Source organism: Panthera leo, chromosome F2, assembly GCF_018350215.1.
Source record: "Panthera leo isolate Ple1 chromosome F2, P.leo_Ple1_pat1.1, whole genome shotgun sequence".
NCBI classification, from domain to species: domain Eukaryota; kingdom Metazoa; phylum Chordata; class Mammalia; order Carnivora; family Felidae; genus Panthera; species Panthera leo.
In genome coordinates, this window is record NC_056695.1 from 62,658,167 (window position 1) to 62,730,255 (window position 72,089).

At 40.6% G+C, this 72,089-nt stretch overlaps 1 protein-coding gene, 2 long non-coding RNA genes and 1 other non-coding gene across 8 annotated transcripts; 2 read left to right on the plus strand and 2 right to left on the minus strand.

Moving 5' to 3' along the window:
• Positions 1 to 3,271: 3,271 nt before the first annotated feature.
• Positions 3,272 to 32,808, minus strand: TNFRSF11B (TNF receptor superfamily member 11b). Of its 2 annotated transcripts, XM_042923806.1 has the most exons (5): positions 32,550 to 32,642; positions 13,684 to 14,053; positions 9,807 to 9,998; positions 7,011 to 7,235; positions 3,272 to 4,486 (listed from the first exon to the last, which is right to left on the minus strand). In XM_042923806.1, the coding sequence occupies exons 1-5, from the start codon at positions 32,577 to 32,579 to the stop codon at positions 4,098 to 4,100; spliced, it is 1,206 nt and encodes a 401-aa protein (XP_042779740.1). In that variant the 5' UTR covers positions 32,580 to 32,642; the 3' UTR covers positions 3,272 to 4,097. The 2 variants fall into 2 exon arrangements, with proteins under 2 accessions (XP_042779740.1, XP_042779741.1); XM_042923807.1 differs by lacking the exon at positions 13,684 to 14,053 and having other exon boundaries at positions 32,550 to 32,808.
• A 16,353-nt stretch (positions 32,809 to 49,161) lies between these two features.
• On the minus strand, positions 49,162 to 68,751 carry LOC122210878. 4 transcript variants are annotated; one of them, XR_006198339.1, is made up of 5 exons: positions 68,624 to 68,751; positions 55,913 to 56,303; positions 50,718 to 50,831; positions 50,457 to 50,533; positions 49,162 to 49,334 (listed from the first exon to the last, which is right to left on the minus strand). It is a non-coding gene; the product is annotated as an uncharacterized LOC122210878 (long non-coding RNA). The 4 variants fall into 4 exon arrangements; XR_006198340.1 differs by lacking the exon at positions 49,162 to 49,334 and having other exon boundaries at positions 50,430 to 50,533; positions 55,913 to 56,261; XR_006198341.1 differs by lacking the exon at positions 49,162 to 49,334 and having other exon boundaries at positions 50,430 to 50,533; positions 56,166 to 56,303.
• Positions 50,114 to 50,220, plus strand: LOC122211337. Its single transcript, XR_006198637.1, has one exon. It is a non-coding gene; the product is annotated as a U6 spliceosomal RNA (small nuclear RNA).
• Positions 68,752 to 68,882: 131 nt separating the features above from the next.
• LOC122210877 lies at positions 68,883 to 71,817 on the plus strand. Its single transcript, XR_006198337.1, has 3 exons — positions 68,883 to 69,294; positions 69,364 to 69,477; positions 71,588 to 71,817. It is a non-coding gene; the product is annotated as an uncharacterized LOC122210877 (long non-coding RNA).
• The last annotated feature ends 272 nt before the right edge of the window (positions 71,818 to 72,089 follow it).

Here is a 72,089-nt window from a genome sequence, read left to right on the forward strand (position 1 = left end):
CTCCTGGGCTACCCTAGAAATGGCTCCTAGTGTGGGAATGGTGGGAAGAACGTATGTTCCAAGGACAGGGGACTAGGTGAGGAGTCTCCAGTTGCCTTCTGTTCAGCTCTCAGGTCAACCAGTGATCACAGCCACTTGATGACCTCCTTCAGCACTTTTGCAGGCTCTTTCTCCATGAACTCCATTGAGCACTCACAGAATAGATCAGAATGAACCAAAGATCTTGAAGGGAGGGGCAGTAGCCCTGTAGGGAGAAGTAAGACCCCCCAGACAGACGAATGAAAACATCAATGTAGCAGGGGAAAGGGAAAACTGGCTGGTTCTGGTATGTTGGTCCTGCCCACTCATTATAGCTTAGGAAAGGGAGCAGGATGTGAGGAAAGTCTATTCTTGGGACAAGGGGCAGAATTAAGTGCAGCCCACAATCAGTGAACGTCAAATGACAAGTAACAGCAAAATGCTGCTGGGCAAGGGATGGGAAAGGAATAAGAATGTGCAGACAGAGCATTTTTTTTTAATGTTTATTTTTGAGAGAGATAGTGTGAGTGGGGGAGGGGCAGAGAGAATGGGACAGAAGATCCAAAGCGGGCTCCAAACTCACAGCAGCAGGCCCATCGTGGGGCTGGAACCCACAAACCATGAGATTATGACCTGAGCCGAAGTCCTATGCTTAACTGACTGAGCCACCCAAGCGCCGTGTTTTGTTTGTTTGTTTGTTTGTTTGTTTGTTTGTTTTCAGACAGAAGATTTTTGAGGAGCAGCTCAAGAGGAAGATCTAAAACTCAAACAAGCATTGCCCTGATACACATCCACCACCTTAGAAACAAACTATCTATAGGAATTTGAAAGCTCTGATGCACTGAGTATCACCATTGCAAAAAGAAAAAAAGAAAGAGAAGGAAAGGGCAGGGAAGGGAAGGGAAGGAAGAGAAAGAAAAAGAATTGGACAAAATTGGTGAATTACTAACTCGATTAATGCAAAGCCTTCCATTACAATTCTAAAAGAAGGAAAGGCATGCCCATATCCAGGTATATAAACTATTTACCCTGATTTCCACTGGCCTACTCAACACATTTGGCTTTTAATAAAAAAAAAAAAAAAATGAGACATACAAAAAGGCAAGAAAAAGCCAGTATACTACCACGTGACAGAGTAATCATCAGAAATAATTTTCAGCTTTACTATAAATTGCAAGTAATTAAGACAGAGTGGTATTGGTGAAAGGACAGATTTACAGATAAATGGAACAGAATAGAGAATCCAGAAATAGACCCACACAAAATAATCAACTGACTTTTAGCAAAGATGCAAAGGTAATTAAATGCAGAAACACTCATCTTTTCAACAAATCATGTTGAAACAACCCAAACCGTACGTAAACAAGGTGGGTGGGAGGGCTTCAATACATATCTCACATCCTGTATAGAAACTAACTCAGTTATAAAGGTAAATGTTAATAGTAATTAGTCATGCTAATATCACTGGCCCCTGATACGATGCGAAAAGGGCCATTAACTACGCGATATTCTTCCCCCAGATCCGTAACATTGATCTATTCGTGAGAAAACATCAGAAAGACCTATATTGAGATAGAGTTTACAAAACAGCTCACTAGGGATACTCTACATCATCCTTTCAGTGGTTCTGTAACTCTAAAGTTGTTTTAAAATTGAAAGTTAAGAAATAAAGAGAAACAGACGTGAAGTCATACACCATATCTCCCTTTGAGGATAAGGCTGAGGTAGAGTGAACCCAAAGTAGCAACCAGGGAAGCCCATCAAATTAGCATTTCAGTGATTTATACTTGATGCCATTAACTTTCCAATGTTTCCTAAACCTAGCTGGTGCCAGCGGGCCATTTCATTTTCTGTAAATAGGAACTCTGATGGAAGAACTGGAGCTTCTGAAGGGGAAATGCAAGCTCCTTGCTAACTCATGCTCTGCTGCTTAAACCTTCAGCACTTAATTCCCACGATTTTTTTCCACTTCAAGTATTGCAGTGATGGGGTTCTGATTCTCCAGGTTTTGAGTCTCTTGACTTTGCCTCTGCTTTTCATTTCCCCAGATTTATGAGTTTGTGTGGCATTCACATGGATCTGCCCTTCTGTCAAAGTGGCCATAACGGATGTGATCTCACAAAGGTAGGGCTGATCAGCGCCAACGTCACGCTCTAAGTCATAGTCATACGTTTGCAGCCTGCAAAATGATGGAATGGAATAGACCCTGTTCACAGCGATGTTCCCTTCTTGGGAATTGCAACTGAGAAGACAGACCCTCACTGGCCATGTCTCTACACCCGTGCCAATCTAGGACAACCAGAGTGTCTATTCCAAAGAGTTTGAAATTTTGAGCTGAAAGATACAGAAATGAAAGACTAGTAGAAAGTGTAGGAACTTCTGCCCCTAAAGGTCCCAGAGTTATTTTAATTCTGTTATTTCTCTGTGGTTTGGATATAGCCTATATTAGTTTTCTGTAGCTGTTGTGGCAAGTTAGTACACACTGAGTGGCTAAAAAACATGAATTCGTTCCTTAATAGACATTAATAATACTTCTCTCATAGTTCTGGAGGCCAGAAGTCCAAAATCAAGTTGTCAGCAGTATTATACTCCCTATGGAGGCTCTAGGGGAGAATTTCTTCCTTGCCTTCCCTAGGTTCCTTGGTTTATGGCTCCATCACTCCCGTCTCTGCCTGTGTCTGCACATCATCTTCTCCCGTGTCTTTCCCCCTTTATGTGTGTCTTATAGAGACACTTGCCATTGGATTTAGGGCCCACCAGGATTATTTCCTCATCTCAAGATCCTTAACTTAATTACCTCAACAAAGACCCTTTTTCTAAATAAAGTCACATTCACAGGTTCTGGGGGTTCTGATGTGAATGTATTTTGGGGGGGTTACCATCATTGAACCCAATACCCCACCCTTCCAATTACTTCCTCAAACTAAGCAGTGCCCGTTTCCATCACTTGCAACCAAAAAAAAAAAAAATTAGTTTAGGGTCTCTCGATGCTAGCCATGACAGTTGTAAGTGGTTTGTACCACCTGTATACTAAGCTTGACTTCAGAAATTCTGCAATTTCAATGTAGTAAGTGTTACCTTGGAACTTACTGAAAGTGCAACTTTCTGCCTCCCACCCCAGTTTCTCAATAAATTGGTCCAGGAATCTGCATTTTAACAATTCTCAGGTGGTCCAATGAGAAAAGAACAGGAAAAATTACAAAGGCTCAGACCCTTTAACATCCAATTCAAATAAAAGCAAAAGGAAAAGCAATGAAAAATAACTTGAAAACTTTAATGATATTGCTTATATAGTAAAAACATAAAATCTTTTAAATAAGGTACATTCAATTTCTCAGAGCATCTAATATTCAGATAATTTATATTTCATATACTTTCCAACATTAAACAATTGACTAAGTAATGCATTTTCTAAAAAATGATATTACAACTTATATAAGTAAAAGTACATTACAAAAATACTCCACACAGGAAGGATGGCAGTACTTATTAAGAAATGCTATAAACTTTCCATTAAAAAATATATTTTATCTCTCATTTGTCATAATTATAAACAGAATATATATTTTCCTTTCTAAAATTGTCTTACACAGTTTCCCCTTAGGATGATAGTATGTACAAACCTTATATCTGAATGAATATAAATAGAAATACTGTAATAGTGTTACAGATATATTAGTAACTTTTACAGAAAAAAAATATGGCTTTCTAATAAAAGCCTCTAGCACAGCTGAAATCTCAAAGCTATTTAAGTTAGACATTCCCATATTTAGTAAGGCACAATGGAATCTAGTTTCTTATTTCCAGTTGAATTACTGCGAGCAGTAATAAGGGAAAATATAGTCAGTAGATAGTGGACCAGATCTATCAGTTGGATAAACCATTTGGGGTTTACTGAACTTTTGGGGGAGATGTTAGTTCTTTCTCCACACCATTGTTTCTTTTTGTGCCCTGTGGCCAAATCTAGTCCTTGATGATGAGAAAGAAATCATTGCACCCCCGTCAAGTGCCTGAGAAACAGTTTACTCATTCCTTGGATCTGGTCTATTGTGAGGAAATAGCCCGGTGACCATTTCCGGTTATAAGCAGCTTATTTTTACTGATTGGACCTGGTTCCCTATCATTTCTAAAAATAGCTTCTGATATAATCTGTACATGGTGAAGCTGTGAAGGAACCTGATGGTCTTCTTCAGGCTCTGAGTGACCGTTTTGGGGAAGTGGTACGTTTTCAAGTGCTTCAGGGCGTGCATCAGGGCCTTCAGGGTGTCTTGGTCACCATTTTTTATTCTCCACAGGCTGAGCAGCTTTAGAATCTGCTCACTTGATTTGCATGTCTTCACTGTCTTCTCAATGTCTTCTGTGGTGACTTTCTTCCCCGGCAAGCTTTCCATCAAGCTGCGAAGCTGCTCGAAGGTGAGGTTTGTGTGTCCGAGGTGCCGCTGGACGCTGTTTTCACATAGGTCAATATCTGTAGAAAGCCAAAGCCCAAAGAGATGTTCACATAATGCATACTCCAAGGCCACCACCACAAAACTACTGTGAGGCAGGGGCGCCTGGGTGGCGCAGTCGGTTAAGCGTCCGACTTCAGCCAGGTCACGATCTCACGGTCCGTGAGTTCGAGCCCCGCGTCAGGCTCTGGGCTGATGGCTCGGAGCCTGGAGCCTGTTTCCGATTCTGTGTCCCCCTCTCTCTCTGACCCTCCCCCGTTCATGCTCTGTCTCTCTCTGTCCCAAAAATAAATAAAAAACGTTGAAAAAAAAAATTAAAAAAAAAAATAAATAAAAATAAATTAATTAATTAAAAAAATAAATTAAAAAAAAATTAAAAAAAAAAAAAAACTACTGTGAGGCAAAAGAAGGTTCTCCCAGAATTTCATAAATTTACTTTAAGGATAACCTTCTCCTTCCTTTTTATGGTGGCGAAGGAAGGTTAAGTAATGCTAGTTATTGGTGAGAAATGAGTTAAATATTATTTCTTGTTATAAATGATAATATGCTTTATGTATTCTAGGCATCCGACAAAGCTTTGTGAAAAGCCCTATTTTGGAAATGAACAGTAAAATACTATAAACGCATCACTCTGTTTTCTAAGAAAAATTAAAACCATAACATTTCAGAAAAGTAGAAATATAAGTATTCAAGTTAGCAATTTTGTAATATAAACTTTCACTAGTTGATATTTGATATATACCCCACGTGAAGAGTTAGGTGTGACGAATGGTCTTTAAAATAAATAGCACCTGAGGATTACTACAGAGAAGATCTGAAAACCCACTAATATGAGGACAAAGAATGGTAGGATCCATATGGCTTAGAGAATAATTTGGTAACGAGCTAGGACATAAACCTAAGAGGGAGTATCTAACATTTCCATTAATGACATGAGTCATTTACTGTCTGTAAGCCCTAAGGCAAGTCAGTTCATCTTTTGGGGATGAAATGTCCTTATTTATGAAACAGAGAATGTGGCCCCTTCCAATTCTAACAGTCTCTGATTCTGTATCCCACCCGCTCACCGCCCCCCCCCCCTTTTTTTCCTGCTTCGGGGCTAATTATACTTTCAAAGAATACATTTTGTTTGCCAAAAACAGAAGAAAACTTTACTCTTTGCTCAAGTGAAAGCATTCAGCTGTCAAAGATCTCAGTGTCCTAAAATCTGCTGCCTCAGTTTCAGATGGTGGAAGCTTTTCAGGAAGTGTAGGACTCCACGGTCATCTAACTAGTGACATGTAAAGAGCAGATGGGTTTCTCACTGACATCGTCTGCATCATGAAACCTTCCTTCTTTCAGGCATGCCTTCCCAATGCTAACTGACATCAGAACTCTTTCCACTGTGTATCCTAAAGCTATAGTCCACACTGGATGCAGCTTCCTTTTCCCCTTTGGATTCTGTCCACACACACACACACACACACACACACACCCCATGCAATTTCTTTTATTTTCTTTCTTTTTTTTTTTTTTATTCATTTATTTTGAAAGAGAGAGTGTGTGTGCGGAAGGGGCAGAGAGAGGGAGAAAGAGAGAATCCCAAGCAGGCTTTGCACCATCAGCGCAGAGCCTGACGTGGGGCTCGAACACATGAACTGTGAGATCATGACCCAAGCCGAAGTTGGACGCTTAACTGACGGAGCCACCCAGGTGCCCACACAGTTTCTAAAGAAGATTCTTTATAAAACTTTAAAACATGAGAGCACTTGGTGTTCACCAGCCCTTTTCTCTAAGAAGCCCGAACATTTTACAGACCTCATCTCATTAATCCTCACAACATATGCTATTAAAATGGTAATTTTAAAATAGGCTATGTTGTGAGGATTAATGAGAGGACATCTGTAAGACACTTGGAGGCTCTCCGGAGAGAATTAACAAATAAATACAGCATAGCTTCTTGGTGGAAATGAAAGAGAAAACCCAACGTGTCTAAAGGACATCCAGGTAGGACAGAGGGGATGCTGATAAAACTGCTAAGGGATGTGGAGGTGCGATTCCTGAGGTCCAGTATTTGACATGAACTGTCTCTCACTTTAGAGTGTTCATACACTTAAAAAAGAAGTTGGGGTATGAAAAAAGAGGGGTGCCTGGGTGGATCAGTCGGATAAGCATCCAAGTCTTGATTTGGGTTCAGGTCACCATCTCGCAGTTTGTGAGTTTGAGCCCCACGTGGGGCTCTGCGCTGCCAGGGAGAAAAGATCCTCTTGGGATTCTCTCTCTCTTCCTCTCTTTCTACCCCTTCCCTGTTCTCACTCGCTCTGGCTCTCTCAAAATAAATAAGCTTCAAAACAAAAAAAGTCGGGGTGTTGAGGAGGTGAGAATGCAGGACTGTTTTAGGGATAGCTTCTACATGATCACTTAGTGAAAACATCTTTAATCCAAGAATAATTCCAAAAGGCAAACACCATCCACACGACTAAACAGGTACATTGTCTTCTTCTTGTTTATGATAAATGAGTGTCTTTGATTTCTGATCAATCTGCTTATTTCAGGCTACCCTACCTTGGAAGATCTTCTTGACCATATCTTGATCTTTGTTTTGATGTTTCCATAACTTCAGTAGCTGGAAAGCTTGTTCTTGTGAACTGTATTGCCGTTTTATCTTTTCCACACTCTCCGCATTTACCCTGGTGCCAGGCAAATTGTCTGCCAGGATGCTAAGCCAGTTAGGGGTGAATTTTGTAGGAACAGCAAACCTGAAGAATGCCTCCTCGCACAGGGTGACATCTGAAGGTGGGAAAACCAAGATTTACTTAACAACTGGATTCTTGGAAGTCTAGTGGACAATAAATAAATAAATAAGCCAGCACCATAAGGTTTTTCAAAGTACAGTATGTTAAAATGTGAAATTTGAATAAAACCAACCCTCTGTTGGCTGGTCTTGGTAGCTGAATGTCACCCCAAATGGGCTTATGTCCTTAGGGCATTTGTGGGGGATAGTTTAAACAAATGTCTAATAAAAATATTGCTATGAATGAATTGTAGCAAACATTCTAATGTACACATTAACATTTAAAAAAAATTTTTTTAGTGTTTTTTATTTATTCTGGAGAGAAAGAGAGAGACAGAGCACAAGCAGGGGAGGGGCAGAGAGAGAGGGAGACACAGAATCTGAAGCAGGCTCCAGGCTCTGAGCTGTCAGCACAGAGCCCGACAAGCACTAGAACTCAGGAACCGTGAGACCGTGACCTGAGCTGAAGTCAGACGCTTAACTGACTGAGCCACCCAGGTGCCCCACATTAACATATTTTAATGTAGATCTTAAATATCCTATTAAAGGTTTAGTTAGCATCCACAGGTTACTTCAAGATCATTGTCAAAACAAATATAATTACTGTCTTTACGGGACCTGGAAAAGCAACCTGGAGTAGTATTTTGTTTTCTACACACACATAAACACATAGTTTACCTTTAAGAATAAGGAGGGATATAGATTTATAAGCATATATTCCGTGGGAAAATAAGAAAACACAAAAAATATGTTGTTTAGAAAAGAGGTACAATGGGGGCACCTGGGTGGCTCAGTCGATTAAGCATCTGACTTCTGCTCGGGTCATGATCTCACAGTTTGTGAGTTTGAGCCCCGCATCGGGCTCTCTGCTGATGGCCCAGAGCCTAGAGCCTGCTTTGGATTCTGTGTCTCCCTCTTTCTCTGCCCCTCTCCCGTTCACTGTCTCTATCAAAAATGAATAAACGTTAAAAAAATTAAAAAAAAAATTTTTTTAAAGAAAAGAGGTACAATGGCCTGAGGGGGTAGAATCTGTTTATCCCAGGGATTAAGCGTTTGTCTTTGGATTCGTCAGACGTGGGCCTGAATTCTGACTCTGGCTCTTCACCACCAATATTGAACCTGAGCAAACTTCACCATGTTTTTGTAAAGTTTAAAGCTCATGTAGCAAAGGAACCCGGCACATACTAAGTGCTCAATGAATGATAAAACTAAAAATTAGGGGTGCCTGGGTGGCTCAGTCAGTTAAGTGTCCGACTTTTGATTTCAGCTTGGGTGTTGATTTCATGGTCATGGAATTAAGCCCCACATCAGGCTCTGCACTGAGCATGGAGTCTGCTTGAGATTCTCTCTCTCTCCCCCTCTGCCCCTCCCCTGCTCATGTGTGCACACGTGTGCACACTCTCTCTCTCAAAAAAAAAAAAAAAAAAAAAGATTTAAAACAATAAAATGAGAAATGAATGAAATAAAGAAAAGAGAATGTAAAAGTTAGAAGTCACTCCTCTTGTCCCCCCTTCCCTCGTTCCACTGTTTGACTAAGAAAGCAGAACGACTGAATGATCTAAGGTTCTGACTCCGTGGGGAAAAAATGCTGGAACGGGGTTGGAATCTTAAATGTCTCAGCCCCATTCCCATGTTCCGTATTCTTCTGTGTCAGATAAAAAGATGCTGGGGGAGAGTCGAGCTGGTTAAATGCCGAAAGGCAGGTCATCGTCAGTGTGCCGCACCCTCCATGGAAGGTCTGACATTAGTCTAGTGGTAAGAATGACAAGGTGAGGACACCATCCTGATGGGCATCCTCACCAACATGGGATGCATTCACATGACCTTGGAGTTAGTGACCTTTCATGAATACAGAGTTTAGGACAACCAGAGGAACTTAGAATCTCTCTGTGCCATATGGCAGTATGCCATAACACCATACACGACAAAGCCGATTTTGCATTTTCTGATTTGTTACCGATTTATGTCATGGTGCCTCTTAGCTGTCAATTTTTATTCTTAAAAGTGATAAAAATGCATGTGGCGCTTGGGTGGCTCAGTCGGTTAAGCATCCGACATCGGCTCAGGTCATGGTCTCACGGTTCCTGAGTTCAAGCCCTTCATCGGGCTCTCTGCTGACAGCTCGGAGCCTGGAGCCTGCTTGGGATTCTGTGTCTCCCTCTCTCTGCCCCTCCCCCGCTCACTATCTCTGTCTCTGAAAAATAAACGTTAAAAAAAATTTTTTTTTAAAGTGATGAAAATGCAGAACTTACCAAAAACCTCTACAATTTGGACTGCTAGTTTGGTCTTGGACATAATCTTTACACCACCCCTTTCCCCATGGGTAAGGTTTGATTCAAGTGTGAAAGGCAGAAAGTCAAGTTTGGGAGTGCGATCATGACATGGGGAAACCTCTGGAGAGATTTTGACTTAGGGTGTTAGCAGCCACGCATAGAGAACAGAGAACAATCTTCTCTGGTTAACATTCAAGAATGGGAAAACAGGAGTTTCGCTAAGAAGGGAGCCAGAGGGTCTTGTATTCAATTCAGAAGCGGTACAACAAGGCTGACATTTTGAAATATAATTACCTATTCCACATTTTTGAGGCGATTCACTGTTTCCAGAACACACGTTGTCGTGAGTTGCATTTCCTTTTTGAGTTAGAAGGAGACCAAATGCACTGCAGTTTGTGTGTTTTCTACAGGGTGCTTTAGATGACGTCTCATTCGAGAAGAACCCATCTGGACATCTCTTGCAAACTGTATTTCGCTCCGGGGTTCCTACAGAAAATACCAAGCAATTTAGCACCCTCTTCCCAAACCCTTTTGCAGCAGACATTCTCTAAATAAAGACAGTCTTGGAAAGACTTTTCACTTGGTTTTTACTGCTACTATTATGTTGCACAGACTTGAGGCATTTCGATTTTTCCCTTCATTAGACAGAGAGAACAAAACTTCTGCAGTTAGTAGCCCCTCAGGCTACAGCCCCTCCCATCCCTGTCATCCAAACACAAATGTGTTTTGCTGTTACCTACAAAACAGGAAACAAGAGGAAAGGAAAGAATAGGGGTGTTCATCTGTCCTGCCTGTGCGAAGCATTGGTAAGGTCTTGTTGTCAACCATAATTCTTCACACATTTCTGCTAGAAAATCATGAAGATAACTGCTGTGTACCTGCGGTAATGTCATTCTTTGAGATCAGTACCCACTGAATGCCATGTCGTTAAATTCCAAGCGGTGCCCACTGAAGTTGTCTTTCCTGAATCCTAATTGTGAAGCAACGCATAAGTATGCTAACCTTGAGAAGTAAAAATTTACAACATTATAATAAACTTTTGAAGGTGGCAATAAAGTTGGTCAGTGACTCCAAAGCTTAAGACTGCAGTTAAACTACACGGTAAATGGGAGATGATATACCGTTTGCTTAAACTATTGAGTTTTAAAAGAGCACAGTCGTTAAAATTTCAGGGAAGGGTGACTGCAAGGGCATTTTATTTCATGGTGGAAAGATACTTGATAAGTTTGGAGAACTCACTGATTAGAAAAATTTCAACCAGTCAACAACTAAAGATAAATACCTTCAAACCCTTGGCTCTATTATGCGTGGCTAGATTATACATTATAGGGTATTTGCATATGAAAATACCTCCATCTAGTGTAAGCTAGTTGAACAGATTCAGACTTCAATATTCAAATGTAGCTTTTCCAGGCCAATTCTGGCTCAGGGGAGATAACAAATACAAAAGAGACACCATGAAAGCTACAGAAAGTTAATAAACTTCATTTATTAAAAATGCAAACCTCCCACTTCATTGTATCAAAACCAGAAGAGAGAAAGAGAGAGAAAGGAAGGGAGGGAAGGAGAGAGAGAGAGAAAGAAAGAAGAAAGAGAAGAAAGAAAGAAAGAAAGAAAGAAAGAAAGAAAGAGGAAAGAAAGAAAGAAAGAAAGAAAGAAAGAAAGAAAGAAAGAAGGAAGGAAGGAAGGAAAAGAGCAAAATGATTTCACTCTAGTTTTAGCTCCTGCCTCTTCTAATGGGATTGATGATGATGCATTGACCAGTAAAAATGACAAAGGGCTGGCAGGAAAAAAAGAGGAAGGGTCAAACTACAAGCCCAAAACTTTCACATGCCATTTCCATCTTTGCAGTGACAACGTGTTAGGAAAAAAACTTACACAGAGGTCTAATTTTTTAAGTACTTTCTTACTACACCTCTCCCCTTAAGTGGGATCCAGCTCCACACCAGTTCCTACAAAATCATAAGCAGAGATGTTTGGGCGAGAATTCCATAGTATTCTTTCACTGCTAACACACTGGGAATCAGTGGACTTGGCCATCTGGATCCAAGTCTCCCTCTGCCAACTGCCACATGTTCTGGAAAGCAAACTGCACGAAGAAGAATCTTGTCATTCTTCAGATACGTGTTGAGGGCTTGGGTCTTGCCATGCCTCCCGATGAGAAAGTCAAAGATATGAGACATTCTTTAAGGTGATGTCGCCTGTAAAGTTCTTTAACAAACAGAATCCAAGACTAATGGAAGTAAATGTTTCTTAATACATTTGGAGGCCTTATGTAATGGCCTTCCTGAGCAGGACTTCCTTCTTCTACCATTGTTAGAGCTTTATGGAAAAATAAAGATTTATCTATCTAAGTAAATGATTTTGCCTTATTAATATCAGTGGAAATATAAAAGGTATAATCTGACAGGCAAAATATGAGATACCATAATGGGGAGAGGAGTTCTGCTTTCCAGTTAAGGATGTCACCATTCCAGCCATAAGGAACGGCACAGGAATTACAGGACTCACAGACAGAATAAAGTCAGTAAAACGTGGAGAGGAGATGATCTGACTTCAAAGCAACAACAGCATGGAATGGCTAATACTCTTTGGAATAACACCACATAGTCCTTCCTTCCCTTTGGGCTGGAAACCTCTTATATTCCCTGAGGAACTGCTCCGTGGGTTTTCAGGGAGGGACAGGTAAATAAACCCCATGGTGGTGCCACAAAATAAAATGGGTATCTGTGTCTGACTCTTCTGACTGACTGCTGACTTCATTCCACAAACACATTTTCACGCTTACGTGGGAAAATTTCCTTATATTGCCATTATTTCCCAAACTTTTCTAGTTTCCAAGCTGCATGGTCCCTGCTTAATTAATTTTCCTGCATATGCATGCAACTTACTGAATTGATTTAAATGGATTTGTTTTTGTTGGGTGAGTTTTACCCCCTACAATTTGGCTTAGCTTTTGAATTCGAAAGAATCATCTGATAAAAGCTAGGAAGTGTCACCAATTTCTCCCTCCAATAGTCACGCTGGAGACATTTTAAGGGACACTCATTCAGTGTGCACCTCCTGCAACTGTTTGTTTACGATTCACAACTTAGGAAACGAAACAGATTTCAGTTTATGCATGTTTCCTATGTATGCCTTTAAACCGAAAGTATTTGCCAGCCAGTAATTTAGGCTGTGTGTATCACAACTTCTGAACGTTAATATAGTTACAAATAATTAGCATCCTCTAAACCAGTGGTCCTCAACCTCGGGCAGTTTTGGCATCCAGGAGACAACTGGCAATGTCTGGAGACATTTTTGGTCATCACAACTGGGGGAAGAGTGCTATTGGCACCTAGTGGGTAGAGACCAGGGATACTGCTAAAGTAAGGGAATATTCTTAATTTTCCCAAGTCACTCGAGAATACACACTACATCGGAAGCTTCATGAATGTGATAGGGAAAAATGTAGGTTGCAGCTTTAAAAGATTCAATGCACGCTGGTCTTAACCTACGCTGTTCAAAATGCAAAACGAGAAAGTACTTTGTTTGTAGACAAGCACTTTTGGCTTGACAATCTGTTTGTCTCAGATAAAGAATAAGCTCATTTTAGAGATGCTGCTGGTCTTTACCCTCACAGACACTCGACTCCCACACCAAGGGAAGAACTAGCTTCATTTTTGATGATGAAATGCATTTCCCCTAACCATTCTCATTTTTTACATAATTAATTGTAACTGCTCATTGTTAGCACTCCAGAGCCTCATTAATATCAGTCTAATTACTCTCTTGGTATCAATTATCATTTCTGATGTTTGTCAAAAAGCACAGCAGTCTGAAGCTGTCCATGCTGAAGGGAAACATAGGGGTATCATATATCAGCTATAAACAGTGCAACTCACAGTGTGTCCCCTTTAAAAAAGTGCAATCCATCACGCATCTCATTAGAGGGCAGTTTGCCACACTTGAGATTTGTCACCAGATTGCCCCAGCGTGGCAAAGTGTTCCTCCAAGAAATGGTCCTCTGGCAGCAATCCAGACACATAGCACATACCGAGCAGGTTCCATTACCTTTGCAATTTGCTATCCTATAATATCATCGGGGCAGAAGTGTTCCTTTAAACCTTCGCTACTACCTGACTTTGTGCGATCTCGTTAATTTTGCCGCGCGCTGAAAGCCAATGCGTACCAGCGTGGAGCACTCCAAACCCGGGGGGGCAGCTTCTGTGCTTCAGGCAGAACTCAACCTCGAGGTAGCGCCCTTCCTCGCACTCGCACACGCGGTTGTGGGTGCGACTGCACTCCTGCTTGACGTACTGCAGCTCCTTGCACACCGTCGTGCAGTACAGACACTCGTCACTGGTGTGCCACTTGTCTGTGTAGTAGTGGTTGGGACAAGGCGCACACACGGTCTTCTGCCTGGCCGTACAGTGCTGTTTTAGGAAGGTGCCGGGAGGACATTTGTCACACATCAGCTGACGCGAGGTTTCTGGGTCATAGTGAAGATACTTTGGAGGAAAGGTTTCCTGGGTTGTCCATTTAATGGAGATGTCCAGTAACTAGGAGAGAGGGAAACGGCGGCACATTAGCACGGAGACAGGGTGGCTCTTCGGGGCAAAGGCGCCGTCAGACTCCAAAAGTCCTTTACTACATGAAGCCTCATTATCTTCCTGCCTGCAGGGCTGCGCCACACAAAGTAAGTTCAGAAGCCATGATTTTTGCCTCCAGTAGCTTACTCTCAAAGGCCAAGATGGGGCTGGCAACACACATTATAGTAAGCAAACCCAGGCTCATGGGTGACAGGAGGCTTTATCTCCCTGGGCTTCAGGATTATGTCTCAATTAGTGAGTTGGATGGATTAGTGGTTCTCAAAACAGCTATGCCAGAATCTCCTAGACTCCCCGATAAAATGCAAACTCTTGGCACTCATACTTCTACTGCCCATTCAGATTCCACGGGTGTGAAGGTGAGATCAGGGGGCTTAAAAATATTCCTGCAGTGACTCCGATGAGTGGAGTCCATCCTCAGTAATGATTCTTTCATTTATCCACTTCATAAATAGTTACAGAGCCATTAATATGTGCCAAACTCTGTGCTGGGCAATCAGAATGCAGCAGTAAGTAAAACATTCAGGAATCCCTGCTCTTGGGGGGGTGGGCAAAAGAATAAATAACAAATTATGGATAAATTATGTGCTAGAAGGTAAGTGTTGTTAAAAAAAACACAAAAAACAAGCAAGGCAAAGAGACTAGAAACATGGAAGGGAAGGTGGGTGATTAATGACATTTAAATGGGAGGTCACAGTAGCTGTATTTAGGACTAAATGCTATCTCTCTTTTAGTTTTCCCATTCCGAGACTTGATTCTGAATGTATAGTGAAATAAAGAGTTGGTGATGTGTGAAGACTGCATGATTACATCAACAGTCATCCTGATCATTCATTCATTCATTCATTCATGCAGCAGCTAGGCTCTGAATGCCTACCAGGAATATACCAAGAATGTGATGATAAGTAAGACCTAACTCTTGTCCTCATGGAGGCTGCAATTCACTGGAAAGATTCCTAGAATTTTAAGATTCATATTTCCTCCAGAACATCATATGGCCTACTCTGGACTCTCCTAGGTAAATAATGTCTCGAAAATTAAATGACCACTTCTCTTCATGTTGACTGGGAAAAACCTCAGGGACTAGCCAGGGTTCTGGAAGTTTCCATACATAATGTCAGGAAGAGGTCTAGTGCAGCAGGAGAGAGACAATTTTGTGGGTGAGAGTGCCACTTGGGAGGGCAGCTCCCACGGGTGTTCTGTCTTGTATTCTATATCTGAAAATGTCTTCAAGGGAACATTGGAGTAGTTCTTCGCACTAACTACAGAAAGTACACACTCAGAAGAAACAGTGTTGTCTGTGTGTAGGGGGTGGTTTATTTGGTTTTTATTGTTTGTTTACGGTACAGGGATCGACACTGACTATTTTCAGGCTTTGGGGAGGTGGCAGACCAAACACAATAATTTTTTCCAAACTCCTCTTCTTTGCAGAACACAGAAAATCTCACAGAAGCGAGCCCCTTGACCTGGGAAAAGCTTCCAAGCTAGGGAAACAGCACTCCCTTTTGAAGTAGGAGTGACAAAGGTGTAGAATGGCCCTTTTCATAAGCATTTGGGCATTTTAATCTAATTAACATCATTCACTTCTTACTGGAACATGACAGGCGTCAGGGCTGACTGAACCCAACGTGAGCTAATAAACCAGAAGAAAAGAACAAAATATCTCACCTTGGGCCATGGACCTTTGAACCAAGAGTAATTTTCAGAGTTCTGTGACCTAAAGGACTCCTAACCAACAAAAAGTAGAATACAGGGCAAAATCAGGGCTGCTCCAGGGGCCTTCTCAAGATACCCTCATGACCTGAGGGTTTCTGGGGAAAATACTTCTTGAATTTCCCTGGGGCTTTCTATTGACGCAAACAAAATACACTGACATTAGGAGACAGAAAAAATGAGCCAGTAGTGGGTGGAAATTCTGGTTTGCTCTGAGACTTTCAGAAATACGGAATCCATTTCTTCATTCAACACACATTTGTTGAGCACCAGCTGTGTACCAGGCATAACTCACCATACTCAGCATATAATGGTGCACAAAACAAAGATGGTCCTTGCCTTCAAGGGTTTACAGTCTAGCGAGGGGGCAGATGGCAAGAAGCGAAGACATAAATAATTACAAATAGCGCTCAACGTTTTGAAGGAAACAAGGCAAGAAGAAAAAGCTTTGTGGCTACCTGGTCATTTGAATGTATTATGCTACGTGTGTAGATTTGGCTTAAATATTTCTAAAATCTTCAATGCTAGGGAATGAAGTTTTCCTGATGCGATTTGCAGACACACGGAAGCAAGAAGAAATGCTTTTCTCTCTTGCTGTTCACGTTTGATTTCCTGAAAGACCATCCTCCAGCCTGACTCCCCAGCATTCCCCCTTTCTCACTTCAGCATGGTTGACTTGCGCCCATTTACTCACGAGCTGACTCTTTTCTCCCTGACCAAGATGTGACGAGTATGGGATGGGAAACCCCCCACATGCTGCCTGTGTTCCTCACTAGAAGGAGCCACACAAATAGAAGATCTGACCAAGAACACTGATGCAATTTATATTTTTCTAGGCAACTGGACGTGACACTGTTGGTTTCCTGAAACCATGCTTTGGAAATTGGTTGCCATTTCTTCAAAATACAGGGAAGTTGAGGTAAAAGGAATCCACAGAGAAATGAATAAATAAGGTTGACTTAAGGATTAGAGGGCAATTATATTAGTGAAGGTCATTTCTCCAAGGCTACCACATGGGATTATCATATATATTTTTAAAAATCAGAAAGCCTTGAGGAACTACAAAATAACTTGTTTTTAGCAACTTTCTATTGGGCCTCTGTGTTTTATTTGAAGCTTTTCCACTTTGGTAAAAAGACAGAACTGTGTGGCCAAAACTGGATGGTTAAGTCTCAATCTCTGGTTAGCCCCAATTCCCGCACAGAATTTCTGGAACTAGTTACTGGACAGAGGATGGGCAAGATCAATAGGGCTCTTCATCTCAGTCCTGTCTCTTAGTTTCTTCAGCACTTCCTGGAAAAGCAATGAAAAACATGCCAGAGGAGAACACATCATCTTAACATTGGTTCCATCTCCTTTGTCAGTTGGTGGCACTTAAATATAGGAGTTCAAAAATAAATTTCTGTGTAAAATGCATAACCACTGATGAACATCTGCAAAAGCTAGGAAAGGTGCATAGGTGTGTCTGCAGAAGCACAAAGTGCTTTCTGTAGAAGGGTTTTCTGTTTTCTGGTTTTGGTGTTTTATGTTTGACTTTTAAAGAAAAGGTAAATGGGATTTTTCTCTATTTTTTCTTTCTTCCTCCTCCCATTCTCTATCCATCCATCCTTTGGTGTAGAGCACCTGTGCTTGAAGGGAGTCTGAGAGGCCTCCAATCTCGTGCTTCCTCCCCTACCCTGCTCTGATCTGAAGCCACTGGTGGACAGTGGTTAAAAGAATTTTCTATCTCAACCCAAACATCTTTCCTCATTTATCAAATGTTAGTGGAGGATGGTGGAGAGTGGTTTGAATTAGTTGCTCTCCAAAGCCTTTTTGAGCTCTACCATTGTAAGATTCTGTGCTTTGATAGCACTTAATTAGCTAATGGACTTAGCAACAAGTGTCTTTCTTGCTTTAACTCCCTTCCTACTTCTTGCACCAGTTTATTTGTGAAACCACTTTTTTACAGGAGAATCCTCTTTTCCAGTCTGCACTTGTTACACTCACGCATGCCTTCTACTCCCTCTGTAGAACCAACTGATGCCCCAGTACCCTGAATTCTCAGGTACTTCTCTAACACACCATCTTTCATCTGCTTTTACCATGGAGTTGGTACCTCACCAAAGTCAGTTGTACGTTTGTTACTGAATCTGTTTATGCCAGTTGTACATATATATCTGTATATGCTCTAGTTGTAATTATCCTTAGGTAATTCAATTAAATGTTATGTAAATCAACGAACATGGGTGTGAAAAAATTATTTTTCTATGAAAAAGATTTGGGAATAACTTGATAAAGAGGAACCACAAAGAAGCAAAAACAAAAATCTACTATAGACTTTGGAGTAGCTGAGACAATTATAATAACAAAATGGGGGGAATATCTAGAGTAATCAGTTTGTTTCATAAACTGGTCTTTAAGTACCAGAGTTGAAATGGTTGGGCAATACATCATAGATCAGGGTTCTGTAAGAAAGACAACGTAGGATTTCAGTTAGCAAACAGATTCCAGGAAAAGCCTTGGCCAAATCTCAAAACACAGGTGAATAAATGTTTATTTAAATGTTTTAGTTTATGATATATGTGCACAATTTTAATTATTAAAGGTTTTAATTGATTTATCTATTAATCATCTAACTCTTAGTCCCAAATATACAAAATTTCTAATTAGAATTCCCAATAGTTAGGAAGTCGAGTGGTATGGTAATGGTATATGCAGGCAACAAAAAACGGACGAAATGAAGATGGAATTCTGGTTCGTCTGTTCCATTCTAACATGTATGCATGAAATCTCCACTCTGTGATAGGCAGTAGAACAAAAAACAATCTTTAGGATATTTGGTTTGCATCTACATTAGGATGTTTTATTATTATTATTAAGTTTCTACCAGCTACAAGAATGAGTCTTAGAATGAATAAGTAACTGTCCTACGTCACGCTAACTAGTGGAAGCACAATTCAAACCCAGAGCATGTTCCATAGAATACTGGGGTTTTTTGTCAAACCTTTTAACATTTATCAAATGTTCTCATTTATGCTATAGTCTAAAATTGAGACCTAACACACTAATATTTCATTTAGACTCAAGGGCATAGAGTTAGGAGAACACAAAACATCAACGAAGCCTTTCCGAAGTCCAGATGAACTGATGCTGACTTTTTTTTTTTTTTTTTTTGTACAGAGACTAGCTCTTACTCATCCAAAGCTACCGAGATAGAAATTTCTCAGATGGTGATTTGACTAGAGCACTTTACTGGTGTATGCTTCGTCCTAAAGGACGAAAGAAGAATATACTTCCTCCAGCAAATTTATTTTTGCATTATGCAGTACAGCCAATTCCATACTACTGGGCTTGCTCCCTGGTATACAGAACCATGAGTGACCTAGTGGGTTTCCGTTTATGGAAAATTCATTAAAAGGAGCCCACGCACAGCTTGAAATAACTACTTGGTTTGGGAGTTCCTTTTGTGATCTCTTGTCATGATCTTTGCCACAGAGAAATATTTGAGGACTATGCAGAGTTAGCTAAACCTCTGGTAGTTTGGAAAGCATGCCATTTTACAGTCCAACTTAGCCAAGAAGGGACACAGTCATTCAGTTTCCGAAAGATCTCTCGTAGTATAAACTATAAAGCTTATTTTTAAAAAAACTATTTTCCCATGAAGTTTAGTGTATTGGATTTTCTATAGTTTTATAGTGTAGTAGTCCATTCCCTTTTTCCTCTATTCCTTAAATAATTCATTTATATATTCATTCAGCAAACACAAAACAATTACTATGCTCTGGAAATACTGCTAAATGAAGTTGAATAAGTTAATGTTCCTGTTTCATGGGAACATTCAACTAAAAGCCCAGCCTGATGTAAAATACTCATAAATCAGTGAAAAACAATTAGAAACAGAAGAGAGGAGATAGGGGATCAAGAAAACACTCAGCAGAGCAACAGGTCAGAAATTATGAGGGGCTTAAGTTAGACACTGGTGATAGAGAGGAAAGGATAGATATGATATGTTGGCTGACTGCATAGGGGGATGTCCTAGAGAAACCAATTGACAAACAAGCCCATGAATTTTAACTATTAGGTACGTAGTACTGTCGTTAATTGCTGACAGCAATAGGAGGAGACAGTTATGGAGAAAGAAAATGAATTTGGTTTGGAACATCTTCCATCTATGAGACTCAAGTAATGTCTACTAGATAAGTGGATATATGTATTGGGAACTTAGGACAGAAAGGCAGCTAAAGACATAGGTTTCAATGTTAAGAGCACACAAATGGCTCTAGAAGCAGAGAGATCAGATGGCATTACCCAGGGATATTACATATAAGCATAAAAGAACAAAAAGTTAACCCTTGAACTTATAAACATACGCAAGATGAGATGAAAACAGAAGATGAAAAAGATAGGGATATCACAGTGTTTCAAAAAGAATGCCAAATGGATAATTAATAAGTTCTAAAAAGTATACAGCTTGGCCATTAGATCAATGTTAATTACGAAGAGCACTTTCAGCTGGGGATTTGCATTTAGAATATAAATACTGGGGTTCCAAGCTCAGTTCAACCACCAGGTTTAATAACCTTGAGCCACTATCTTACATCTAAGACGAGGATACTCCTTATTTTAACTATCCCTGTACAACTGTTGTATTTCAAATGAATAAAAGGAGGGACACAAATACACTTGGTAAATATGCTTCCAGACACGTAGGAGGCATTATTACATATACTAATTACATAGGAGCGGGGAAATGGGAGACATATTGAACCAGACTTCTTTCTGAAGACATGTTGAAGTTTTTTGTTCAGTAGGAAGTAACACACCTATGATGTGCCATAAGTTGATTCTCTACCTTATTCTTGTCTCTAGAAAAAGTGTCTCTGATTTTTTAAAAAATTTTTTTAATGTTTTATTTTTGAGAGAGAGAGAGACAGAGCATGAGCGGGGGAGGGGCAGAGAGAGAGGGAGACACAGAATCTGAAGCAGGCTCCAGGCTCTGAGCTGTCAGCACAGAGCCCGACGCGGGCTCGAACTCACGAGCCGTGAGATCATGACTTGAGCCAAAGCTGGACGCTCAACCGACTGAGCCATCCAGGCGCCCCTGACTTTTTTTAAAATTAGTTTCAGTATCTGCCCATCTGATATCATTTTCTTGTTCCATATCAAATATTTCAAGGCAGTTTCATGGGTTTGCTTAGAGGGCCCAGATAGAAAAGTATTTGTCTCCATACTCCTCACAAGCTTAACATGGTATCTTACACATATCGGGTATTCAATATATCTAATTTAATTTTATGCAATTCAATAGATACATTGAATGCTTACTATGTGTAATTAGGATTACTGGTGATGATATATGCATGCAGACAAATATCCAATATATAAAGAGTAAATTTGCAAGAACAAGTAAAAAATCTGCAATTTTCTCATCTGTAAAATAATACTGACGACAGAATTTGCCTAAAGGAAAATTTTTTTTTTTATTTTTTAATTTTAGAAAGTAAGAGAGAGCGTGCAATCGGGGGAAAGGGGCAGAGGGAGAGAGAGAGACTCTTAAGCAGGCTCCACGCTCAGCACGGAGCCTGACCTGGGGCTCGAGCCCACAATCCTTGGATCACCACCTGATCTACAATCAAGAGTTGGATGCTCAACCGACTGAGCCACCTAGGCACCCTTGAAGGAAAAAAATGTTTAAAGCACCTTTCATCTTATATGGCGTTTTGTAGGTACTGTTCTATTTGCATTTAGTTTCCATTTTAAAGGCGAATGTAGAAAAAAAGCAGGTAGTTCATCAGAGACATTTATCTGCTGCTGCCAGGTCCACACCTAAGGGTCTCTCTCCCACTGCATAATAATTTTCACAATAGCCAGTTGTTTGGTTGAGAATTAGGTCTCTAAGAAGTAAGCGCGAATGAATTAAATCTGTTCATCTCTACAGAACTCATTTGCTGCCAACAGCTAACGCCAGGCGATCGGGAAAGGAAACACAGCAATTATGATTTATTAGATGAATCGCTGAGCCAGTTTCTACACTATTTTGCTTCCCTTGGGGCTGAAGAACTGTCTCAAGTAAACTTTAACTTTAAATGTGATTTTGCGTTCCCTTCACATCTTTCCTTTAGCTGTTTGAAGCCTTTAAAGTTAATTAGCAGTACCTTGTTTATGTTTGGAATCAACTAGAATTGTCAGGACAGATTTGCTGAGGAGGCTTTTGGTGCTTCAGAGGAGTTTTGCAGACAATTGAGTTTGATGGATTAAAAAATATAAAGGAGAAAAAATCTCTGAGAAAAAAAGTAATACAGGTACACTTAAAACTTTCCAAGAAAGCTATGTAGAGATCTCACATATTTTGGCCCCCAGGATCTTAACATTTCTTCTCTCGGGCTTCTGTTAATCACCAGATTTGAGATTGAACATTAATTCTGAAAACTTCAGCTCAACAGCAGGGCTGGCTGCAGTTTTCTCTATAATTATGTCCATTCAGGCCCACTTGATAAGCATTACTTCAGAGGATTCCAGCGATGGTTCCTGGCATTGGGGCTCAGAATTGGCAATACATTTGGTACGCTGATATTTTTGAACATCAATTTTTAAATTCCATTTTATTTTTACAGTGCTTTTCTTTGACGATAATATATCACTCCCATCATTTTATTAGTCTCTTTTGGTTGTTAATGATATGGATTGGGGTCCAATCACCATATGGTTAAAGGTAGCTGGTAAGAAAAAGAAATGAAAAGCCACGGTGGTTATCAAATGGAACAGAAACCACAAATCAAAATGGAACCAAATAGGATGTGAGTTAAACCTGGAGGCATTTACTGTGTGCCTACAACATGTGAAATTCTAGAAGTCGGGGACATGGAAATGATAACAGCACAGTACGTTATATTATTACATACTGGGCTCTTTGTTTCCATGCTATTATCACCCACCCCCTCCACCAGCATTGAGGAGTCAGGATTACCCCCATTTCATAGATGAAGACACAGAGTGTCAGAGAAGTTTAGTGACTTGTCAAAAGTCACAGAGCCAACACACGTTTGAGCTGGGATCCAAGCCAATCCTCTCTGAATCTCAGCCTTTAACAAATGATTCTTCCCTCTAGGAACTTGCAGTCTGATGAAAGAGACAGGCATTTAAATAATCAACTACAACACAATATAAAGTTGGATAAGATCTATCTTTTATCTATCCATCTTATCTATCTGTCCGCCTTGTTTATCTGTCCATTCAGACATCTATCTATCCTGTTGAATAATTTCTTCTCCCTCTCTTATCGTGAAATGCAGTAACTCACGCAGCCTCTCTGCAGGATGGTTCTGTGACATTCAGCAGTACTTTATGCTAAGTAGTAGCTTCTTGGTAATGCACCCTCTTGACTTTGCTCTCCTTCCTTTTCTGCCTTAGTCTTCTTTTATGCATTCCTCTTTCCCTAAGATTGCACTTTCTAGTAAGGTACTAAAACATAAGTGTTTGCCTCATGTTGTGTTTCCTAAAGCATCTGGACTTAGAACTCATGTCCAATAAGGAGATCAGGACATTTAATTTCAAAAGAAAACAAGCATGGTGACCCCCAGGAGCTGAGGGAGGAGCTGAAAAAGGATGAAAAATGAATACATCAGAATCACTTTGTCCAAAGATTTGACCCTCCTGAGCCCCATCTGGGGCTTTCTTAACCTCAGCAGAGAGGAGATCTCTGGGTTTGAAGGCACCCATAGAAACTTGGCTCTGACTTAATGGATATTTTCTCCCCCACTGGACTCAGCTACTAGATATAAATTCCTATAGGGCAAAAAAACTCAGCTAGGTAACTTTAAGGAAATTTATTTAAACTCTCTGAACCTCAGTTTCTTCATCTGTAAAATAGACACTAATCTCCACATTATTGCATTTTTATGAAAATTAAGTGAAATATTATGTGTGACTTCCATATACTAACACGTTCTAAGAATCATTAGTGTCTTTGTAGTTTATGATTTCCTTCTTTGACTCAGCTTAAATGGGTGGAAGTTACCCTGATGAAAGATGACTGGGAACTTCTATGAAGGAAGGATCAGTTGAAAGTGATAAAGAGGAAAAAACATGATCCCTGCTCACTTAGTCTTGCATAATAGGGTGTCTCATTTAGAGTCTATTGTTAAGTATCTGTGCACCTTTCCCTTTTGCAGCCTGGCTAAGCTTTTGTGTAATTTTAGTTGACTAAATTTTGAACACGTAGCATCAGAAGAAAGAAGAGGTCCTTCCTCATAAACACTTCTAATATCTTTGACGAAGAAGGAATTTAAGCATTTAAATCATAAGTTTAAGCATTTGTGATTTTATGTGCTCCATAAAGTTCCTGCCTGTCAGTGATCAGACAGACCTGGGGTTTGGCTAATGTGTCAGTTAGGACTGGCTGGGTTTTATGCTGTGCTAATAAACAACTTCAAATTTTCAGTGGCTTAAAAATAACAAAGGTTTGGGTGCCTGAGTGGCTGAGTTGGTGGAGTGCCCGACTTCGACTCAGGTCATGATCTTGAGGTTCACAAGTTCGAGCCCCAGAGTGGGCTCTGTGCTGACAGCTCAGAGCCTGTAGCCTGCTTCCCATTCTGTGTCTCCTTTTCTCTCTGCCCCTCTCCTGCTTGCTCTCAAAAATAAATAAAAACATTTAAATTTTTTTTTAAAAATAACAAAGGTTGATTTCTCATTCATGCTATATTCCTAGTGAGTCCACTGAAGCCGACTGACATTGTCCTTTGTCCAGGACCTAGGATGATAAAGCAACTAATGTCTAGAACATGGCTGGTTGGCTGTGGAGGAGAGAAAGAGAAGAAAAAAAAGCCGAGGGAAGGGGTCATATGTCCACAGTTAAGTATTCTAATTTGGAAGTGGCATACCCTTTTAATTCACAAGTCATTGGCCAGAACTATTCGTGTCCTCTCCCAACCCCCAACCCTCACCAGGAGGCTGGAAAGCACAGTCTTAACAAGTTTCCGGAAGGGAGGACTGAGAACAATTTACAAATAGCACTAACAACTACATCATTGCTCAATAAACATCACTCATACTTTCTCGTGGACCTTTATTTTAGCACAATCTAGGTAATTTTCTCTTCTTTTTACTGAATATTAAAAGAAGGGACAGAAAACAGAAATTGTGGGAGCAGGATTTCTGTCTATCAGCCTGGTGTAGTTCTCAAGGGTAGTATTTAGCCCATTATCATGCTTATTCTGCCCGCAGGTTTGACATTTATTTCAAAAAGCCATGTGCAGTTGACAAGTACTTCCTTGTGAAGACAATTGCAAAGAAAATTCTTCCCAGTGAGTCTAAGGAGATTGCTAGCAACCAAAATTATACCTCTTTAGTAAGTCCTCTGGGATCTCATGGACTTCAACAGAATTTCTTATATGTGAAACCAGCTGGGTGGAAGAAACAGACAACGGCAACAAAATAGATTAAAAAAAAAAAAAGCCCATGCCTTAAAGGTAATTTTTTTATAGATAAATAAGTCCTTTTGACTTTTGCGTGTTTGGAGTGTCGAGTAGTATATCATCAATTTGTTACTATTATTTTTTAATGACAAAAGCTTAAAACTAAAGCAGTCCTCCCACATATCACCTGGTCCAATACCCCTATTTTATTTTATTTATTTATGTATATTACTATGATTTTTTTTATCCAAGTGTAATTAACACGCAGGGTTGTATTAGTTTCGGGCATACAATATAATGATGCAACAATTTTTAGAGATGGGTAAAGCCAAGACTCACAGTGCTGGAATCACCAACCAGACCTCAGACTAAGGCACAACTGAGAAATTAGAGCCTTTGCCTCCTGTCTGCCACTGCAGCGATCTTACTGTCACTATGTCCAAATGAGTTCCTAAATTACATTTTTGTTGTTGTTGGTGGTGGTGGTGCTGTTACTGCAAATTGATGGTGGGGGGGGGGAACTTTTTTAAAGAATAGGTTCCTGATATCCGTATCTTCAAAGAATAAAAAAAAAAAAAAATCACTTTTTTTGAACAAGAAAGCAACATTACATGGGGAAGGGAATTGAAGTTTCTGAATCAAAGACCAGAGAAGAAAATTGAATTGACTAAAGGCAGTCAGAAAGTTTAGATGAATTACTGTCTTGTTTTAAATCTAAATTCATCCTGACACCCATTTCCCTATTTTATAGTTGATTATTTAAGAAACTCTTACAGAAAATGCTTCCAAGGTACAGACTAAATTGAAGTAGAAATCCTAAGGCTATTCTTTTTATTTTTATACAAGATGCTTCAAGGAAACTAAACAATGTCTTCACAGTATTAAAACATAATTTTAGAGAGGCAAATTTTTTAAAAAATCAAAATAAGAAAGTAATAAATCAAGGCCATTAGGAGCACATTACTTTTTTAGGAACGAGATTTCATTTCCTCCTGCATCCTCTACCTATAATGGTCTGGCTGATTCAGGTGCTTCTCAGAAATTGGGGTGAAAACAATCTACCCAGGCAGGGAAGTCATGTCACCTTGTAGTTGGGAGAAACCATTTTAGTGTGTCTGAAGACTGTTCTGGCCTTCGGAAGGTTAATTTAGAGAAGCCAGGTAAATGTGAGAGGGAGTGGGTACCACACAGCTTCGTACCTAATGTGTTGTCACACTATTCTTATCCCTTACAACCATTTAAAAGAATTCTTTTTTTAGACTTTCTATGCTAGTCACCCCAAAATATTCTGTGGTAGTGAGTTCCAAAAACTAATTACATGTCACATAAAAATACCGTCCTTGTATCTATTTCAAGTTGGCCATACCTCAGTCTTTCTTCTTGCACAGATAGTTTACAGATGTTGCTAGGATTTCCGATTCACTAGTTCCTGCTATTGTGGGTTGCTCAGTTTTATTTTGATTTTTGTTTTCTTTTCTAAACATGGCTGCTATTATTGTTCATATTTGCATTTTGTTTACTGGACTATCAGTATCAGAAACGCATGCTGAGGCTGCTTCCCCCACTCCTCTCTCGCTGTGTGAAATCACCCTTCCCACATCTACAACTTTAGACACCCACTGTATGCCGATGACCAGATTTTTTTTACCCTCGGCCCCGGCTTCTCCTGTGCTCTGACATTTTGAATCCAAATGTCTACTTGACATCTGCATTGGCACATTTTACAAACATGTAAAACTGATCAACCAAAAAACAAATACTTGATGTCCAAACCAACCATATGGGTAGGTCAGAAAGTGGGTTCGACTGAGTTTAGGTAGCACCTCCAGGGGTCACTACATGGATCTAGTTCATTTCCGTTGCTTACTTAAGGATGGGTCTTCGGGGCGCCTGGGTGGCTCAGCTGGTTAAGCGTCCACCTTTGGCTCAGGTCATGATCTTGCAGTTTTTGAGTTCCAGCCTCACATCAGGCTCTCTGCTGTCATCACAGAACCGGCTTCATTTGGGATCCTCTGTCTCCCTCTGTCTCTGCCCCTCCCTCTCTTTCTGCCCTCCCCCTGCTCTCTCTCTTTCTCTCTCAAAAATAAACATTAAAAATAAAAAAGAAGAATGGGTCTTCACTAAGGTATTTTCATAGTAGAAATGTGCAAAAGAATATCTAAAATATTGGCCAAGTGGATAGGATGTCATGTTTGTATTTTGAAAGAGATCAAAGCCAACATTAGAATGTTAAATCTCTGGCAGTAAGCTAAATTCTGTTGGGACACTCATGGAAACTGTCGGTAGATTATATAACACCCCACCAAATCTCACTATAGTTCCTTTGATTCCACAAACACACATTTAGTATCATACACTGTGGAGACCTGGGGAGGGTACAGTTATGAAGAAAATGGAAATCTGTGTTTGCAAAGAGCTTATACTTTGTTTCCCAGAAAGTGGTGATGTTACTCCCTTTCAGTTCTGGAAAATTCTAGGGGATTTCTTTGTCACAATCACTATAGACTGCTAAATGTCCTGGACAATCAAGAATAATCTCATGTCTCACACACTTTAAAATGTCCTATTGACAACTGATATAAGTGATCTAAGGGCACCTGGGTGGCTCAATAGGTTAAGTGTCCCACTCGGTTCAGCTCAGATCATGATCTTACAGTTCATGAGTTCAAGCCCCACGTAGGGCTCCGTGTTGATGGTGCGGAGTGTGCTTGGGATTCTCTCTCTCCCTCTCTCTCTGCCTTTCCTCCACTTGCGCTCACTCACTCTCTCTGTTTTTCTCTCTCTCAGAATAAATAAGTAAACTTAAAACAAAAATTTTTAAGTGATCTAAACAAAAAACCTATTTATCATTATCCTGACCTAGATTCCGATTACATTTTATATATACACAAAGTGGTGTTTGCATGATTTTTACACATACTAAATTTTATAGGATTTAACAACATAAAATTGGTTTGAAGGTTGTACTTTGCTTTGTTTAAAATTTTAGCAAGGTTTGGTCACCATTTCAGAAAAGCACAGCACCAAAGCCAACATTGATCATGGTTTCAAACACCAGTGTATCACATGGGCTTCAGCCTTTGCTCCTAGTGGCCTGTTCATGGCATCACATCAAGATGCTAACATATCACCGCTTCATTATCTCTTACAGTGAAGCTTATTTTATTATTAGCTACTTTCCTTTTATTTCTCCTTTATAGTTATGCCAGTATATTGACTTTAAAAATTATGGATGCAGGTAAAATATATGTACTCTAAATTTCATTTCAGGAGAGCAAGAGAGTTGTTACAAAGGATTTATTTTCAAAGTGCATGGAAGAAGTGATAGCATTGAGAATTACTGCCCTACAGGGCAAAACATACAAATACACTGATAATGTGGGCATTTTTGCTCCTTCATAGCTCCATCATAGGCAGCCAGGCATCATTAGTCTAGGCCGTGAGTAACACGAACATAAATTTTTATACAATTACTCTTTCTCTGCACTCTATTTCCCGGTCCACTTTTTTCAGCTGCAAAGGAGAAACTCAGGCTAAAGCAAATGCTATTGGTTAATGAGATGCTGAAGGAAATAATGCTTTTCACAAGAAGCTTTCAGAATAGGGAACATGCAGGCAGGGGGGCTGAGGGTTGCTTAGGGCAAAACCCAGCAGGCAAGTTAGTGGATAGGAGAGCAAGAATAGTTGGGTGTGTGTTTAGTGCCCCTTTGATAGACACGGCCATAGCTCTCCTTCTAGAACTAAGTGGATAAAACATCTGGCACAGAATGCTTTATTCCCCAACCAGTTGAATCTGACAACTGTGGTTTAAGCCTTAGAAGTAAAATTAAAGATTCACTTTAATAAATTAGGGAATTGTGTTGAAGGTTGCTAGGTGACAAAGGTCAGGAAGGTTGCTAGGGACAGGGATCAGAACTGTTTTGGACTGAATATATGTCAGATTCTCCTAGAAACTTCAGAGTGATCATTTTCTTAAAATAAGTAGATAAGCCAACAAATAAAGGCTAGACAAATACACACCCTCAATCACCGGGCAAGGGGAAGGAAACCAAAATAAACAACAACAAAACAAACCGGAAAAGGCATTATCCTAAAGTACAGGCCAACCAGGCGGTAGTCCCGAGAAGCCATCATCTGCTTTCCCCCAAACCCATCATCTGCACCCTCCACCCCAAGTCTTATCACCATGACATTAATTAGGAGCTTAGCTTTGAGAAGGCCAGTGGATGGTTGGGCACTACACAATGGGAAGCTTCAGCCACCAGTTAAAATCTAGGCCTAGGCCAGGATGTTCCCAGGGTCTCAGACGGCCCTTGAGCAACCATGTACGGCCCTTGAGCAACCATGAACGGAACGGCCTGCTGATATGCTTACCTCACTTTGCAGTGCAGGCCCCTGCTTGACACATTGGTGAGCATCCCGGAGAGCCTATGAGGGGACTTTGGCATTGGCCTTCATGGCCACACCCCCACATTGCTTGCCTACCAGTATATCCTCTGCTATCCCCAAAAGAATCTAGAATTCCAGTTTGCTACACGATTTTCCTTTCTCTCACTTCTTCGGTTCAGGACACGTGGATTTTATCTGCAACAATGAAAACATTCCACTCCTTCTTCAAGCCTTCTCTCTCCACTGAGCATCCTCAGCATTTCTTTTCCATGATTCACTTGGGTCTAGATTTAGCTACAGTTGTCTGTGAGCAAAATGCTAGAAGCTAGAAGCTTCATGCTAACATGAAGCAGGAAATGTATGTGGTATCTTGCATGTGTACATATCATTGGCTCTATTTTACTGAGGAGAAAACTAAAACTCAGAAAGATGTAACTTGCCACAGTCATTGATCAAGTAGTGGTGCTACGGGATTTGAAGTTTGGTCCAACTGATAACTCATGTGTACTGCGGCTTCCTTTAGAAGAACCTGGAGAGCAGAATCTTTTATACTCCCAGGTCACCGAGCACTTCCCCTTTCGGTACTCTCATTAGACACAGAATTAATAGTCCAGTGTCTGCCTTCTCCATTAGACTGGGAGGTTCACGGGGACAGGAATGGTGTCCATCTTCCTTTCCATTCTGTCCCTGGTGCCGAGGGGCACGCCTGCTACAAAGGACAAATTCCTATAACGCTTCTACTTCTTACAGCTGCTCCTCGGTGCCTGCAAAAGGGCATCTGGACCCCTTGTGTGTAAGTTCCAAGTGTTCGTTTCCGATCATTTAGCAAATAAAGTCAATCTCAGAAACTACAGAAAGGGAAACAAGAATGTTTCCCATTGAAAGTATGTACTATGTTCCAACAACATATGAAGTCTTCTCTTTTGATAATTCTGCATCATCTACAATTAGTATTAGCTAGGCACACATCTATCTCCCTAGATAGACTACATATCAAAACTTTCACCTACGTACTGTTTAGGAACACTTATTAGGTACATACATTATCATCTAGTGGAAATTCTGAAATTTAAAAGCCATTGGTAATATGTTATTAATTAAATCTCTGACAGAATACAAAGGGCAAGGAAGAATAAAATGTCCCCATATTAAGAGCAGAATTATGTAAACTAGCCAAACACTAGAATGATTACATTAATTGTGGTACATCCATACAATGGAATACCATCCAATGAAAATAAATTATTATACATCCAACAGTCAAAATGATCTCATAATGGAACTTAAGTAAAAGTGGCCAGAAACAGAAAAGTAATAAAGTCCATTTATATAAAGTCCAAATTTGATGTTAGAAGTCAGAATATTGATTACTCTGGCATTAGACATAGTAGTGATAGGGAGGGAGCCCAGGGAACTTCTGGGTTGCTGGTAATGCCATATTTCTTCATCTGGGTGCTAGATCACAAGTGTTCACTTTGAGAAACTTTATTAGGCACTTATGAGTTGTGCAATTCCCTATGTGTGTTATGTTTTAATGAAGTCTATTTTTTCAAAAGTTCTCCATGGTACCAATATTGGTGGATCAATTTTTATATTGCATCTTACACATGTAGTGGTAGATAAGATACTTCTTGGTGCACTCCTGTCTCACCTACATTTTCTTTAGTGACTTTGCTGTTTATCTACTTATTTATGCTTGTGTATCCTGGGAACTAATTGGAAGACTTCCTAGCCTACTGCTCACTATTCATGGGTTAGATGTTGAAATTCAAGCATTTACTCGAACACGCTCAAAACACACATGTGACTTAAATATGGGTTTTCCTATGCCTTTGTGAATGTCCAATTCATATCTTAATGTATTCTACACCTTAGTGACATAAAGGAAATGGTCAATAGTGTAGAATGATCTACATACAAATCTTATTAACTTGATTGGTCAAAAATCTAAATTAAAAAAAAAAAAAAAAAGCCAAGTGAAGTCACAAAGACTCTTTCCAAACACTACATTAAAAATAACTTGTTAGGGCGCCTGGGTGGCTCAGTTGGTTGAGGGACCGACTTCAGCTCAGGTCATGATCTCATGGTTTGTGAGTTCAAGCCCTGCGTCAGGCTCTGTGCTGACAGCTTGGAGCCTGGAACCTGCTTCTGATTCTGTGTCTCCCTCTCTCTCTGCCCCTCCCCCGCTCATGCTCTGTCTCTCTCTGTCTCAGAAATAAACATTAAAAAAATTTAAAAAAAAATAACTTGTCGCTGTATTTAGTGCTGACCTTCAATTATTTAAATTTTAGAACATAATTAACATTAGCCCACCACATTATATTGAACTGAGAACTGAAGTGAACCATTTAAAAAATAAAATTTTATTAGAATGTTAAATCGCATAGTTATGAAATGTGTGTGTGTATGTGTGCATACATATGTATGTATGATCTTTTCTCTGGTGCCACTTATGCAAAATTTCCCATAACATTTGCTTAAGTAGGGAATGAGCCTGATCATGTACCCTATTGTGTTCACTGCATCCAAATATTATTGTAGTTATAATAGTTTTAAAAGGACTGCCATCTCCTTACCCTGCTACTAAGGGGCTACTTTAATACTAACGATAATGATAATAATATCCAATAACTAAGCAAAGATGGTATGAACGCCTTGAGGGCGTCAAATAAGCTGCAATGAAGAAAGTAAATACAATGACACAGATCATTCAAAAGAAAGAGGTCTATAACTCTTCTCTCCTTTCCATAAACCCTGCAGGAACTTTCCAGGGCAAAGGGACACCCTAGGAGCCATGCGATGAGCTCTCCAGGAAGGTCCCCCTTTCCAACCTGAGCCCAGACTTTTCCTGGGACCGGGAGGCGTTGAGCTGGGGGGCCCGTCGGGCCGCGGGGAGGTCGGAGAGCAGCGGGCGGGCGGGCTCCCAGGCGCCCGCGTCCCGGGCGGGAACTTACCACGAGGGCGCAGCACAGCAGCCGGTTCATTGCGGTCCCCGGGAAACCTCAGGCTCTGGGCGGTGGCGGCGGCGGCGGCTGGGCGAGCGCTCCTGTGCGTCTCTGCAGCCCGTGCACTCATCACGTTATATATAGCGTCCGGGCGACAGGAAGTACCGGCTTGGCTTTGATCATCCATTCTCTATCTGGACCCAACTCTGCACCTTTCTTTTTTAGGAACTTGGGCGGGAGCCGTGGGGTGTGCGCAGAGCTCCGGGGTTAACGCTTTCAGAGCCAGGGCGGAGAACCGCCGGGAGGGGTGGGGGCTGGGGGTGGGGCGGGGATGTCTGGCCCTCCCAGGAGGAAAAAAAAAAAGAAGAAGCCACCAGGCTGCGAAACAAGGAGGCCGCTGTCTCCGCGCGGCCCTGAGGTTTCCTGGCCGCTTCCCGCCAGCGGGCGGCCTCCTGGCAGCAGCCACCGGCCGCGGGAGGGCCGGGCGCACGCCGGGGGCCGCAGTACCCTTCTCGTCCGCCCTGCACGGCCGCCCCAGCCGAGATCGGGGCGCAGCCAGGCGTGCGTCCCCCACACTTGATCCCCTCCCGTCCGGGCCCTTTCTCTGCGGGTTCTGAGAGCTCCGGTAACAAGGCCTCTGCTCTACGCACCGCACTCTCAGGGCCCTATTGGGAGCGGTCCTGAATCTCCAAGGTTGCACAGACCATGCGGAAGGACCGTCTCTAACTTCTGTCTGGTTCTAGAGCTGGGGCCTTCCTCCCATGCACTTCTTGCTGTCTGGGGTAGTTCGGGCCAGAGAGAATCAGCAGAGGAAAAACTTCCCGCCTAAGACAGGAAAAAGCTTGGCAGGCTGTGGGATACCTTGGCCACTGTTTTCCTCATCAACACCGTCATCATCAAAGGGCTCTTGCTGCCTTAGTATCCTAAGTACTTGGAATTCTCCAAGGTCGTTCCACTACCCCCAAGCTGTTGAAAGAAGTTTGGTGCTTGCGTAAAGGGCTCTTGTCTTCCTCACTGACTCCCACAAGCTGCTAGTCTGAAAGTTAGTCCGGTCCTGAGGGGTCCTGCAGTTCACGGATTCCCAGGTTTTCACCAGGTGCTGAAAACATCACTTCAGAGCCGGCTTCCCCATCAGGACCAAGTGTTCCCTGATAGCTTTCGTGAAATGGGCAAATTCTACTCTCTGCCAGAGTTCCAGGATGGAAGGGGATGACTCACAAAAGGAGCCCCCTAGGGGTAAATACTGCCCACAGGGATCAGAGCATCTGCCCCTTCAAATGGAGGTGCTTCTACCAGAAGTTCAAAGAGGATCCACAGAGTAGAACATAGAGGATGAAAATGGCAACTCTTCTGGTCTGTGAATCAAAAGACAGAGGGCAGAGGGTCTTGTCTTGTTCAGCTTTGTCTCCCCAGTGCTGGAGCATAACATCATGATGGTTTCTTAAGTGAACTATGAATAAATGAAGGTCAGTGAGTGAGGACAAAGTCCTATGATCTCAGATCTCAACTTTGGAACTTCGGTTTTGACGTCTACAGCCTGTGCAACTAACACAGACTTACCGTGGGACTCAAATACATTCAAATGTCAGTAGGAAGGCACTCTATAAATGACAATATTATTGTATTTATTAAGGTGATGTTTGTCTAGGCTATTATTTGAAGGCATTTTTTTAAGTTGATTTATGTTTTGAGAGAGAGAGAGAGAGACCTCGAGCTGGGGAGGGGCAGAGACAGAAGATTCGAAGTTGGTTCTGCACACTGACAGCAGAGAGAGAGCCTGATGTGCGGCTCGATCTCAGAACCAGGAGATCATGACCTGAACTGAAGTCATACGTTTAACCGACTGAACCACCCAGGCGCCCCTTTAAGGCATTTTTCTTGAAATATAATATAATGCCAATATGCAGGAGCCAAACCTTAGAGAAAACTGATCAAGGATTGAGTCCTGCAGTGTTAACTGTGGGGAAGTTCCAGGTCTCTCTAAGCTCATCTGTAGGATAAAAATAATACTGATATTACAGAAATGTAAGAGGGAACAAATGAAAGCACGCACCAGGTCTTACATAAAGGAGGTTACTCACTCGTGGTGAGCTTCACATAGAGTAATGCATGTAAGATAACTTAGCAAAATGCCTGACTTGTAGGAAATATTTACTAAATTACAGCTATGATTTTTCTAGCAACATCTAAGAACTGATCTTTGGAGCCAGACACCTCACCTTGAACCCCAGATCTACTACATCCCAGTTCTGTGGTCTCAGGCAAGTTTTCCCTAACCTATTTGTGTTTCTGTTTTGTTCCTGTATCTGTATAATGAGGATAAAAATCTCACCTACTTCGGAGGATTACAAAGGTTGTTAATGAGGATTAAATTGGATAAAACATGTAAAGCATTCAAAATGGTGCCTGGCACAGAGGAAGTGCTCATTACCTGCCAGCTATTATTATTCTTCTTATCTGAGGTTCTCATTGGTACATTTATATGAGCACAGTGTGAGTTAAGATTATAAACTCCTGACAGCCGAAATCATGTATCTTCTTGTGATATTCCTTGAAGCTTTTAGCTCAGCATCTGGCTCCTTATAACTATGGGGAATTACTATAAATAATAGTAACGGGAATAGTGATGGTGGCAGCTGGTGTGGGGGGAGGTATAATTACCTGTAATCTTGAGAAAAGTTGGGGCACCATTTGGTTAGAATCACAAAATCGACCGTGTGTTGCCTGTTGTCCACATATTTCAGGGCCTGACTCCGGATCATTTATTAATCACTGACTGACAGGAAACAGACACTCTGAGTTATTGGTCATCTCATTTGTTATATTCCCGGAGCAATCTGGCTGATCCCATGTGACCCACTGCTGTGGGCAGCAGGCCCTGAACACTCTGAAGCCAGAGTTCATCTGAAGCTTGAGTTGGAATGGACCCAGGGAGTTGGGTCTGAACCCAAGGGGGGACATTTGAACGAACAGTAACTTGGCAGACTACATTCATCTTCCTGTGATGGATCCCTCATTGGCAGAGGCCATTGGTGACATTGAATGGAGTGTCCCGTAAATTTAACCTTCTGTTTTTGGTCACCAGATTATGTCTGATGCTGACTTTCTAGGTGACACCTCTTCAGATAACTCTTATCTTCTCTTGCCTGAACCCTTTTGACTTAGGGCCCATGTTGCACACATTTTCACTGCCTGTATTTTCTTTTTTTTTTTTAAACATTTATTTTTGAGAGACAGAGAGAGACAGAGTGTGAGGGGGGGAGGGACAGAGAGAGAGGGAGACACAGAATCTGAGGCAGTCTCCAGGCTCTGAGCTGTCAACACAGAGCGCAATGTGGGGCCCGAACCCATGAACCATGAGATCATGACCTGAACTGAAGTCAAATGCTTAACTGACTGAGCCACCCAGGCGCCCCTTCACTGCCTCTATTTCTCTGATTGCCCCTGCCTTCATTTCTGCCACTCCTAAGAAACAGCGCCCGCATACTGGGAGCTCCCGTGAGGAAAACACTTCATCTCTTTAGCACAGCATCAAAGCACCTGCTACAGAAGGCCACTTTAACCATCATCATAATGGAAATGCCTGAAACTCAGGACGGGAATTGATTTAGGTCATCTGGGAGACCAGGAATGCCATGGGCTCTGAAGTGACTAATCAAGTGTCTAGATCATCTTGCGCCTAAATTCCCTCATCTGAAAATTGGAAAGACTAGTTCTGAGTTATGTAAATGAAAGGTTATTAACTTGGAGAAGAGAAACATATTCCTTGTTATTTCATTGCTATTAAAATGAAGCCCTTTCTGATTTCACAGGAGAAAGAACAGAAGGAAAGGAGGAGAAATACGATGCAGCTAGCCTGCCTATTGATTTTCTTTTGTCTTATTAATGTTTGCCAATTTCTTCACTAACACACATGATTTTAAGAATGTTAATATTCTAGACAAAAGCTATTTGACTTTTAAGGTGTTATAAACTATGTACAGAAGAGAATGTGTATTTGCTTTGCAATAAATAATGTATGGAAAAGCAAGGTTGAGGACCAAAAGCACTTTCTGAGTAAGTCATCAGTTACTTAAGGGTCTGCTTGGCAGTGTCAGACCCGGTGTCAGTAGCCATTACTGTCACACCCCCTACTCAGTGGTGTGACACCAGCATTGTCACTCATTCGATTGTAATCACCCTTTCGATGAAAACTGGCAAAGAATCACACGAATGCATAAATATAAATAAGATGGTGTGCTACATGGAAAGAAATAAGTTAGAGCAGGAACACCTGACCCAGTATGATTTTAAACAAAATGTGTATTAATCAGTGCTAAGAAGGTGGTGTAGGAAGGAGAGCATTTGAGCAGGGAGGCCAGGGGCCAGCTGACCTGGAGACGGGAGGAAACAGGGTGTGATTTAAAAGAACCTGAAGCGGCCCAGTATGGCTGACACATAGAAGGCAAAGCATCGTGTGGACTGGGTGAGATTGGAGAGGTGAGTGGACAGTGGTCAGGCTGCAAAGTGTCATCGATTCTTGCATTTTTCCAAAGGACCGTGGGAAGCACAGAGGGCTTTTAGGCATGAAAGTGACATGATCAATACAGTTGCCATGAGGTGGAATTCTTTGAACTTCACCCTACCAACTTCTTAGGGTTCTAGGTCCAAACATAGACACTCAAGAAAAAGTCCTCGACACGAAAAATCACAGCACACGTGCACAAGTATTTGTATCAATTTAACTAGGTTTCAACCTTTTAAATCCCTGCGGGTGGTAAAAATTCAAATAGTATGGACACATCTAGAATGGAGGGTAAATCTCCATTTCACCTCAGACCTCCCCCCACCCCTTTACAAAAGCTGCTGCCAAATTGTGTCCCAAATACGTCACTATTCTTAATATTAATCTTACCACTTTTGGGGGGGATCGGTAAAACCAGTTAATACTATTGCCTGTACCCCCTATCCCTGGCATTGGAAGGAGCCCTGCACATTTTGAGCGGGAAACTGGGTCTTTCAAAATGAGATCTATGAGGAGAGCTGCCTCATTCACAATTCAGTGCTCAGCAACTGCTATCAGCACATCAAGAAGTGGAGGGTAGAAACGTGTCTTAGTCCGCTCGGGCTGTCATATAAGAATGCCATAGACTGGATGGCTTAAACAACAGGCATTTATTTTCTTATAGTTTTGGAGCCTGAAAGTCCAAGATCAAGGTGCCAGCTTCTGTTGAGTCCTCTTTCCTGGCTTGTATGTGGCCCACCATCTCACTGTGTGCTCGTATAACCTCTTCTTGGTGCCTGTTCAGAGAGCTATCTCTCTTCTTCTTCTTAAAAGGCCACCAATCACATTGGACTAGAGTTCTGCTCTCAGGACCTCATTTAATCTTAATTACCTCCTAAAAGTCCTATGTCCAAATGCAGCTACGTTGGTGGTTGGAACTCCAAACTATGAATTGGGGGAAATGCAATTCAGTCCTTAGCCACATAGGTCTACCTTCCTCTTTCTTGACACAACCCCATGCTTAAGTTTCCAGGGAAGTTCGACTTTTGCCACAAGTCTCAATTACTGTTATAGATATATAACTGTAAGGTCAATCTTTTTCTCTCTCTTACATTTCTTTTTTCCTCCTTCTCTGGACTCTCCCCCTCTTCCATCTAATGAAATAGCCTCCATAGTTCTGGCAGCTCCAAGTTATGCCTACATCATCTTATAAAACACATCATCACCCATTTATGGATTCTGGTTTCTCTGACTGTATGAGGTCAGGAAGCCGCTAGCTGGGAGGAAATCTTGAGCACTCTTTGATAAAGGTTTTTAATAGAAGAACTCAATTACACTAAAGACTGTACCCTGCCCACTTGAGCAGAGGAAAACATATGTCAAGCCTTTCTGCACATACAACACAAATCACAATTTCCTCATTGAAATTTCTGTCAAAGGTTGTGCCAAATTCCTAATATCTCTGGGTGGGGAAGTTGGGAAAAAGGAACAAAAAATCTCAACAGACTATAACAGAGTATCTGTTGTTCTCAGCAGTCCAAGGAAGGGACATAACTCCTGTTTATAAATACTTTGACCTTATCTGCCAGTTGTTCTAGTCACTTCAACTAGGGTTTCCTGAAACTCAGATATACATCCAGTGCCTACTCATTCCCAAGAAATTGGTTCCTAATTAAACAGGGATGCATATCCCAAACAACTACTCACTGGGAGGCTGAACAAATAAATGTTTATATCTGAAGAGGGTTAGGGAATACTGCATACGCACTCAGAGTTCCTCTTCAAAAATTCTTCAGGAAATTTGGTCACCTCTAGCGTCAATGCAAAGATTTTCCCCCTTCCCCAACCTCCCTGTAATTTGTCTGCACCTGGCTCATACAAATATGATAGATAAGAACTCTTAGAACTATTCTCTTAATAGTCAATTAGGTGCTTCTACCTGGGAAACTCCCCTCCTTTAACTAAAACAAACCTTTAGAAATAAAGCTTTTGGTGAGATAGTCTTCAGAGAAACTAGCCTGCAAGAGAGAAATGCTTCCTGAAACCAGAGTTTGCCTATGAAATGTTTAGCCTAAAGGAGTCTCTTTAGGTGAATACAATCTAAAGGGCAGAAGGTAATTATTTAATATTCAGCTGAAGGGATACCATTGAGAAAACCGAGAAAGGAAATCTATTTCAGTACAAATAAAGTAACTTATCTTCATTTATACAACAAATATTTACTTAGTACCTAGTAGCTGCCAGACATTGTACCCCTGATATAGACAAAAATAGTTCCCACACATTTGAAGTTTCCTGTGAAGTTAGGGTGAGAGAGTAATGAAGTAAACCTGGAAATAAATTCTTTGGATGGTGGATGAGCCAATTGCAGAGAGTGGTAAGAGGGTTGAAGCCCATAATGTAAGTTGGTACAATGGTGCTTAGCTAAGAAGGGGCTGCTTTCACCGAGTTCTCCTTAGGGAAGAACCCTCTGAAGAAGCAACTTCTGATCAGATAGTGGAATGATGAGGTCTATTCCATGAGGTGGGGCGAAAGTCTTCCGGATCAAGAGAAGGATATGTGGGGTACCCCAGATGAGAAACGTCAGGGGCTAGAGCTAAGGGAAGAAGAGGGAGATTTAAACCCTATGTGGCCAGAGAGGTGGGCAGGGCCACACCATGCAGTGTCAAAAGGATCAGAGTAAGGACTGAGCACTTTATTTTTTTTTAATTTTTATTTTTTTAAATACAATTTATTGTCAAGTTAGCTAACATACAGTGTTATACAGTGTGCTCTTGGTTTTGAGGGTAGATTCCCATGATTCATCGCTTTCATAAAATACCCAGTGAGGATTGAGCACTTCAGTTGAAGGGCAGGGAAGCCACTGGCCTATCTCAAGATGTGAGTGAAGTGATTTGACATACATGCAAAAGGATTGTTTTTGGTGGTGGTAATGCGCTAGAACGGAAGCAAGAGGCCCACAGGAAGTGGGAACGTAGTTGTCACCAGGACAATCATCATCAAACCCTTAGGTCCTGAGATGTACATTCTTTGGTAAAGGATTTAATAAAAGAGCTCAATTACATTAAAAAGTATACCCTGCCCACTTGAGCAGAGGAAAACATATGTCAAGTCTTTCTGAGCTTACAACACACATCACAATTTCCTTGTTGCAATGTCTGTCAAAGGTTGTGCCAAATTTCTGATATTTCTGGGTGGGGAAGTTGGGAAAAAGGAACAAAAATCTCAACAGACGATAACAGAGTGTCTGTTGTTCTCAGCAGCCCGAGGAGGAGGGGACATAACTCCTTAGCTTCATCATTTATAACCAGCTGTCTTCAGTCACGTCATTTAGTTTCTCTGAGCCTCTGATTTCATAGTCTGTAAAATGAATATTCTAGTTACCTACTGTATCTATACGTACTTCCTAAGGATACCAGGAGAATCAGATAACATATGTGGAAGAGCTCATTAGTGTTAAAGTGCTATGTAAATTTCCAATACTACTAATAAAGGACATTTCCTTGTGTCCTATGTTTGGAGTAAGTGACTAAGATGTAAGAAGGAAACAAGAGAACTAAATGGCAAAAGAAGCAAATATGCAAAAAGAAGCATTTATGCTGAGTACCTAAACTTTCACATTTGTTCAAGTTTCTACATGTTTTTCTAGATACTTGAGGTTTAATTGTTCCCCAAAGTAATGGTAATATAAATAATAATGATAATAATAATAATAATAATGGCAGCATTTTTTTAGTGTCTACAATTTTTAAGATACTGTGCTAAGTGTCTTCTATTTATTAACTTCCATGATACAGACACTATTATTCTTCCTATTTTACTAAAAAGAGGGCTAAGGCTCTGAGAGTTTAAGAAACTTGCACAAGATCAACAGCTAATGAATGGATTTGAGTCCAGATTGTCTAATTCTAGAGCCTGTCCTCTTAACTACTAGCTCTGCTGCTTATAATAAATTTGAGGATTTTCTAAAGGTAGAAGTAAATTTTGTCCTGCAGAAAAATTAGGTATTTGGTGTATCAGTAACAGCCAACAGTTAAAAGTAGATGAGGGTTTTCTTTTCTTCTTAGATCAGAATCTGCTATATACAGACATTTATAAGCAAGAAGACCCTCAATGGTCACGTAATATGAATTTATACTATAAAAACAATTTTTTAAATGTTTATTTATTTTTGAGAGAGAGAAAGATAGAGCATGAGTGAGGGAGGGGCAGAGAGGGAGGCATGGAGTCTGAAGCAGGCTCCAGGCTCTGAGCTGTCAGCACAGAGACCAACAGGGGGCTCAAATCCATGAACCAAGAGATCATGACCTGGGCCAAAGTCGGTTGCTTAGTGAACTGAGCCACCCAGGTGCCCCATAAATTTATACTTTAATGAAGGCTCAGATCTCATCAAATATTTGATCTTCTAAGCACAATTTGTATTATAGGTTGACCTGAAGCAAATGTGACAATATCCAGTGGGAGGATGCAGCCACAAGGATACAGCACTGCTCAGGGATCAAACCTAGGGCACGGATCTAAAAATATTTTATTCCTAAATATTTTATTGTTTTTGGTGCTATTGAAAAGGAGATTGCTTTTGTAATTTCTTTTTCAGATAGTTCATCACTTGGGTATAAAATGAAATTGATTTTTGTCTATTTATTTTGTATCTTGCAACTTTACTGAATTTATTTGTTAGTTCTCACAGATTTTTGGTGGACTCTGTAGGGGTTTCTATATATAAGATCATACCATCTGCAAACAGAGATCATTTTACTTCTTCCTTTCCAGTTTATATCCTATTTATTTCTTTTTCTTAATTGTTGATGCTAGAACATCCAGTCCTATGTTGACAAGGAGTGGTGAGATTGGGCATCTTTGTCTTGTTCCTGATCCTAAAGAAAAGTTGAACCATTGAGGATGACAACTTATACCAAAGAAATACAAAGGATTATAAGAGTCTATGCTGGACAACTATATGCCAATAAACTGGACAACCTAGAAAAAAATGGAAAAATTCTTAAAAGCAAACAACCACTAAGGCCAAATCAAGAAGAAATAGAAAGTCTAAACAGACCAATCACTAGTAAGGAGATCAAATCAGTAATAAAAAATACAAGCCCAGAACTAGATGGTTTTACAGGTAATTATACCAAGCATTTAAAGAAGAATTAATACCAATCCTTCTCAAATTCTTGAAAAAAAAAATTGAAAAGAAAGGAACTCTTCCAAACTTATTATATTATATAGCATTACCCTGATATCAAAGTCAGACAAGGACACTGCAAGAAAAGTATAGGCCAATAACCCTAATAAAAATTGATGCAAAAATCCTCAACAGAATATTAGCAAACTGAATTCAACAGCATATTAAAAGGATCTTACACCATGATCAAGTGGGATTTATCCCTGGGATGCCAGAATGTTTTGACTAATGCAAATTAATAAACCACATTAATACAAAGAAAGATAAAAACCACTTGATAATTGCAATAGCTATAGAAAAAGCATTTGACACAATTCTGTGTCTTTTCATGATAAAAACTCTCAACAAATTAGGTATAGAATGGAAGTATCTCAATATAATAAAGGCCATATACAGACAAACCCACGGCTATCATATTCACCAATTCTAAAAAGAAAGAGCAAAGAACTGGCTACATTCTATCTTCCTACAAGGGTACAGAGGGGGCCAAAAAAATTTAGCCCAGTGTTTCCCCACTTATTTTTTCATTATTGCCCCCAAAGGAGAAAACTTTAATTTAACTTAATTTAAAGAAAGAAATTAAATACCAAGGTAAAAGATTTTTTTCAGGTAGGGTTGTGCCTATGTTTCTCCAAAGAAACATAAAATCCTTGCAAAATCTCAGAATTTTTTCAGGCCACCCCCCTAACAAATTTTGTCTGCTTGTGGGATATATTGCTCCCACTAAGAATGCATGTTTTAGCCAATCCAGGGCCTTGAATATCCACGATTTCACCAAATAAGAACCCATTTTACCACCATCATGCTAAGTAACACAGTCTGGTGGTGCCAGGAGATGGATAGAGCTGAATTGCTGGAATGTGGACCTTCTCTTGAAATGCTAACTCACCTCTCAGAATGTAGGAATCCTAGTTAAGTCAACTGTCTACCTGTAGAGGGTAGATTCACCTGACTCATGTATATATAACATCACACTGTGCTGAAATATTCTAAAATAAATTACAGACATAATAACAAGAACCCAGAGCAAGGGAGTGGACAGGGGAAAGAGTTGTGTGCAGGAAGTAGCTCAGAATACAGGAGAAAAAGGATGGAGTTTGGCTCTGGAAGAATATAAACAACGTGTGAACGAAAAACAACCCAAATTCTGTCACTACCGTTTCTCCTCACGTATGTGAAATGGCCTTTGAAGGTTCATATTTCCGTGGGCGCCACATGGCAGTCACTGAGAATTAGGCAGGTGGGAGCAATGAAAACCAAAAACAGTTAAGGTCACCTTTTGGGTCCCAGTAAGAAGGACATTATCTGTGCTTTGATTTCTTCTCTCAAAAGACATGTTGCTTCTGCTGGAAAGGAGTTCCAGTAGAGGTAAAAGCACTCTTGAACTTCGAAACCTGGCCACTTGGCAGGAATTTGCACAGTGGAAGCAAAGGCTGGACCTAGAAATGGCGACTTAGTGGTTCTAACTCCAGTCAATAGTGCAGCAGGGATGCTTTCTTGTCAAGAGCAAGCCTCACAGCTGGGACTTTCAAATTCACAAAGGCTGTGGGACTTCTGGCCAAAAATATGTACATGGGCTCACCTATGTTTTGCATTGAATTTTAGAAGCTTCCTGGCTTCTGACTCCAGGAGGGAGATTGATTTGGAATGTGATGAAACTCTTTTCTGCTCAGTTTTAAAGAGATGTACCTTGGTTAAGAATAATATCGTTGTATTATCATTTGTCATATTTCAATATTTATTTTTCCTGGGTTTTTGTCTAAGATACCTGTCCTGAATTTTCGATGTTTAATAGATGAGAGTTGTTTTCTCCTCCCTAGTGCATCATTTTATTGACCTAGACTATAAATGGGCTTGCCCTTTGAAATTGTGTACACTCAGAACAGCTCAGATCTCAGGGTAGCTGATTCTATTTGGCAGGTGTGGGATGTGTGATTGAGTCATTCTAGAATCTCAAAGAGATATTTGTTAGAGGGAGCAGCAAACAGTGACTGATTCAGTAGCTCCTGGGTTTCCTAACAACCTGGTACTTACCACAGTTTACATCTGAAGGAGACTCTGCTCCTCCTTTAGTGGTTGTTGGAAGTAGGGGAGGTAAAAGGAATACAAAAGCATAAGTCACAAGGGGCATGCACAGTGGGAAGAGTGAAAGAAGGGGTTTTGGTCACCTTAAAAAACAAAAAACAAAAACAACCCATGAGGCACACCTGGGTGGCTCAGTCAGTTGAGCGTCCGATTCTTGTTTCCATGCAGGTCATGATCCCAGGGTAGTGGGATCAAACCCTGCATCAGACTCCACGCTAAGCATGGAGCCTGCCTAAGATTCTCTCTCTCCATGTCTCTCTCTCTTCCCCTCTCCCCTGCTCACGCTCTCTAAAATAAAAAAACTTCAAAACACCATGGAAGATAAAGTTCAGATAGCAAAGAATGAAGATCTGGCAGTTTAGTAGCAAATATGGTCAAGTCATGTGGGACCCTTTTAGATGAAAAACAAGAGTTCAGCCCTGGCTCTGAAACTGCACTGCTAGGATTTGAAACCTTGCTGCCTTGCTCTACACCCTTTCATTTGTCTGTGTCTCAGTTTCTCCATCTGTACAATGGAGAAGCTAATAATATTATTTACCTGTTAGAATTTTTCTGAGCATTAAATGGGCAAATATATGCAAGTCGCTTAGAGCAATGCCTAGCAAGCAGTAAGCTCTCCACAAACCTCAGCGGTTATCTATAATCAAATTCACTGGTGTCTTACTTGAGAATGATTGTACCTTGGGCTGTGTGATGTGGTTGTCCAGGCCATCGAATGGAGAGACTTTATAGTTCCAGAGACTGTTTGTGCCACCTGTTTAAAAGTATAAACTAGACATTCAAATTAGAAAATCTGGCAACCGTGGCAGTGAAATCAGCTGGAACACGTGTCCGAGAGTGCCTACAGTGTGTTCAGCCCTGCACCGAGCACCGTGGAAACTGACCAAACACCGATGTCCATGTGTCTTCCTTGTCTTCTGGGAATTTATTACTTGGTCTCTTAATCAGAACTTGGCTTATGTGGTTACACATGCTTTGTAAAAAATTACAGGAAGGAAGTGCTACACAAGGTCAGACGCCATAGTGATGTGAACGTGGTATGAAGTCTTTAGTGGTTTAGGGGGCATGAAGGATGCATTTGAAATGGGATTGGAGGCACCCGGAAAGGCTTCCTGAAAGAGAGGGGCTCTGAAAGATTAGCAGGCTTTGGAGAGACAGATATGAGAAGGAAATGGTTCCCGGCAGGAAACACGAGGCTACTGAAGACCCAGGGACAGGCAGGGGTGTTGTGTGTGTGGTAGTCGGAGTGGTGGTGGTGGCTGAGCTGGTGCTGCGGGATGCATGGCCCCAGCAGAGAGAAGGTGAGCAGCGCAGGTGGGACAGCACCTTGTCATTGGGGCTGAAACTGCAGGGAAGAGAGGGGCTGAAGGAAAAAATAGGGATGATTTTGAATGCCAGGTGCTGCTATTGCTTTATGAACAGTGGAGGCTCAGAAGATTTTTGAGATACCCCTTAAGGCACCGTTTATAAACCACTTTATTCTTTTTTTTTAATGCTTTATTTATTTTTGAGAGAGAAAGAAAGAAAGAGAGTGTGAGCAGGCGAGGGCAGAGAGAGGGGGAGACACAGAATCCGAAGCAGGCTCCAGGCCCTGAGCTGTGGGCACAGACCCTGACCCGGGGCTCAAACGCACGAACCATGAGATCGTGACCTGGAAGTTGAACGCTCAACCGATGGAGCCTCCCAGGCGCCCCAACCACTTTATTCTTTTTAAAGTACTTTACATACTTCAGTTCTTTTAGTGCTTAGAGTGAGACAGCGCAATAGGAAAGCAGCCATTATTTGTCGCACATCTGCCCAGCCATGTCACCCACGTTGCAAATAAAGCCAAAAATCAAGATATTGTCCTGTTCACACCCAGATAAGGATTAGGAGGAAAGGGACTGGATGACGTGGACCACCTGTGGACCACTTTGCAAAGTTACTTGTCTGGAAACAGAATCTGCCTTTGTTTCGAACTGGGTCAAATGTTTAAATAGGAATGATGTTCTTATTCATAAAGTATATCTATATTGTCACAATACTTTTAAATATACCCATCATTTTATCATTTAAGCCATAAGACAAAATCAAACATGTGCACTGTGTTCTTAGGTCAGCAAAATATCAGATCATTTAATCATTTGACCTTCCCAATAACCGACAGGTAGATTGGTTAAAACATGCTTTGTATCTCTATGGTGAGGAAAGTTACACTCCGAGGACCAGTGGCCAGTCCAAGATGGCACAGTTAGCAAGTAATGGGCTAAAAATTAAATAAAGAGCTTGAACTCTCGATTATTTCAAAGCTTTCATGCTCCATCATATTTTTGTTATTTTTATTGAAGAGTGATTGATGTACAATACTGTATTCATTTCAGGTGTACAACATAATGATTTGATATTTATATACATTACATTCTTTTGCTAGCTATTTCTGCTTAATTCAATTCCATCATTTGACAGTAAACTTCTGTAGACTAAAGGTTATTTTCAACTGTTATTAGAATTCTTCCTTTCCTAATTATTTGAGGCCTGTGGTCAGGTGCCAATATGGAAGACTACAAGTGGCTCATCTGATACAGGAGCTGGCTCTCCGCATGGTGCCCAAACTGGTTAGTAGCATTAAGGGACTCTGCCAGTTGAGTTGGCTATGAGACATGTTGCACTTTGTTGAGTCTTTGGCCCGCATTCCTCTCTTCCCATCATGCACTCCCTTCACTCCTAGGCTGGAGAAGCAGAGAGAGTCTGACACTGGAGCTGTACCTCTTCTGGCTCAATACCCATCTGCGTCAAAGTGGTGTTGGCTTTGGCGCCTGGGTGGCTGGACTTAAGACCATCCTCAGGCAGCTGAGATGGTTTCTTTCTGATGGTTTCTTGACCTGTGAAGCCAGAAGGAGGTTATTTTTGCTTAGAGACCTCAAAATTTCAACGGGGAGTTTGGTTTTGGACATTTTCTAAAGCCCTACTCAGTTCTTAAGAAATGAAAAAAGTTAAATCATTTTCAAAGAAGTGGCTTTGCAGGTTGACATGTCAGCTTATGGGCCTACAGCTGAGCTCATGCTGTCCAGGGCATACTTGTCTAAACGACACAGGGAAACCAGTCATTGCCCTGTTGTTTTGCAATATCGAAAAGGCAACCCTCCCACGGGGCGGGTGTAAATCCTGGCACCCATACAAAAATGTTGAGAAACATTTGCAATCTCTTTAGAACCTTATGAAGTTAACAGCTTACCATGAGAAGATACTGCTAGAATGGGTCATCTAAATCAAGCTGAAAGGAGTAACTGAGATTAACTAGCGTGATGGGTAAAGCCCTATTCTGATGGGGTACTGACCTATTCGTTCCATGGGATATTCCTATGTGTTCCAAAGAGCAGTATTCTCTGAAACTATTGCCAGTTAACACTCAAAAGAAGTTTTGTTGAGCGATGGATGGATGCCCAGTGCATTCATCACCAGGGCTTTATTGAAAACTTTCCCTTTGCCTGGAAGACCCATTACCCAACACATTTGTTCTTACGTTCAGTCAAGAAACATTATAAGGACCTTCTAGGTGCCAAGCACTGTACTCCAAATATCACAGATATGAGTAGATCAGGGTTCACACGTTCAAGGAATTTATAATCTAGTAGGGAAGACAGATACGTGACAAGTTGAAAGAGAAGGTGCAAAATACAAACACAGTGTTAATTGAGGGGGAAAATAGCCCAGCACTGCAAGTCTAGGAGAGGGTCTAACAGTTCAAACAAGCAAACAAATAAACAAACAAATAACAAGCAGGATATCAACTAGAATTCCATTCAGGAGTTACTGAATAAAATGATAAAAGTAATAAACACTACAACTTAAGTATCCCTTAAATTCAATGTCTTTTACATACTTCATCTCAAATATCACATTTTATAATACCCATTTTCCAAATTAGGAAACCTTGGCTCAAAAACTTGCTCAAGCCCTTACAACAAATGATTGGAAGGACTGGGGTTAAGATATAGCTGCCACAAAGGTACTACATACCATGTAAATACAAGGTTGGTTCCTAATTCATGTATCAATTCTCTACGACTACCTGCTCCTTTGATATCCCACTATCTCTCTATCTCATTCCCATCTAATTCACTCATCGCTTCAGGGAACTCTCTCGACACACCATGCCTGCTTTTAATTTTCACTGTCACATTTGCCTTCACATAATATATAATATACTATATTCATCATTTCTAAGATTCCCCTTTATTCGTGTTTTTGTATCTTTAAAGTTATTCATTGAAACGTCAATAGCATGGCAAAGTTTGTAATGTCTTTTCCTTTGTTTAGACATAAAAATGACAGTGCATCAAGTTGATGTCATATGCAGTATTGTGCTTGTGTTATATTGCTTATTTTCTATCTTCCTCCAGCAGAATATAAGCTCTAAGAGGGCAGGACTTTTGTCTGCCTTGTTCATCTTTGTACTCCCATCTCATGGAATGTTGTTGAATAAATGAATGACCAATTAGATAGCGAGTGTCTTTATGTATCAGTAGCCGTGTGAGGCACTGAATATACAGTGGGGAATAAAGTAGACATGGCCTTTACCCTTCTGGAGGAGATTCAAGTGAAAGAAACAAACAAAGACATAAATAAATGGGAAGTGGGGAGTTGAGAGAAGTGAAAATGTTAAAGGTGCTTGGAGAGAAAATATGGGGTGCTTTCCAAATTTAGACTGGGAAGCCAGAGAGGCCCTCTCCGAGCTGATGTCAGAAGAGTGAAGGCAATAAATTCAAGAATCCAGACTACTGTGCTACCTGACATATATAATAGCCAATCTTGACCATCAGAGTCCAAAATATTTTTTCCCCTCTTGAAACAATGGATGGCACTTACTGTCTCTGTACGCACTTGTAGTTACATTTTCGCAGGTATCCTTTCTGTTCATTTAGATTACAAATGTATCCAGCTTCTGGTAGAATAGAAAGAGCGCTGGATTAAGAGACTGTAGGCCTAGGTGGTAGTTCTGGCTTTGCTCTTACTTTACATACTGGAGAAGTTGTGTAAACTCTCCAGATCTCAGTACCTGTAAAATTAAGAGTTTACATTAGAGGATATCTAAAGTGTTACTGAGCTTTAACATTTAAGTTCTTTAATTATTGGTCCGTTTTAACAGAGTTATTGAGGAGCTATTGTGCTAGGCTCCTAACCTATCTGCAGGGCACTGGAGGAATTGAGATGATAGAAAGAAAAAAGGCACAATACATTCATTTAAGATATTTAGGACCTTGAGGAAGAGACTGGGACACTGATGACTTAAATATAATGCATCATAGAATTTCCTCTGTTTCTGAACTTTAAACTACTATTATTGCCCCTCCAGGTGTGAGCAAAGTCCCCCTCTTAGTAAAGGAACTTAACTCGCCTGCCACCCACAGTTGGGGCAAGTGGTCATATCAACTAGACACTATTGCATTGGATTTGAGGGCTATTAGATGAGAGGTGGCTTTGAGAACCTAAGTTGTTTGTAGGAAAATAAGTGTCTGTATGCCAGGGTAACGGGAATCGAAGCTAAAATTTGCTTTGTTCCACTTGGAAGAGGATGGGGGGGGAGTGCCGGGGGGGGGGGCGGTTGTCAAAGATGCTTTTGAGGGAAGTTTTGGAGGGCATTAATGTCTCAGTTGAGTTTTGAAGGAAGAATAATAAGGAGGTCTATTAGTTGGCTAATTACCTTACATATTAGCCTTCAGTTGCAAAATAGACTACCCAATTAAAGATGGATTTGATAAGAAGTACAATAGTTGTTCCACATAATATAAAATACAGAGGCAAGGGTTTAGTTCAATGGCTTAAAATGTCATTGAAGTGCTTGCTTCAGCAGCACAGATATCAAAATTGGAATGATACAGAGAAGATTAGCATGGCCCCTGTACAAGGATGACACACAAATTCATGAAGCCTTCCATATTTAAAAAAAAAAAATCATTGAAGTCTCAAGATCTTCTACCTTCTGTTCCATCTTCTTCAGAATATTGGGTTTTGTTCTTAAGCTTTTTGCCCTCGTGATTGCAAGATGGCAGCCAAGTCATTTGGCATAGTATTTTAAGCAATTGTACATAAAAAGGCTGAAAGGGACAACTGTTCTACAAATCCTTTTTATTAAAGAGAAGAACTATGCTCTTCTTGCCTTGCTTCCTCCATTTCTCACCCCTGTCTCAGTAGAGTTCCCTTTGGATCCCAGTGGTCATGGCAGGCTGCATGTTCGTGCTCCAAATGCAAGGAAAGCTGGGGGTAAAAAAAAAATATATATATATATCTATATCTATATCTATATCTATATCTGTATCTATATCTATCTGTATATAAATATAAGTATATATTTGTATAATTTAAATATATTACATATATTATATATACATACATATATAATATATATACCTATATACATATATATATATAATATATATACCTGTCATTTGCAGTCTCCATATGACATGGCAGATTCTGTCCGCTAGGAGGAGGTGTATGTGTGAAGCAGGGAGGTGATAAAGGGTGTGGTTGCTGGGTCAGCCTTCAACATCATCTTCAAAACAGGAAAAGAAGGTGTGGGGAGTTATTAATGGATCTCATAGTCAGGCTCTGGCACAATCCTTTGCTTTCTGAATTATAGGCATTCAACTGATATTTGTTGATTGTAGGATCATTGTCATGGGAATGGAAAATCAATGTCAGGTCAGGCAAGTGAATAGTAAAATAGGTTATTCTTTCCAGTCCAAGACTGGATGAAAAAATTTTTAATTTTGTCACTCAAATGGGTAACTGTTGATATTTCTCCTGGGTGGGTAAACTAAAATATTAATTCAACATCAGGAGAGGTGGTGATGGTTTTACAAAACCATGTCTTATTTGGCAACAGTTATATAATCTAAAAGCAAATCAGGGACAAACCTGAGTTAAATGGAAAAAGACCAGATCCTAGGAAGTAAGAGTTTATGGAAAACACCATGTGTGAAGTTCTAATGAAAAAAACAGAGTGTAAGATGGCCCCAGGGCTATGGAAAAAATTCGGTACATCCTAATAAAGTACTTAGTGTCTGTTGATTACACATGGAAACTCACAACAAGGAAGAGGGCATGAAATTAGTCTATTTGAAAAAATTGACTATGTAAACAAGCAGCCATTAACATGTTTGAAAAACTTCCTTTGCCTTTCTCACAAGTACAAACAAAGCAGAAAGCCAAAAAGTTGTCTTCTGACTATAGCAACAACAAAAAAGAATACCACATAGAGACTGACAGAGACATGAGTCATCGTGTTAAAGGGGGGTGGATTATTTTAAATAATTCATATGAAGTAATGCAGAGAGACTTCAAAATTAGTATGAGCACGTTGTAGCACACTGATCCTTTGAAATGACTCCTCGCATTTCTTTTTAAGTCCGTTAAACCCTTCTGCAGAAGAGCGAGAGCTTGCCTGGAGACTGCAAAGCATTAGAAATGAATAAAAGGTATGGAGTTATTTCCCACTGCTCTTTCTTGGAGGAGATGGCTCCATTTTTAAATGACTGAGGCTATTTGACTCTAACCACAATATACTTTCAGTGTTTTTTTCATCTGGAGTTTTATTATTTTGCTCCACTCCACCCTATCCTCTCATGAATACAAAGGCATGCCCTAACACGGGAAAAGGGGCCACACAGGACCATTGGCAGTTGCCTCCTCTATAAACGCTTCTAATTTCATAGCGGTATGCTGTATACCATAGTGTGCTGTACCACATTTCTGCTGTAAAGTTTTCTTCCCACCTAGACTGGATTCACAATCGTTTTGGAGTTGTGGTATGCTTTTTGTTAGTCAACTTTTTTTTTAAGTTTATTTATTTACTTTGAGAGAGAGAGAGAGAAAGAGAGAGAGAGAGGAGGGGCAGAGAGAGAGGGAGAGAGAGAATCCCAACAGCACCGAGGGGCTCGATCACAGGAACCATGAGATCATGCTGAGCCGAAATCAAGAGACACTTAACCGACTAAGCCACCCAGGTGCCCCTGTTTATCAACTTTCTAACATCACTTAGATTTCCTAGATTCCTCCAGGTCGTTGGAGGTAACGATGTCATTTCTGCACTTCTTTGGGCATCTAACGAACCCTGGTGCAGCGGCTGTTCCTCAGGAGTCTGTGTCGAGTTACATAAGCAGCTTTCACGTACACACAGGTGTCTACTTGCCCTGGCACAGCAAATCAGAATCTCTAGGGCTAGACTTGGCGAACATACCTGGAAATGCTTCTTTGAATTATTCTGATGTACAGGTCTGGTTTGAATTATTAGTCTCTTCAAATCGAATTTATCCTCAAAGAAAAAAAAAAAGGCAAAAGAAACCAAAAGAAAAAAAACGAAAAGAAATAGGAAAGCGAAACTTGCATAGCCACTTTCTTGCATCTGACTCCCATGACACCTAACCGGAGTGGCAGTCCTGGGAATTGGCATGGGATAAGGGCTAAGAGATCAACTCCCTGGATTCAAATTTCTGCTCTGCTGTGTGACCTGCATCAAATTAAGTAGCCACTCTATGCCTTAGTTGACTCATTTTACAATGGATATAACAATAATACTTGCAGTCATTTGGGGGTTAAATCATATATTACATATAAGACTAAAACTGATAAAGTATTTGCTGATAGACTAGCATAAAGTATTTGTTCAAACAGTGCCAGCTATTATTTCAGGCTGCTCAGAGGCTCAGACTTGAAGTTAAATAGTATGTCTGATTTTAAAAAATGAAAAAACATGAATGATTGTAAGTAAAGGTGTTTTGTTTGATAGACAGAACATTAAGAACCTGAGATACAAAGCGGGATTTTGTTTGGGAACCATGGTATTACAAATGTTGGGGCCATATTTTAATTAAGTAATTATCTTAGCATTGAGAATGCCAGAGTCCCTTTTAATGGCACTAATAAAACCCTAAGCTACCATAAAATGACATCTAGAAATTACTGGGTTGGATAATTAAGGATGGTGTTATTTCTTGCAGGCCCAGAGAACTTGGTCATTCATTTATTCACTCACTCAACAACAATTTATTGAGCTGCTAACATCTGCCAGACACTGTTAACAGTAAGCATATAACCCGTGCTATGCCTTTCTGAAGCTTTCTTTGGGACCCTGGGAATCAGAATGTGCAGGACAGAGACTACCCTTCAGGAGAAGGATGTTTGAACTGATGAACTCTTTTTTTTTTTTTTAATTTTTAAGTTTGTTTATTTATTTTGAGAGGGACAGAGACAGTGCAAGTGGGGTAGAAGCAGAGAGAGAGGGAGAGAGAGAGAATCCTAAGTAGGCTCCGCACTGCCAGCCCAGAGCCCAATGTGGGGCTCGAACCCACGAACCATGAGTTCAGGCCGAAACCAAGAGTCAGACCCTTAACCAACCGAGCCACCCAGGCACCCCTGAACTGATGAATTCTGATGGTGGTTCACCTGATCCCCAGAGCTGTGCTGTTTCCATTCCTTCCAGAAGTATGGTAATTTGCTTTTCTTTTGATTTTTTGAGCCACTCAGGCCCTTATGATAAATTCCTTTATTTACACAAGCTGGCAAGAGTGTTTTTATGGCCATTATGCCCACTCTGGTAAATTACCTAAAGAGTCACTTGATAGTGTCCTCTGATCATGTCCAAGTTTTGTGATGGTGCTTTAGACCAATGATTTATTTTTAGTGAGCTCGTTTTATTTCACAGAAACTCTCTGTAGGTCACTAGCCAACTGACGTTTTATCCTCAACAAGCTAAGTCCACATCCTAATCTCAGCATTTGGGAAATATTTTTCTTTGTCTATGTGGAAAGAAAAATGTGAGCCACAGATTGAATTTGCAATCTTCTGATGTCTGAGCTACTAGAATTTGTTATGGAAATAATAGTTTTGTTGTAAATATGAATTTCATAATAATTTCCATGAGTATTATCTACCATCGGCAAATAAGGAAATTTGCTGTTGTTGGTTAGCTTTTAAAAATAGCCATGGACGAGATGATGGCCGGCATGTGACGCCTTAAATAAGCAGCTATCACCCTGCTCAAGGAATAGTAAGTTCTTCCAGTAAAGAGAGAGGATAAATCAGAGAGCAGAGGCACCGCCTGCATGGGCACAGATCTATGAGGCTTGCATAGTGATTTCAAGCACAGACTCTGTCCTAGACTCACACCCTTGTGACTTCACTGTCATTCCATATAGAACTTGCCAGATAATAGTAACATTCAACAGGTTGGTTAAATGATTGAAGTTGAGTTCAGGCTCCACTGTCTGATTTCCTTGATCAACCCAGTTGATCATGCTAAGCCTCAAGATCCTCAGTGGGATCCTTAGAGTGGGACAAAAATAGTGTCTGCATTCTGGCTGAAAAGGTTTAAGTGAACTAACACTCAGATGACAGTCATAGAGACATTATAAATATTGTCATTCTCTTCTCCTTGTAGGTAAGACTGAACTTTCTCATCTCTTTTAGAGTGCAAGTGACTGACTTTAGCCAATGAAATATGAGCATAACTGGCATTTGTTGCTTCTGGGAGAAGTCTTTAAGAGCCATTGTTGGGGCACCTGGGTGGCTCAGTCAGTTAAGCGTCCGACTTCGGCTCAGGTCATGATCTCGTGGCTGGTGAGTTCAAGCCCTGCATTGGGCTCTGGGCTGACAGCTCAGAACCTGGAGCCTGCTTCAGATTCTGTCTCTCTCTTTCTCTCTCTCTGCCCCTCCCCTGCTCATGCTCTGTCTCTGTCTCTCAAAAATAAGTAAACATTAAAAAAATAAAAATCTATTAAAAAAAGAGCCATTGCGAGCCTCATTGTCTGCTTCCAAGTAACATCAGCATTCCAGATGGTAGCCTCCCCATCCACTGGGGTCCTTAAGTGAGGGTAGTATGGTGCTGAGCCCCCAGCTCATCTGAAATAAGCCTTTGTTGTTTTAAATCATTGATATGTTTGGGGACTATTTATATCTACCACACAAGCTAGTCTGGAACCAAATGTAAAGCCCTTAGTAACCTGTCAGTTTGGATGAGAAGCGAGGTCACAGGGGTGATTAGCTTACTCATTTAACAAAAGTTTACTGATTATATCCTTTATGCCACACGTGATGAATTCCATGGTGAGGGCCAGATAGAGTCCTTATATCCATGAGCTTCTCGATTTTGCTGAGCCCACTCACTACCATTCGAAAACTGAGGAAAGCAATCAGAAAATTTCACATCCCTGTGGGAGAGGAAAAGCTATGAAAACGGGCTGGCCAAAACTCTTCATACATGGACGTAAGGGCAAATAATAGTTATGCCTGACTAAGATCTGACGCGTATAAGGATGTAACCTGGTCGATATTGGTTCTGGGCATGCCTAAAGGTGCCATCCTGCCTAGCCAATAGCACCATTATTGACTGATGCTTCTGCTCTGAGTTCCCTAACACAACATGTCACTATTGCACTTAGCAAAATGGCCCTCCTTTATAGAACTCATGCCTCATTCATCTGGAGGAACTCACATTCACCAAACCAAAATAAAACCAAATGTTTACCCTCCTGATCTACCACCCATCCACTGTGGGTGTGTTAGACCCAGCTGAACTAGATTCTCAGGCTAGATTTCTTTAGAAGTTGAGAAGCAACAAATCAAAGGGCTGTTTACTTCGTTTCCTTTCTGGAAACAAACGGCATTTGGTGAAGCATGGTGATGATGGGTTTCCCATGGGTTCCTAAGCTTTGCGGTGTGGGGCTTCATTGCACTGAGGTGGGAAGGCAGAGATCCCTGTTGTACTTTTGCTGCCACATGAGAAGGAGTATTGGTGGTGTTGGACTTTGAAACTCGAGACAGAACACCCTTTCATATTGAATCCAGCAGGGAGAAGCTTGGGCAGAGATGCCACAGCCCTGGCTGCTACCTAGCAGAGGGCTCTGGGGCTTCCAGGGTTTTTTCTTGGTACCACACAGAGACACAGAGGCAGGTGGTGGCCGTCTTCTTCATGCCCAGGAGAACTCTGAAATGAGAGACGCGATTTTTCTGTACTCCTGATGCAGCACTAGGCAGGATTGGTGATGTGGTGGGGGTGGGGGGAGACAAACAAAATACATTGGATTGAGATTCATATTGCTTTAGTATAAATCCTGACCTTCCTACTTATATGATGTGTGATCTAGAGCAAATTGTTTGATGTCTCTGAGCCTCAGTTTTCTTACTGTAAAATAGTAATATCAACACCTATTTGATAGCTGGTGTTCAAAGAATTGAGTGAGATAGTATATGTTAAACATTTAGTAATGTTTGAAGCATAGCGGACTCTCAATATATGTTTGTGCCTTTTTCTCTTTCCTTCTTTCTTTTAAATTTATTTATTTATTTTGGGACAGAAAAAGACATTACTTCTTGGCCTTTTGGCTAAGATCAAGTGAGAGAGACAAAGACAAAATGAGCAAAGGAGGGCAGAGAGAAAGGGAAGGGGGGGGGGGAGAGAATCCCAAGCAGACACTGCACTGTTAGCACAGAGCTCAATGCAGAGCTCGAACTCACAAAACTGCGAGATCATCTCTAAACCATGAGATCATGACCTGAGCTGAAACTGAGAGCCAGGTGCTTAACCCATTGGGCCACGCAGGTGCCCCTCCTTTTTCTGGAATTCTAATTCAGGTTTAACTAAGTGCTTTTGTTCTTATGTCTCTGGGAGCTTATCAGAAAGCACTGTGGCTCTCTGCATATGTTGTTTCACATACATATTTTTTCATTCTCCCAATAATTTTATAAGTAAGTACTAAAATTATGCTCATTTTATAGGTAAAGAAACTGACAAAGAGATTAAGCAACTTGACCAGTGATCACAAAGATAATACTTGTCACAGGGATGGCTTGCACTCAAGTCATTGGACCTAGAACCCCCTCTCTTCATAGTCCTTACTACTTCTTTGACATTTGCATGGTTTGCATGGAGCCTGAAATCTGTAGTGGCCAAAGATCAAGCCAGGTTAGCACTGTCTCTGCCTGCTACTTTTCCTACTTCCACTGCCATTAGAAAAATCTTGACCTAAAGTCAACTCTAGACATGTTGAACCTTCACTGGGAAAGGGGGAGTTGTGTACGTATTAGGTTGAGTGTAGCCCCTTTATTCTGTAGGACTGGGACACACATTTTAAACTTGGTAGGGCCTCTGACAGGCAAACTAAAGGGGAAAAAAAGATGTGTCTGCTATCTACCCATCCCTCACCTGCAAACCCCAACCCCATCCTGGGGATGCTGATCGGCATGGAGTACACCCCTCCTTGCAGGTTCCCCTCTGGATGGTTGGGTTTCTCTACTGAAAGTCACAGCTTCTCACAAGGTCTAACTCTCTTCTGAGTTCCATTAGTCATGCCATCTCCTCATTTTAGGAGGCCTAGGACTGGTAAAAATATCAGGGTGCTGCACATTAGGGTAAATGATGCTTTACTATACCTCCCTCAATTTAGCCTAATTTCTTGATAGGACCTTGAGTGACACAATAGATAGTTCCAAATAGTATAAGAAAAATATACCTTCTGTAGATAAGGACCGTCAATATCAGTTTCTTTGCCCATTACCAAACCAAAGTCCTCAATTGCACTGTATCCATTTAGGATGGTTTTTCTCTTTTAAGACTATCCTAAGTAGTAATTTTCATTTGGCTTTTCCTATATACAAAAAAGTGTTGGGAGCTGGTGCTGTGGACACAATAATTTTTGATAGAACTTAATTTCAAACAACTGCCCAGCTGATCTTCAGAAGTAGTAGAATATAATTGGTTTCATCTGCTTGGGTGCTGTAACAAAATGCCATAGACTGGGTGGCTTAACAAGAATTTATTTCTCCCAGTTCTGGAAACTGGGAGTCCAAGCTGGTGCCATCAGGGTTGAGTTCTGCTAAGGGCTCCCTTCCTGGTTTGCAGATGTCACTTTCTTGCTGTGTCCTCTCATGGCAGAGACAGCAAGCTCTGGGGTCTCTTCCCCTTCTTATAAGGGACACTAATCCTAGAAGCTCCACCTCCATGATCTCATCAAAGACCAGTTAGCTCCCAAAGGCTTTATCTCCTAATACCGTGACATTTGGGGTGAAGGCTTCAACATGGGGATTTGGGAGGACCCAAACATTCAGTCCATTGCAATATTGTAGTGAGAACAATGGAGTCAGATCTCCTCGGTTGAACGTTTCAGTAGTAGCACTTGCTAATTGTTTAATCCCAGTTTACTTAACCTCTTTGTACCTCAATTTCATCTATTAAAAAATAGATTTGCTTAGTGGAGTTATTATAAGAATTAAATGAACTAATATATGCCCATTAGATATTCCTGAAGTTGTTTGTATGTGAGGTGCCTCAGGAATACAGGTGAAAGTAAACAAAAACATTGAAATGCTCTGAGTGATAGAGGACCAGGCAGCATTCCTTTAAAGTGACATGGAAACTGTAGACACCTTGTTAATATGCTAATTATTGTGCAATATTGCTTCGCAAAACAGAAAGCACATTTCACAAATTGTCCTGGAATGATTTCATATGTATGTGTCCTTGCCTCACCTCCTAGTGACTTCTTTCTTTTTTTTTTTAATGTTTACTCATTTTTTGAGAGACAGAAAGAGAGCGTGAGCAGGGGAGGGGCAGAGAGGGAGAGAGACACGGAATCCGAAGCAGGCCCCAGGCTCCGAGCTGTCAGCACAGAGCCCAATGCGGGGCTCGAACCCACGAACCATGAGATCGTGACCTGAGCTGAAGTCAGATGCTTAACTGACTGAGCCACCCAGGTGCCCCACCTCCTAGTGACTTCTGCCAGAGAAATATAACACGTTCCAGGGAAGCTGTTGGTGCCTTATTCAGTAATGTCAGAGTATCACCCACATGTTAGGATAAAAACTCCTAGAGGGGACGGTCACCAGCTTTCAGATACTTCTGTCTCACACTGCCGTCTGAAACCAGACTTCCAGCCTCTCTTATCTTAGGATGAGTTCCTACTTTACTGCCTCCCACCCCCACTCCCAGCTCATCCCCTTATTAGCTCAAGAACTGGTCAAATTAAATGAATGAATCTTCCTTGACTTACGATGGGGTTACATCCCCAAAAGGCCACAGTAAGTTGAAAATACTGTTAAGTCGAAAATGCTTTTTCTTTCTTTTTATTTTTTAAAGTAAGCTCTGTGCGCAACATGGGGCTTGAACTCACAAGCCTGAAATCAAGAGGCACATGCCCTAACGACTCAGCCGGTCAGGCACCCCTTGAAAATGCGCTTGATACACCCAACCTGCTGAACACCACAGCTTGCTTAGCCTAGCCAACCTTAAATGTGCTCCTACTACTTACATTACATTACAATGCTTACAGTTGGGCAAAATCATCCAACACAAAGCCTATTTGATAATACAGTGTCGAATATCTTATGTCATTGATTAAATACTGTACTGAAGGTGAAAAGCAGAATGGTCGTATGCGTACAGATAGGTTGTCAGTGGAGGGGTTATTTACCCTCATGATGAGGTGGCTGACTGGGGGCTGCACCCTGCTGTCCCTGCCCAGTATCACAAGAGAGGCTCGTACCCTCCGGGGAATGGGCAATGATCCCAATTCAAAATTTAAAGTACAGTTTCTACTGAAACTTAGCAACTCAGATACCACCTGTTTTTGTTCTGTTTTGTTTTTTTAAGTTCATTTATTTGTTTTGAGATAGAGATAGAGAGATGGGGATAGGGGGCAGAAAGAAAATCCCGAGCAGGCTACATGCTGTCAGTGCAGAACCCCACACAAGGCTCACACTCCAACTGTGAAATCATCACCTGGGACGAAACCAAGAGTTGGAGGCTTAACTGACAGAGCCACCCAGGCACCCCACACTTCTTTTGTTAATACTATTTGTGTGTCTGTTTCCTAACCCCTCCTCACAAAATGGCACCTGATTGGAGACTTGAAACTTTTAATTTATTACTTTGTGGCCATATTTTCTTGAATGGAAAGAATTATGTTGGGCTTATAACTAAATTTTTGACTTTACCTTTCATTTACTTGTTTATCTTCATTTCCCACCCAGCCCACTCATGAACTGGAAGAAACCAGAGACTCTCAGTAATGGATTCTGAGCCCTTCTCTGTAGCTTCTCCTGGTTTTACTCAATCCATGACCCTCAGGGAATTAAGTAAAAAGCTATTTTCATGCTTTACTTTCTTCTTTACTTTCCAGGGTTTTCCTTCTTTACTGTTTCCCAAGGAGAATGTGAGAATGAGTTGCATAACTTCTGAATTTGTGTACCCAACCTGGGCCTTCCCTTTTTTTTTTTAAACAATTTTTTTTTTTAATTTATTTTTGGGACAGAGAGAGACAGAGCATGAACGGGGGAGGGGCAGAGAGAGACGGAGACACAGAATCGGAAACAGGCTCCAGGCTCCGAGCCATCAGCGCAGAGCCCGACGCGGGGCTCGAACCCACGGACCATGAGATCGTGATCTGGCTGAAGTCGGACGCTTAACCGACTGCGCCACCCAGGCGCCCCCGGGCCTTCCCTTTGACTCTAGATTTAACATCTACTTGGAAATGTCTAACAAACATCTCAAACTTGGCATATTTAAGCTAAAACTTTTATTTCCAACATGTACCCTCTTCACCGCCCCCCCCCCCAAAGGTCAAATATAAGATAAACTTAACAAAAACGAAACAAAACAAAACAAAAACAAAAAACTTTTCTTCTAGTTTTCCTTAGGTCAGTGAACAGGAACTTGAATTGCTCTGGCTAAAAAGCTTGGCATTAGCCTGGACTCCTCTTTTTCTCTTATAGTTCACGTTTGAAACATCAGCAAAACTATGAGCTCTGCATTCTGAATCGATCTTCTTCCCTACTACACTAGCCCTATTCCAGGTTACTGGTGCCTCTCACCTAAATGTTCTCCCAGCTTTTATCTTTATCTCCTTTATTAGTTATCTGTTGATGGATAACAAATCACCACAGTTTGTACTGACTTAAAACAACCTACATTTATTATTTAATAGTTTCCGTGGGTCAGGAGTCTGGACAGAGCTCATCAGGTCCTCTGCTTCAGGGAATCCAATAAAACTGCAGTCAAGGTGATCCAGGGCAAAGGTCTCATCTGAAGATACGACTGGGAAAAGATTCACTTTCAAGCTCACGTGACTATAGACAAGGTTCAGTTCCTCAGGGGATGTTGGACAGAGGGCCTCAATTCTTATGTGGTTGCTAGTCAGAGGCCACCCTCATCCACCCTCCTTTGCCACATGGACTTCTCCAACATGGTTTCTTTCTTCATCAAAGTGTGTAAGTCAAGAAGCCACTAGATAGTCTGCTAGCCAGATGGAAGTTACAATTTCATATAATCTAATCATGGAAGCAATTTTCCCATCATATTTATCATATTCTGTTGGTTAATTCAAGTCACAGATCCTGCCCACACTCAAGGGGAAGAGATTATATAAGAGCATGAAGGAGGCAAGAATCATTGGGTGCATCTGAGAAATTGCCTACCACATATTTTTAGTTTATTTTTCATGCAATGGTCAGAGAGACCCTTTAAAGCACAAATCAGGTTGTGTCATCTCTCTCTTCCGAACCTTCCAGGTATTTCCTATTTAACTCATAATACACTCCAAATTCTTCATCATGACCTTGTTCCATCCATATCTCATCTTAAACCACTCCCCCTGTATTCTCTTGTCCAGATGTACTGACTTCCTTCTGGTTTCTCAAATCCACACAACACTGTCCCATTTGGGGGGACTTTGCACTGTAAATTATTCTGCCTGGAGCCCTCCTGCCCACATACACATATGGCCTGCCCTTCACTTAAATCAGTCTTTTCCTTCAATGTCATGTTTTTAGAGAGGCCTTTCTAGACCATGCTATTTAAAACAATAATTCCTGGGGCGCCTGGGTGTCTCAGTCAGTTGAGCAGCCGACTTCGGCTCAGGTCACTATCTCGCAGTCCGTGAGTTCGAGCCCCGCGTCGGGCTCTGTGCTGACAGCTCAGAGCCTGGAGCCTGTTTCGGATTCTGTGTCTCCCTCTCTCTGACCCTCCGCCGTTCATGCTCTGTATCTCTCTGTCTCAAAAATAAATAAACGTTAAAAAAAATTTAAAAAAATAAAATAAATAAAAAAAATAAAATAAAATAAAACAATAATTCCTTCATTGCTGTCTCCCTCCTTACCCTTCTTTATTTTTATTCCCAATGTTGTTTTTTAACCACATAAAATATTACGTACCACATTTAATTGTCTGTTTTCATCATTTAAATTAAAGCTCCATGGAGCAAAGATTGTCTATTTTGTCCATGCAATATACATAAAATGACCTATTTGGTGAAATAAAGGGGATGTTAGTTAGAACAAATGCGAGCACTACAGAAGGAGAAAAAAGAAAGCACAAATTTCTTCTAATAATTATCCTGTAATCATCCAAAAGAGGAGACCGACATACTATGTTCCAATCACTAGAGAGAGGTGTATCTTCCTTTAATTAAGATGCGAATTCCTTCAAGGGCATTCAGTTCCCTTTACTGCTATCTCATCAAACAGCTTTCTATCACTAATTCAGTTTTGTAATTGCCTTGTTCTGAGGAAAGACTGTGAATAGAGAGCTAGTTGTTCATTCTTACTGTTCTCAGTATCTCCCTTAGTAATTAGTAAAGCGACATTCCTGTTTATGAGGTAGTATCAGAGCTAAAATTTAAGTAAACTCACAGAATCGAGTTTATGAACTCAAAAGCCAAGGACTCAACTCTTCACTGTAATCTTCCTCCAGTGGGAGGCAGACATGATCAAACACATCCGGAAAAGTCATCCAATTTTAACTACTGCTATCATCCAGTATTCCAGAGAGACATGTACTTTTTGGGAACGGTTAGATTTAAGTTCATATTTGTTTAGAAGCAGCAATTGCAGATCTTCAGAATTAACCTAAATGAGCTGAAGGTTTATGGTTTGTTACTGGGAGAAAAGGGAGACATTTCTGAGGCACTGACCACAAAGTTTACTTTTAATGGGCAGATTTTCATTTAGTGAACTGCAGCAAAACAGAACAAAAGTGCTGCAGACATTTTTCTCTCAGTAGCTACCTAATAAAGCCTAAACTGGCCAACTTCCATGCCCTTCAGGGTTCCAGAAATACAAACAGGAAGTTAACATTTCCATAGCAATAACAATTCTGTAATAAAAGCTGAGGAGAAACAATAAAACAGAAGGTCAGGATAAAAGCAATTTACATTTATTAACATCCTAACACTACATCAAAATAGATTTTACATATTAAAATGGAGTCAGAGTATAATTAGAAAAGCATTTGTAATCAAATGACATTTTTTTCATTTGTAGGCATGACTGCTCTGGTCCTGTAGCAAGGTGCAGATTTATATAGCATTTCAAGGTGCAGATTTATATAGCATTTCTAGATTCCCCCAACTTGTAAATTCTGCTGTGTTATCTCATGGATTATTTTGCCTGCCCAAGCAAGTTTCTCTATGTCAAATAAAAGCTTTATGATTTGTTGTGTTGTTTGTTTGTTTGTATTTACTCCATTACCATGAGACACTATATACTCAAATTAGTATAATGAAGGTAGTGACTTGAAGCAAATCAAATGCATTCTTTCAGATACACATGGAAGCCAACAGGATGACAGATTGTCCTTTGGGCATGGACATAGCTGGTAACTGGTAGTTTCCCCAATTTCCCAGTGTTTGGATCTTTCTTTCCCAATGATTAAACATTCTTTTCCTCTAACTATGGAAGATGGAGGTGATTTCCTAAGAGAATGAGAAGGTACTTCAACGTTGTATAGAAGGATGAACTGAATGCCAATGTGAGAGAAAAAAGGAACTTCCAATCCCCGGGTTAAGATCAGTGACCAGGAGATGATGATCCAGGACAGCACAAAGAGAAGACAGTGTTCAGTCTGTAAATCTGGAATTTATTATTGTAACCTTGAACTGAGCAAGCTTCCATGGTCTTCTGTCCTTGTCAGATGATGAACTTGTAAGGCAGATAACATAGCTAACAATTGGAGCACTGATTCAAAACATAGGAATCCCTCTCATTGTGACAGAATCTTTTTATCAGTTGTCTTTTGTTGTCAAAGTCCTGTAATTTTAGTGTACTGAGCATTTATAGAAAATTGTGTAAGAAATTGTGTAAATGGTTCTTATGTGGATCCTGAGAAACGTAACAGAAACCCATGGGGGAGGGGAAGGGAAAAAAAAAAAAAAAAGAGGTTAGAGTGGGAGAGAGCCAAAGCATAAGAGACTGTTAAAAACTGAGAACAAATTGAGGGTTGATGGGGGGTGGGAGGGAGGGCAGGGTGGGTGATGGGTATTGAGGAGGGCACCTTTTGGGATGAGCACTGGGTGTTGTATGGAAACCAATTTGACAGTAAATTTCATATATTAAAAAAAAAAAAAAAAAAAAGAAATTGTGTAAATGGAATGCTGCCCTCTTATGGTTCCACAAATCCTTTTAGGGTCAAATATAAAATCCCAGTCTTTAATTAGGGCAATTAGTAGAGGGATTTAAGATCTGGAGGGACCTAGAAGTTTAACATGTACTTTGATTTTACAACTTACAAAAGAAGTTGCATGAAGGCCACTCATTTCAAGTTCATATATCTAGTCCAGCACAGAGCCAAGGATGGAACATGGTCCATTATTTTCCCATTCTAATGCATATTTTAATGCAATTTTAATTTCTGGCTTCATAATTCAGGTATTTCAAGGGAAATCACAAAACATCAGTGTTATCAAAGGAAGTTGTAATGCGATTAATTATATTAAGTCAATACGATGTCAAAACTTTTCACGTTAGAGGACTTTTGCATTTTATCAACTCAGAAAATTTGAAAAGTTCTCAAATATCCAACTCAAAAGTTTCCAGTTTTCAGAATATTTTACTTATGTTCTCCTAAGACAGTTCTTCTTCTTATTTATCATCTGAGGAGCCACAGAACGAGTTGAATACTTATCCAACACATGGTAGTCAATCAAACATTACATAAAAAGGATTCTTTTGCCTGAAACCTTCTATCTCTTCCAAGATAACCATTTGCATTTTTATTTGTTCCCAGGCTATTGTTTTTATTTGAATCAGCTCTATTGAAGTATAATTTACACACAAGATGCATACTCTTTAGTGTACAGTTGAATAAATTTTGATAAATATCTGCACTTACATAATCACCATCAAGATCAAGATATAGAATAAATACACTACCCAAGGAAGTTTCCTGGTGCCTGATCTCAGTCAATCTCTCCACCCTGGCCCAGGCAGCCATTTATCTGTTTTCTGTAACTGGGGATTCATTTTGCTTCAATATAAGAAATTACAAAGTAAGTACTCTTTCATGCCTGGCTTTTTTCATTCAGCATAATTATTTTGAGATTCATCAATGTTATTCTGTATATGTATCAGTAGCTTGCTCCTGTTTATTTCTATGTAGTATTCCATAGTATGGATGTACCACAATATTTATCTTCCCACTAGCTGTTAGACATGTGGGTTGTTTCTAGTTTTTTTATTATTATGAAAAACATTCCTGTGGAAATTTACGTAGAAGTCATTGTGTGATCATATGTTTTCAACTCTCTTTGGTAAACACCTAGAAATGCAATTGCTGAGACATATAATAAGCGTCTATTTAACTTTATAAGACACAGCTAGACTGTCTTCCAAAGCAGCTGTATGATTTTACATTTTCCCCAAAATGTAGAGAATTCTATTGCTTCAAATTCTTGGCACCACTTGGTGTCATCAGTATTTTTTATTTTAGCTATTCTAATGGTTGGTAGTGACATTTTATTTAAGCGGTGTTTTTATTTGCATTTATCTGCTGACTAATGATGTTGAGCCTCTTTCCACGAGCCTTCTAACCTTTCAAATATCTTTTTTATTTTTATGATGTATCTGCCCAAATCTTCTGCTCATTTAAAAAAATTTGGATTTGGAACTCACAATTGACTTAGAAGTGTTCTTTATGTCTTCTAGATGATAATCCTTTGTCAGCTTTTGGCTTGTCTTTTGACTTCAATGATGGTTTTGTAGAATGTTGAATGGAATCTTTATGTCTCTTCTCAAATTCATACGTTGAAATCATAATGCCCAAGAGGTTATGCGGTTGTACCTTTGGGAGTAGGTTAGGTCAAGAGAGCAGAGCTTTTTATAAGAAATTAGTCTCTTAAAAAAGAGGCCTAAGAAAGCTCTCTTCCTCCTTCCACCACGTAAAGACACAGTCAAAAGATGCCGCCTATGAGAAAGAGGGTCCCCAATTGACACCTTATCTGCCAGTGCCATCATATTGAACCCCCAACCTCCAGGACTGTGAAAAATAAATGTTTGCTGTTTATAAATCACCCAATTCGTGGTATTTCTGTTACAGTAGCCAGAATGTAGTAAGACACCATGCTATTGTTTTAACAACTGTGCCCTCCTCTCACAGATCATTATCCTCTTTAAAGATACCCTTGGTGGGGTGCCTGGGTGGTTCAGTTGGTTAAGCATCCAAATCTAAATCTCCTCTCTGGTCATGATCTCACGGTTTGTGAGATTGAGCTGCACGTTGGGCTCCGCACTGACAGCCAGCGTGGGATTCTCTTTCTCTCTCTCTGCCCTCCCCCTCTGCCTGCATCCCTCAAAATCAATAAATAAACTTAAAAAAATATATCATGTGGTTATTGAACCTTTCAAAATATGGCTCTCATAAATGACCATAATCCTAGTAGTTATTTCTTTTCTTTTTAAGTGTCATAAATATATTACTTCGTTACAGAAATATGTACATAAAACTCAAGAATCGGCACTGACTGCTCAGGTCATGATCTCATAGCTCATGAGTTCGAGCCCCACGTCAGGCTGTGTGCTACTGGCTCAGAGCCTGGAGCCTGCTTCTGATTCTGTGTCTCCCTCTCTCTTTCTCTGCCCCTCCCCCACTCATGCTCTGTCTCTCTCTCTCTCCTTCAAAAATAAATAAACATTTCAAAAAATTAGAAAAAAAAATTAGTTGACCATAAATGCATGGATTTATTTCTGGGCTTTTGACCGTATTCCACTGATCTATGTGTCTATTTTTATGCCAGTGTGACACTGCTTTAGTTACTATAGCTTCGTGATAGAACTTGGAGTCAGAGAATGTGAGATCTCCCACTTTGTTCTTTTTAAGACTGCTTGAGATGGGTGCCTGGGTGGCTCAGTCGGTTAAATGTCAAACTTCAGCTCAGATCATGATCAGGTCATGATCTCACGGTTGGTGAGTTTGAGCCTCCTTCGAATCCTCTGTCTCCCACTCTTTCTGACCCTCCCCTGCTCATGCTCTCTCTCTCATTCTCAAAAATAAATAAATATTTAAAAAATTGTTTTAGCTATTTGGGGTCTTTTATAGCTCCATGCAAATTTTAGGACTGTTTGTTTTATTTCTGTGAAAAATGTCATTGGAATTTTAATAAGGATTGTATTGAAGAAAGGAGGATGGTCTGAATTTCTCCTTCCTCACAGTAAATTGAAGTGCAAAATTAACATTGATGAATATGTAAAAGTACAAATTATTTCTCTCCGCAAAACCTTTATTTTTAATGTTTATTTATTTTTGAGAGAGAGAGCGTGAGAAGGGGAGGGGCAGAAGGAGAGGGAGACATAAAATCCAAGGCAGGCTCCAGGCTCTGAGCTGTCAGCACAGAGCTCAACACAGGGCTCGAACTCATGAACCACAAGATCATGACCTGAGCCAAAGTCAGAGGCTTAACCAACTGAGCCACCCAGGCACCCCTCTCCACAAAACCTTTAAATGTCATGTTAGGAGATAGAGCTTCAAAGAGAAATAATTTGTGCCTGGAACGCAATTTTTCATTTAAACACAATCTTCATTTTGAAGAGACAAGTGGCTGCAATATGACCGTGCTGGCCTTATGCCCACTCATGTACCACAAATGCCACATGAAACCATGAAAGGAGCCACATCAAGGCAGATTAGACCACTGAGAACTTCAAGGAAATCATGTCAGCCACACATGATTTATCTGTGGACCTTTGTCAGAAAAAGCCAGCTGAGTGGCCCAGAGCTAATGGGAAAAGTCATCAAGTTAGAAGTCATCCTTTGAAATGACATGAGGAAGCAAAAATGTAAAGAGTCTGGAAATGTCATCAATTTCATGTACTTGGGCCTTTCTTTTAGGGAATGAAAAAAAAAAGCATAATGTTGTTTAGTGTACCTTAAGGGCATTATTATTCTCTCAAATTGGACAACCTTTTATTTTCTCCTTTCAGCCCAAGGGAAAGAAAACTTTTTAATCAGTATGTTTTTATTTTGTACACATTGATAACATAATAAATATTCCCTTTTTGGCATTTGAATATTTCCGGAACTTCACATACCTCGTTTATGATCTGTAAGTCAGTGTTGAGTGGTTTGAGGAGTGACTGGGCTGTGCAGCCACACTGCCTGGAATGGTATCCTGGCTGCAACACTGAATTGGCCAGGTGCCATTTGTCACCTATTTACTCTCCCGTGCCTTGGTTACCTCAACCTGAGAATAGTTAACTAGTACACATCTCACCAAGTCATTGTGAGGACGGAATGACCTCATCAATGAGTAATCAAATTTCTCACAACCCTCCTTAGTCCAAATGAACACCAATAAGGAATAACCTTTAAAAGCCTCATGTCAACCCCATGAAGTAGATCCTCATTCTATGGATAAGGATCTTGAGACGGAAAGTAACTGGCCCACGAGTTTACAGATGATGGATAAACAATTGTGGAGACAGGATGCCAGTCCAGCGGAGTCTGGCTGAAAATGCCCACACGAAGCACTCATTGAGATAGAGTATTTTGTAACCTGTTCCTTTCACAGTCTTTTGAATTTACATTTGGATATAAACTCTAGAAAGGCAGGAGCAACTATGCCTTCCACTTGGTACAGGTTTTTTGGTGTGACCCAGTTTAGTGTCCTGGAAATACATGGCAACAATTGCTGAAAGAGAGGAAATTGACATTTACAAAGCACTTACGAAATATCTGCCAAGAACTATGGCCGGCTACTGAGGTAAATTACATTTATACTTAATCTTTACCATACTCTCAAGGGGCAGGTGTTAATATCCCTGTTTTACAGATGTTTTACAGATGTTGCCTAGAGGATGATTTTTTTCTTTCCTCGGACTATGTTTTCTCCTTATGGAACGAACACAGTAATTGAGAGCAGGATTTTAAAGACAAATCAAACTTGGTAAGAAACTTGGATCTGCAAAGTGAGGGTTGCCAGAGTTTGGAAAGGGGAGGGGAGAGGGATGGGCAAAATGGGTGAAAGAGACTGAGAGATACAGGCTTCCAACTGTGGAATAAATAAGTCATGGGAGGGGCGCCTAGGTGGCTCAGTCCATTAGGCGTCTGATGTCGGTTCAGGTCATGATCTCACGGTTCATGAGTCTGAGCCCTGTGTTGAGCGACCGCTCAGAGGCCGGGGGCTGCTTTGGATTCTGTGTCTCCCTCTCTCTCTGCCCCTGCCCCCCTCACACTCTGTCTCTGTCTCTCTCAAAAATAAATAAACATTAAAAAAAAAGGTTGCTAATAAGTCACGGGAATAAAAGGCACAGCACAGGAAATACAGTCAATAATATGATGATAGCGTTGTATGGTGACAGGTGATAGCTACGCTTGTGGTGATCACAGCAGAGCCTATAGACTTGTGGGATCACTAAGTTGTACCCCTGAAACTAATGTAACATTGTGTGTCAGCTGGGCTCAAACTTGGTTCTGCTACTTACTGACGTGCATGATTTTGAGTCATTAAACTTCTTTGAGTTTCATCTGTAAAGTGCAAATAGTAAATACAGCCTCTGTCGGTTGACAATTATGTTAAATGAGGCAATATATTTAAAGCCTTCTACTAGAATCACAGTAAGCAGTCAGTAAATGTTAGTTATTATTATTGTTGTTACTTTATTATCACTATTAATATGAGTTTCAATACAGTCAGCGGAAGTGAAAGGACCTTTGTTAAACTTAAGCCTGTCAGGGTCTGCTTTAATGTGAGAAATATCGTCTCTAAAATGGAAAGGTTTTGGGGGGTCACTTATACAGGTAATCAGTTTCTACAACTCCATTGGATAGCACCTGTCCAAAATACTCATTATTTCAGTAAAAGAGTTGGTAGAACTGTTTTAAATAAAACAGTAAAAATATTAATTCCTAACGGGAGTGTTGCCTCTAAGTTTATCTGCATGTGATGTGCAGATAGAAATCTGTATGCAAGGAATGTTTCTTCTCAGACTAAAAGATCTGTCCTCAAAAGGGACTGGGAAGCTAAACCTATTGAGATTTTATCATCATTTGGTGATTACACTTCAGAAGTTCAAAATCCATAGGGGAGGAAAACTTCACATATAACATTTTAATCTCATTCTGCTTTAGAAACTATGATCAACTACCTTTTATCCAGAATGATCAGTGCATTGAAAGTGCTAGTTATAACCAAATAATATTTGTCAAATGTCCTAAATTAAATTCTAGAATATACATATCAAATATTATACTGTAAAGAGAATACATAATGTTAGGATTTCAGTGAGTAAACTGTTGTCTTTGACTGTTCTGAAACCACTTTAGATTCATCATTATGAACCTTAATTATCATGACATAAATTTCAGCATAAAGTAAAGATGACTTTTGCACAGAGAGAGTAGTTCCAATTTGGACCGGGCCATGCTGGAACTTTATGGATTCCCTCTGCAGGGAAAAGAAAGGCTGCAGGATTGCTTGCCTGGAAGGTTGCAAAACAGATGTTAGCATAGGATGAGTTGTCCCAGAACTGATGTTTCCCCAAGTGATTATACGTGTTTCCTAGGGCTGCCATGTCATAGACCACATACTGGGTGGCTTAAGACAACAGAAATTTATTTCCTCCAGTCCCAGGTCAAGGTTAGGGTTAACTTCTCCTGACGCCCCTCATGGGCTTGTAGACGGCCATCTTCTCCCTGTGTCATCCATTACCCAGTCTTCCCTCCATGCATGTCTGTGTCCAATCTCCCCTTGTCATAAAGACACCAGTCACAATGGACTAGGACCCACCCTAATATCTAATTTGCACCTAAAATAGCTTCTTTAAATACTCTATCTCCAAATACAGTCACCTTCTGAGGTAGTGGGGTTAGGACTTCGGCACAGGTCCTGGGGAGGATGGGGCACAATTCAGTCCATAACACCGGTTTTATAGGAGAAGCACTTGGGGTCCTGGTTAGAGATTCAGAATCCCTCAGCTCCACTACTGAAGAATGACTCATTAAGTCAAGGGAACTGCATTTTTAACAAGTGTCTGATAGGAGTTGTTCTTTTGCAGATGGCATAAGACCTATTTCAAGCTGGATCGACCAAAACGAATAACTGAGCATTTGGAGAGTAAGGTTTTAGGTTGGATCAAGAGCCTAAAGGGTACCATAACCTCATTCTATAGTGTAAATGATGCCATAATAGCCTGGCTTCTCCTTTTACATTTCTTCCATCTGCTTTCTCGATGTTGTCTCCACTTCTCAGTCCCCGTGTGGTTGGAAGATGGCTTCACCCAGGCCCTACATCTTCAGAGGTTCATATTTAGTGGGGTTAAGGGTAAATCGGATTAACTTTTTTACCTGAAAAGTGGCAAAATGAATGTCAAGTGGCAAAAACAGACCCTAAGTAGCAAAATAGAGAAGGGATAAGAATACGTGAATTTCCAGGCTTTGAAGGGTAAGTTGTCACGTGATCTAATACAAAAGATACAAAGTATACTTTGTATAATTGTAAGTCTACTTTAGCAATTGACTAATAATACTACTGTTGATTTAGTGCATATATGTGTATAC

What these genes read in the sequence shown, in the direction of transcription:
- TNFRSF11B (XM_042923806.1), bottom strand. Translation starts at nt 32,579, where the DNA reads ATGAACCGGCTGCTGTGCTGCGCCCTCGTG. An exon ending in GTTTGGAGTGCTCCACGCTG is followed by an intron (nt 9,999 to 13,683) that starts GTACGCATTGGC and finishes TATTTTCTGTAG; the next exon opens with GAACCCCGGAGCGAAATACA. An exon ending in GGTCAAGAAGATCTTCCAAG is followed by an intron (nt 4,487 to 7,010) that starts GTAGGGTAGCCT and finishes GGCTTTCTACAG; the next exon opens with ATATTGACCTATGTGAAAAC.